This window comes from Hemicordylus capensis, chromosome 14 (genome assembly GCF_027244095.1).
Source record: "Hemicordylus capensis ecotype Gifberg chromosome 14, rHemCap1.1.pri, whole genome shotgun sequence".
NCBI classification, from domain to species: Eukaryota; Metazoa; Chordata; class Lepidosauria; order Squamata; family Cordylidae; genus Hemicordylus; species Hemicordylus capensis.
The window spans coordinates 5,665,329-5,723,829 of NC_069670.1; the positions used below are offsets into that span (position 1 = coordinate 5,665,329).

A 58,501-nucleotide genomic window follows, 5' to 3' on the forward strand; every position below is an offset into this window, starting at 1 on the left:
TGACTGATATAATTTGAGAGGAGGTGTGGCACATGGTAGGCACTGTCCTTGGAGACTTCTGGTTGGTTGGTTTTTTTAGTGTTGTGTAAGTGTTGTATACCTACATATACTGTTTATATATAGGATTTTGAGAGTTAATACATGTTTTTTGACTATCCAAGTAGTTGGTCCCAATAATACTATCAATATAAAGTTATGAAACTTGAAAGCAATCGCCTTATTTTTCTATTTCTTTGGTTCCCCTCATCTATTTCTACAACTGTTTCCCATATTCCGAACTGCACAGAAACCTAGTTCCCACTTTTCATTTTGTTCCCCACTATACAAAATGTCTCCAGCTGCACTTTAGAACAAACCCTGAGCTGCAGTGGTGGACTAGGGTGAGATGACTTTAAAGAGTGGTTAGATTAATTGGAGGAGGAGGAGGAGGTTTTAAAGAGTGATAAGATTAATTTGAGGAGGAAGATGATGAGGAGGAGAGGAGTAGAAGTAGGAGAATTGAGAGGAGGAAGATGAGGGAGGAGGAGAGGAGAATTAAGCGGAGGGAGAGGAGGAGAAGGAAGATGTGGAAGAGGAGAATTAAGAGGAGGAGGAGGCTTTAAAGAGTGAAGATTAATTTGAGAAGGAAGATGAGGAGGAGGAGAGGAATAGAAGTAGGAGAATTGAGAGGAGGAGAGGAGAGGAAGAGAAAGAGGAGAATTCAGAGGAGGAAGAAGAGGAGGAGGAGGAGGAGGAGGAGGCTTTAAAGAGTGATAAGATTAATTTGAGGAGGAAGATGAGGAGGAGGAGAGGAGTAGAAGTAGGAGAATTGAGAGGAGGAAGATGAGGAGGAGGTGAGTAGAAGAGATGAGAGGAGGAGGAGAATTAAGAGGAGGAGGCAGCTTTAAAGTGTGTAGATTAATTTGAGGAGGAGGAAAAAGAGGAGGAGGAGGAGAGAAGGAAGAAGAGGAGGCAGCGGCAGCTTTAAAGAGATTTGAGGGGGAAGAGGAGAGGAGGAGAAGGGAGAAGAAGCATATTTGCCCAAAACTGTCACTAGGGGGGAGCGCCATGGTGCACACCCTTGATTATCTCTATATTAAGGAAAGAGAAGGGGATTGTGCATTTGCCCAAGATCCCAAGCCAAAATAAATAAAGTAGAGGGAGGATGAGCTTGTCCCGGGTGTCTTTGTAAAAGGGGCAAGAGAGAAGTAGATGCTCAATGGTTTCCAGTGCCTCCCCAGAGTCACAAAGACTTTCTGCAAATGGGAACTTCCTGTATTTGCCTTCCAGAACCGCAGAAGGAAGGGCTTGACAGTGAGCGAGTGTGAATGCCCTTCTGTGGCCGGGTATTTCCAACTGTGTCAAATAGACAGAGAGGGAGACAGTGAATCTGAGACTCTCCGAGGCCAGGAAGCCAGTTGCCCTACTTAGATCTGTGGGGCGTTCTGTGTCGAGGATCCTCTGTTTGATGGCCATTGTTGCCTTATCACAGCCCATAGCAAGCCGGAGGAATGAGGAGAAGCCCAATACATAGGAACATAGGAAGCTGCCACATACCGAGTCAGACCATTTGGTCCATCTAGCTCAGTATTGTCTACACTGACTGGCAGCGGCTTCTCCCAGGTTGCAGGCAGGAGTCTCTCTCAGCCCTATCTTGGAGATGTTGCCAGGGAGGGAACTTGGAACCTTCTGCTCTTCCCAGAGTGGCTCCATCTCCTGAGGGGGTCGGGATTATCTCGCAGTGCTCACACTTCTAGTCTCCCATTCATATGCAACCAGGGCGGACCCTGCTTAGCTAAGGGGACAAGTCGTGCTTGCGACCACAAGACCAGCTCTTCTCTCATAAACTGTGGTTATGGCATCGTCCATGTTCAGATGTAACACCACCACTGCCCAACCTCATGTTGGGGTGACGAAATTTACTACCGGAGTTTGCTCAAACTGGAGTTAAGCTACGTAAACCACAGGTTGGTTTTTTTCTGGGCTATGTCAAAGCATTCTGCACCCATTTAAAAATATCTGAATTCCCCTGGTTGAGGCAAAGGGAGAAGGCTGGAAAAAAGGGGACCAAGCGGGGATCTGAGGAAAAGGTTTTACAAGGATTAGTTCTATGGGCTTGGTAAGGAAGCAATGATAAAATCGGGACTCATGACGCCCAGGTCACCATTCTGCAACGCCAATTCTGCACCTAGGCAAGAGAGCTAGACTTGCTCCAGGCAAGCAATGGCAGGGCTGGGCAGGCAGAGTAATTTGTTCGCTTGCACGGAAAGAGCCGCCTAAACCTCAAGAGAGAATCCAGATCCTCGCTCCCTCTCCGCATCACACCTGAAGGATGTCGCTCCAGCTTCCTTTCCACACCCATGCAAATCCAGAGTCACACCCCCTGCACTCACGCTCGGCACTGAAAGAAGGGTAACACAAAAGGACCACACAAGCAGCTTTCCTGGAAGGGTTAGGGGGTGGGCGGAGGGGAGATCTGGGGAAAGACCTCAAGAGGTGGCTTAGTTTCATGATTTCAGGGGCCTCTAGGTTTCAGGGGCCTGGAGCACCTTTCTTATGAGGCAAGGCTACAACACCTGGGGCTATTGAGTTTAGAAAAAAGACGACTGTGGGGAGACATGATAGAGGGCTATAAAATCATGCATGGTGTGCAGAAAGTGGATCGAGAGAAATTCTTCTCCATCTCCCATAACACTAGAACCAGGGGTCCTCCCTTGGAATTGATGGCCAGGAAATCTAGGACAAGCAAACGGAAGTACTTTTTCACACAACACATAATCAACTTGTGGAATTCTCTGCCACGAGATGTGGTAACAGCCAACAACCTGGAGGGCTTGAAGAGGGGTTTGGATAACTTCATGGAGGAGAAGTCTATCAACGGCTACTAGTCGGAGGGCTGTAGGCCACCTCCAGCCTCGGGGGCGGGGTGCCTCTGGGTACCAGTTGCAGGGGGAGTAACAGCAGGAGAGAGGGCATGCCCTCAACTCCTGCCTGTGGCTTCCAGCGGCATCTGGTGGGTGACTGTGCAAAACGGGATGCTGGACTAGATGGGCTTCCTTGGGCCTGATCCAGCAGGGCTGTTCTTATGTTCTTATGATTCCATGGGGGAGCGGGAAAGGGAACTGAGGCATTAAGCAGAAGGGTGAGGGGAAGAGACGAGGAGAGCTGGTCTTGTGGTCGCAAGCATGAGTCATCCGCTTTGCTAAGCAGGGGCTGCCCTGTTCTGCATTTGAATGGGAGACTACATGTGTGAGCACTGGAAGATCTTCCCCTTGGGGGATTTGGCTGCTCTGCGGAGAGCAGAAGAACGCAAGTTCTCTCCCTGTATCTTCTGCCTTCAACTTTGGAGAAGCCACTCCTATTGTCCCATATTGCAGTTGGGGTGGATGATGGGAGCTGTAGTCCCACAATGGCTGGTGGCTCTCAGCTTGGCTCCCATTCTCTTTTGTCTGAAAGGACTCTGGTGCCTCAGCCTTACCTGAATACATCCTAAGCCCTGCAAATGAGGGGTGGGTGTCCCTCCTCGGGACCCCTTGTTCCAAGGAAGCCCTTGAATTCTGGCCCCTTGCAGTGGCATTCTGGGCTGCTCAGTCTCCTTTCATGACATTTGGGTCTTGTGAAGACAAACCATTAAGAAGAGAAAAACGGAGAACAAAAAAGCTGTACTTGTAAGTTCAACCTCCCGGGAAAAAGAACTCACTGTTTTGAGGCTAGAGGAATCCTCAAAATTTGACCGTGAAGACCCAACCCAACCATTGCAAAGACAAAACCAACTCGGAAAGGGAAGCATTTCTGCCCTGGTTGCCAGCAGAGGTCACTGCAGACCAAACCTTCTTCTCCAGGCCTCTCCTTTCCCACCAGGAGCCAAAGCAGCAGCTGGAGGCTTGGATTGGGGTGGGGGGAGCCCATTTGGGGGGCTGCTTTGGCCCTGTGAGGGGAGCCTTTTCCAACTAGGTAGCAGGAGGGAGAAGTGATGGTGTGGAATCCAGGTAGGAGGAAACGCTAAGCAGGACTAGGACAGTACCATCCTTCTTGGCTTTCATACCCAGCTTTGGACCAGAGTAGGAAGAAGAGCTGATCTCCCCAGCGTTTCCTCCTCCCTGGATTCCACACCATCACTTCTCCCTCCTCCTCCCTGGCTGTTTCTTTCCACACCACCCAAAAGGGGGAGCACACCCAGCTCCCAAACCAGGGCAGGACACTTGTCTGACGGAGATTTGGGTGGTGTGAATGGCCTCCAGATGCGAAGGAGGGCTTCCTTTCTGCAGAGGCATTCCTAAGCAAGGGGCTGAAGGGTGTGTGATTAGAGGGGGAAGCCATGTGGGGAGCAGGGAGGGCAGAAAGGGCTGACCCTGCCCTGGTGCTTGGGGACTGGGAGCTGCATCCCAAGACAGACAGGATTTCAAACCTAAACAAGCCAGCGTGGCCATTAGTGGATCTGGTGACCTCACCGCAGTTAACGGAATTCTGCAGGGATTCTGCCAGAGGAGGTTCATTGGCCATCCTGGGCGTCCAGCGGCAGTTGGTTGGTCTTGCTGGTTTTCTTTGCCAAAATGGGTGGCTGCTTCGCCTGCTTCAGGTACAGTCTGGCATGGCGGTGGGGCAGGGGTGGGACCCAACCCAAGGGCTGCCTGGGACTGCTTTTGAAAGCTGTCCTTCCTTGGTTTTACCTTCTCTGGGTTGGATGCCTCTCAATCCCAGTTGCAGGGGAGCAACCGCAGGAGAGAGGACAAGCTCTCAACCCCTGCCTGTGGGCTTCCCAGAGGCATCAGGTGGGCCACTGTGTGAAATAGGATGCTGGGATAGATGGGCCTCCATGGGCCTGATCCAGCAGGGCTGCTCTTCTGTTCTTCATTTCACCTCCAGCATGGAACCCAAGCAGCTTGTCCTTGAAATGCAGGAACCCTCAAGGGTCGCCTCGTGGGGTGGTTTCCACAGTAGTTCCTGGGCTTGCAGGCCCTAGACTCATGAACCACGAGGAGTGCCCAGGAACTATGGGAGACCACTAAGGGGGTGGTTGTGGGGAAACCCTTGGCCCTCCCTTTGAAGCTGACATCTCCAGCTGCCCATGAAGCCCACCCTTCCTCTTGCCAAGAATCGTGCCTAAGCCTGCTTCTTCCTTCTTCTTCTTCCAGGTCCCAGCAGGAAGAAGCTGTCAAGTAAGTGGTTCTTCTTTCCCTTCTGGATGTTTCTGGCCCAGGAGGGGGTCCCCCTCAAGCGTGGATGGGGTTCAGGCAGGACCCCAACCCAGGAGGTGTGGCACCCATGTCCCCAACTGGGTGAGCCCGGCTACCTTCAGGAGGCCAAACACAGGCCGATGGATATGATGCTAGCAAATCTGAATTTGATCCCAGCAAAACTGGCTTCTTGTCTCATTTTGCAAAAACAAACAGACACGCCCCAAATGAAACCTGTTTTGGAAAGCTCTTCTGGAGAGGGATGGGTCAGTCCTCAGGGCCCAACAGTACCCATGATGCTGTCCGTTCCTAACCCCAGCAAATTCCCAACTCTGGAGGCATCCAAAACGGGCAGGGCCACCTAGAAGGACTGCTGGTCGGATGCATCCGAGCCAGGAGGAGAGGGGGAGATGTGCACCCCCTGGCCTGACTGGGAAACCCCCCAGGTCTTGGGATTGGTGACCGAGAATACGCCTTTGCTCTCCCCTGCAGGCTCCCTGAGGATCAAGAGGAGGAACAGACTGGTGAGTGGGGGACCAGCATGGGGAGGGCTCCTTCTCAGGTCTTCGCCAGATCTCCAGAGCAGCTCTCCTTGAGGATCTCTTGCTCTGGGCAAAGGAGCCCGATGGGAAGAAGAAGGTCGTCTGATGGATGAGTGGCCAGAGGTGGACAGGCCACCGGCCTCCTAGGCACCTGATGGAGCCCACAGCCGTATCTGGGGGGCCTCTGCCAGCCACCTAGGGAGGGAGGAGGGCCATGGCCTTCAGGTCCTAGCCACACTTCCTTGTCCTAGGAAGAGACCTTTGCTTTGGAGTGGATGCCAGTCAGAGCTTGGCCTAGGGAGGCAAAGCCTAAGGCTCCGTATGGCAGCTGCGTTATGTGGGCATCGTGGCAGAGAGAGCCTCGATCCAGCCTCCCCCATTTATTTCTGACACTGGCCCACCCAAAGAACATTCTCGCTTGGCAAGTGGAAAGCGGAGGCTGTGGCCATCAGGGCTTCAAGGTTTCCTCCGTCTCCTGATCCCTGCTTCCTTCCCTCTCTTGCAGGTGTTCCTGAGAACCCCAGCCCTGTCCCCCCTCCTGCTTCCCCCACCAACCGACCCCAATCCCTACCTCCCCACCCCACCTCCCCCCTATGCTCCCACCACCCCATCCCAGTCTCCCCCTCCCTCCCTCTTCTTCTAACGGAGGAAAGATCACCCCTATTCCGATCCCATCCCATCCCTGACCTCTCCACCGACCTCTCCACTGTACTAGTCCTGCCCCAGAAGACTCCCTCCACGGCATCCTCTTTTAGTACACAGGCTACCGTGGCAATAGACCTCTTGAGTGACCTCCTGGTCCAGTACACGGAGAAGCGTAAGTACAGCCCCCCTCAGCCCCTCCCCACACTTCCGGACCCCCGCAAGAGGCATCCGGGGGAGATTTCGAGGCCAGCCCTCGGAACGGACCCAACCCTCGTCTTGCCCTCTCCGCGGCCCCCAGTCTGGCGAGGCCACGCCAGAGGGGGTCCCGTTTGCTCTCTCCCTCCCAGAAAAGAGGATCAAGCGTCTCTCCGAGATTTTCATGGCCTCTTTGGGAACCCTGCACTGGCAGGTTGTCTACACCAAGAGGAGGATCGAAGCGGCTGAAGAGCGTCTGTGGAGGGAAAGAGCTGCAGGTAGCTCCACCATGGCTGCCGGGCCCCCGGATGGCTCTCTTGCTCCCTCTTCCCTCCCTCCGAGGAGTCCAATCTTTGTTCCCTGCCCAGTCTTGGGGAAGGGAGGCCTGCGGGGACATTGCTGCTGCTTCCTGAGGCTGTGCCTGCATCTTCTTCCTTCCGGGTGGCCACACTCCGCTGGGGGCAGCTAAGCACCTTCTAAAGCGGGGCAGGGAGGGCAGGGGCTGGGGGTGCCCTGAGATGTCCTCCAACCTCCTCTTTGCTCTCTTCTCTTGCAGGTCATCTCCGCCAAGGCTATGATGGTGATGCAAATTCTCCTCCACCTGCTGGTTCTCCTCCTGCCTCTGGTTCTCCTCCTGCCTCTGGTTCTCCTCCGGCGGCTGGTTCTCCTCCACCTGATGGTTCTCCTCCTGCCTCTGGTTCTCCTCCTGCGGCTGGTTCTCCTCCACCTGATGGTTCTCCTCCTGCTGCTGATGCCTGCTCCTCTTCATCGTCCCAGCCCCTGCCTGGGCCCATCTCCCTGCCCTCCCTCTCCCCCACCAGCTCCCCCACTCCCCTCCACCTGCATCCCCTCCTCACCCCTCCTCCTTCCCCTCCTCTTCTGGATCCAGATCTCCACAACCTTCATGAAGTCCTGCAGGCAATGACGGAGATCCAGATTCACGAGCTGCAGGAGAGTAAGTCTCCGAAGTGCCCCACCCGACGCCCCCTTCCTCTTCCATCCTTGGGGTGGAACTTAAGAGTCCAAAAATGGCGACAGCAAGCGGGGAGAAATGTGTGCAGCAGATAAGTGGGGGAGAGCAGGCATCAGGTCCGTTCCCCAGCCTTAGAACCAGAGAGACTTGGGTTCGAAACCCCATTCAGCCACCAACCTTGCTGTCTGCTGGCTCTTCATCGCACAGCCTAAGGTGCCTCTCAGGGTTCTGGGGACGATAAAAAGCTGAACTCCTTGGAGGGAGAGCAGGCTCTGATCACCATGAAGCAGACCAGGCGGCTGTGCTGAGAACAGCCCTCCTGATGGTTGGAGGTGGAGTTCCAGTGCATCGGCCTTTTGCACCAACCACCCTCCTGGCCACTAGGAGGGACCTTGGAAGGAGAGACAGCAAGTGAGGGTCCCGGCAGAGTCTGGGAGGGGCCCGGAGGTCAGCGCAGGGCCTGGCCTGGGGGCAGAGAGGCCCCTCCCTTCTCAGGGTCTCTTTCCTCTCCTTTCAGGCGAGAAAGACCTTGCCAGCATCAAGGAGGCACAGAGTACAGTCAAGGGGCTGAGGCGGCAGCTGACGAAGCTAAGGAGCCGGCTCTGCAGCGTGGAGGAGAAAGTGGACATTCGGGTCAGGAAAAGCCAGCTGGACCGTGGTGGAGGAGGAGGAGAAGGCGGAGGGGGGGGAGATGGGCTTGATCGGGACAGTTAGGAGGCACAATGTACTTATTTCTTTGTTTAGCCTGTATTTTTAGCATAGATCTTTTTGATTGGCATTTGATTGGGGAAGGGGAGGGGGAGGGGGAGGGGAAATGATGATACGTGGGAGATAATACGATTGAAATTAGACACGGCAGAAATTGATTGTAAAAAATAAAGGGTTTGTGTTCGTTTTTAAAGAAGAGAAAGATATACTGCTCGGAGTATTCTTTGGGCACAGTGGGAAGGAAAGGTCTTTGGGTCCAGCCGAGCTGCAGAAACGTCTCTCCTGGGAGATGCCTTCGGGGCCAAGGGAGGCTCTGAGAGGCGCTACTCACCGGAGCGCTTTCCTGGCTCAAGGTAGACTGCTCCTTGGTAGGAGGCTCCCCGGCCCCTGATCCACCTCCATTGTTTCTCAAGGAGATCTGAGAAGTTTGAGAAAGCCAAGCCTTTCCCCGATAGGCAGATTTCACAGACTGACTGAGAGGAGGCCATGAAAGCCTTTCTCTCTACAAGATGATGTCTCATTCAGTCTGTCATTCATTCCTCAAAGCAACTGACAAGCACGCCTTTTCTTCCAAGATACGGTTAGGCAGCCTCAACCAATTTTGACTTGTTATTGGAGTGGCTCACAACAGCACAACAATAAAAGCTTCCAGTCAAAACGCAGAACACAAAACAAACAAATAACAATACAAAATAGAAAACACAGTATCAAACAAAAATTTTTAGAACATTTTTTTAAAAAAATAATCAATTTCATAAAGCCTGTTTGTGGGCCGAAGGCAAAGATGGTGGCGGACACACAGTGCAAACAAACGTCTGCCTCGTATGATTGCGTCCGTGCCATTTGTATAAACTGCATCACACCAGAGGAAGTCCATTGTTTCCAGTGGGCTTACACTTCTGCCTCCCCATTGGATGCATTTTGCCTTTGTGCGCTTGTACGACTTACATGATACTACTGGGCTGGCGTTCTGTTGTGCTGCATGGCAGCCTCACGATTTTTTTAAAAATTCAAAGTAAATTTATTAAAACAGAATTACAACACTAAGAGGTATAGAACCAGACACCAACAGCAAAACATTATAGGACAAATCTCAACTCATCGGTCCATCCATACTCTGAGATTGCCTGTGGTAGGAAAACAACCATCACCTCCCCTATTAGTGTGAAGAATAAAATCTAGGTTAGATTTTAGAATGGACTTCTACTGAGCCACACCACTGGTCCAGCTCACTCAGCATCTGGCCCTTTCAGAGCTTGGGGCGCCCCAAGTTGTTCTGTTCACTTTGCACCTCGAGGAAAATAAAGGAGAGCAGGAGAAGCCACTCTGGGTCCTGTTCATCTGGTTATTCTCCCTCCTCTCTAGAAAGGCAAGGAGATGAGCTTTCCATCAAGTCCTCTTCCGCAGGGAAATTTAGTCATTTGAAAACGATAGTGTACCCTCCTCCCATGAAGGCTTTATTACACCCCATGAACAGGAAGCGGTGGGTGGGGAATTCTAGAGATCCATCCTCTATATCCGGCTAGTATTTTTTTAAAAAAAAATTATGTCAGTCACAAGAAGCACAGTTAACAGATCTAATCAAACAAGCAGCCGCTAGAGATGTGTGGATCGACTCGCTTCGGGTCAGGCTCAACATCGAGCCGGCCCGGTTTGTGCAATCGGAGTTCGAACCAGCCTGTCCCGCCAAAGGGGTGTGTCGGTCAAAACAGACTTACCCCTGGTCCAAAGAAATGGCTCACAGGCCAGATCGGGGGTATAGTTGTGTCACCAATTTCCCACACTGTGTTATCACTCTACACACACACACACACACACACACACACACACACACACACACACACACACAGAAGCAGCAGGTGACAACTGTCAAGGAAGAATTGCAGTTCAGTCCCCAAACAGCAGAGCAAAACCAGTTTGGTGAGAAAGCAGGAAAGCAAGAGGTCTTGAGACAGTTCAGTACAGAAGAATTCCAAGGATTTATTGGAATATTTTCCTGGCAGGGTCTGGAACATAGGAGCATAGGAAGCTGCCATATACTGAGTCAGACCATTGGTCTTATCTAGCTCAGTATTGTCTCCACAGACTGGCAGCGGCTTCTCCAAGGCTGCAGGCAGAAATCTCTCTCCCAGCCCTATCTTGGAGATGCTGCCAGAGAGGGAACTTGGAACCCTCTGCTCTTCCCAGAGCATCTCCATCCCCTGAGGGGAATCTCTTCCCATGCTCACACTTATAGTCTCCCATTCAAATGCAACCAGGGCGGACCCTGCTTAGCTAAGGGGACGACTCATGCTTGCTACCACAAGACCAGCTCTCCTCTCCGAGCAGTTGGTCTTCCTAATAATGTGTGACAAGAAACACCCCCCCCATTTATAAGTTATAAATAACTTATAAAAGTTATTTATAAATGAATGAATGAATGAATAAATATACTATTGTTTGTTCCAGAAGTTTTTAATATTTTCTGCCATGCAACAAGCCCCTTATAGGATTTTTTAGATAGTTTTTTTTTTAAGCCAGCAAAATTTCCAAGCTGTTTTAAATTAAATGTTCAGAGACTTCTCAGTCTCCCCCTCCCCCCCCAAAGCCCTATGGCAAGCAGATCCCTATATATCCGGGGGAGAGGGGTGACCCCCAAAAGGAGTTCACGTTCTACCTGGCAGATGCTGGGCTGGGCAGAGGGTCTGCTGCAGAGAGCTGTGGGGGCCACTCTGCCTCCCTGCCTCCTGCCTGCCTTCCTTGCTTGGGGCCTCCCTGCAAGCCGACTCCAGTTCAGGCTCCACTGAGGCCTACACGGAGGCCTCCCTGGAAGCCCCGCCCACCCGCCAATCAGCCGAGAGGCCGGGAGAAAAGGAGCTCTTTGCAGCTTTCCCTGCTGCTTCGATTGCCGGCCAGGAGGACAAGCAGGAGAGAGGAGGGCAAAGAGGGCAAGAGGCTGAGGGGACATGGGGCTGGGCAGGGGGCAATGGGGAGTCATGTGAGGTGTCTCTGGGGGGCCCCCAAGGCAGTGGGGCCACCAGGAAACCGCCTCCCCTTGCCTAATGGTAGTTACGCCCCTGGAGTCGGAAGCCAAGAGTTCACCTGCTCAGCTCCGGTGATGGGACAGGCATGGCCTTTCCACCAGCTTCTTCCACCTCACGTTGGGCTGGCCAAACTGACTACGAATCGAAGGTTCAACCTGGCGTTTGGCAAGGTCAACCACAGGGCGCCTTTGCTGCGGATTTCCATCCTCTGCCCCGCTTAATTGCAGTTTCGCGTGATGTGCGAATGCGGCCATTGTCAATTCGGCTGGGTCCAACTCCGTAGGCTTTGCGTGTCAGCTGTAGACGCCAGCGCCTCAGCAGCCATGCAGTGTGAAATGGGCCACTGTAGACGTTCTCCGAAGTGAAACATTTGCTGTGGACAGTGTCCGTGTGCAGTGTCTGAAGAGTCCCAGGAAATCTGAGCAGATCGTACATGCTGAGGAAAGTTCCTGCTGTACGTTCTCTTTGTTGGGAATTCCATTGGTCATACCAATTGGTCCCCCTAGCTCCGTATTGTCTACCCAGACTGGCAGCGGCTTTTCCAAGGTTCTAGGTAGCTCGGTCTGGAGCTGCCAGGGAGGGAAGTGGGAATCTTCTGCATACAAGCATGCAGGTGCAATCGTCCCAGAGTGTCAATCAGCAGCGTGCTCAGCCACTCACATGGGGGAGAGGGAGGAGACCTAAGTGTGACGGTGGGCGCAACGTCTTGTGCCCAGATCTGGAGCCTACATTTGAAGGAAGACATTGATAAACCGGAATGGGGTCAGAGGAGGGCAGCCAAGGCGGTGGTGAAAGACTAAAACATTGAGGGCTTCTTAGTTTAGAGAGTGAGGTGGTTGGGGGGAGTGTCTGGCAGCAAAAGCAAGACACACCACAGGAAGACCTTCTCCGCTCAGCACATAATGTGTGGACTTTGCTGCCACAGCTGCAGCAGCAGACCATGAGGTCATTCACACAATCAAAAGCTGTGTTCTGCCTGGGTTTGGGAGCTTTGTGGGCTCCCAATTTCCGGTTGCGTGGAAGCAAGGTAGGAAGAAAACCTGGGCAGAAGTGATTGTGTGGAAGCAAGTTAAGAGGAAAATCTGGGTAGCTTTTCCTTCCACCCAATCACTTCCACTCAGGTTTCTCTCCCATCTTGCTTCCACCCAATCACTTCTACTCAAGTTTCCCTCCTACCTTGCTTCCACCCAATCACTTCCACCCAGATTTCCCTCCCACCTTGCTTCCACACAACTGAAACCTGGGAGCACACACAGCTCCCAGACCTGGGTAGAACACAGTTTTTGATTGTGTGAATGACCTCTATTTATTCAAAGCCCTTTTTCCAACTACAGAAGTAGCCGGTGTAGCTTCCCACCTCCAATTTATGAACACTTCCCAGACATTTTCTAATTGGAAAGAGAGAAAGAAAATGAAAACATAACCGTGACTGATATAATTTGAGAGGAGGTGTGGCACATGGTAGGTACTGTCATTGGAGACTTCTGTTTGGTTGGTTTTTTTAGTGTTGTGTAAGTGTTGTATACCTACATATACTGTTTATATATAGGATTTTGAGAGTTAATACATGTTTTTTGACTATCCAAGTAGTTGGTCCCAATAATACTATCAATATAAAGTTATGAAACTTGAAAGCAATCGCCTTATTTTTCTATTTATTTGGTTCCCCTCATCTATTTCTACAACTGTTCCCATATTCCGAACTGCACAGAAACCTAGTTCCCACTTTTCATTTTGTTCCCCACTATACAAAATGTCTCCAGCTGCACTTTAGAACAAACCCTGAGCTGCAGTGGTGGACTAGGGTGAGTTGACTTTAAAGAGTGGTTAGATTAATTGGAGGAGGAGGAGGAGGAGGAGGAGGAGGAGGAGGAGGAGGAGGAGGAGGAGGAGGAGGAGGCTTTAAAGAGTGATAAGATTAATTTGAGGAAGAAGAGGAGGAGGAGAGGAGCAGAAGTAGGAGAATTGAGAGGAGGAAGATGAGGGAGGAGGAGAGGAGAATTAAGAGGAGGGAGAGGAGGAGAATGAAGATGAGGAAGAGGAGAATTAAGAGGAGGAGGAGGCTTTAAAGAGTGAAGATTAATTTGAGAAGGAAGATGAGGAGGAGGAGAGGAATAGAAGTAGGAGAATTGAGAGGAGGAGGGGAGAGGAAGAGGAAGAGGAAGAGGAGAATTCAGGGGAGGAAGAAGAGGAGGAGGAGGAGGAGGAGGAGGCTTTAAAGAGTGATAAGATTAATTTGAGGAGGAAGATGATGAGGAGGAGAGGAGTAGAAGTAGGAGAATTGAGAGGAGGAAGATGAGGAGGAGGTGAGGAGGAGAGATGAGAGGAGGAGGAGAATTAAGAGGAGGAGGCAGCTTTAAAGAGTGTAGATTAATTTGAGGAGGAGGAAAAAGAGGAGGAGGAGGAGGAGAGAAGGAAGAAGAGGAGGCAGAGGCAACTTTAAAGAGATTTGAGGGGGAAGAGGAGAGGAGGAGAAGGGAGAAGAAGCATATTTGCCCAAAACTGTCACTAGCGGGGAGCTCCATGGTGCACACCCTTGATTATCTCTATATTAAGGAAAGAGAAGGGGATTGTGCACTTGCCCAAGATCCCAAGCCAAAATAAATAAAGTAGAGGGAGGATGAGCTCGTCCCGGGTGTCTTTGTAAAAGGGGCAAGAGAGAAGTAGATGTTCAATGGTTTCCAGTGCCTCCCCAGAGTCACAAGGGCAAAGCCTTTCTGCAAATGGGAACTTCCTGCATTTGCCTTCCAGAACCGCAGAAGGAAGGGCTTGACAGTGAGCGAGGGTGAACGCCCTTCTGTGGCCGGGTATTTCCAACTGTGTCAAATAGACAGAGAGGGAGACAGTGAATCTGAGACTCTCCGAGGCCAGGAAGCCAGTGGCCCTACTTAGATCTGTGGGGCGTTCCGTGTCGAGGATCCTCTGTTTGATGGCCATTGTTGCCTTATCACAGCCCATAGCAAGCCGGAGGAATGAGGAGAAGCCCAGTACATAGGAACATAGGAAGCTGCCATATAGCAAGTCAGACCATTTGGTCGATCTAGCTCAGTATTGTCTACACTGACTGGCAGCGGCTTCTCCAAGGTTGCAGGCAGGAATAGCTCTCAGCCCCATCTTGGAGATGCTGCCAGGGAGGGAACTTGGAACCTTCTGCTCTTCCCAGAGTGGCTCCATCTCCTGAGGGGAAGATCTTCCAGTGCTCACATTTCTAGTCTCTCATTCATATGCAACCAGGGCGGACCCTGCTTAGCTAAGGGGACAAGTCATGCTTGCGACCACAAGACCAGCTCTTCTCTCATAAACTGTGGTTATGGCATCGTCCATGTTCAGATGTAACACCACCACTGCCCAACCTCATGTTGGGGTGACAAAATTTACTACTGAAGTTTGCTCAAACTGGAGTTTAGCTACGTAAACCACAGGTTGGTTTTTTTCTGGGCTACGTCAAAGCATTCTGCACCCATTAAAAAATATCTGAATTCCCCTGGTTGAGGCAAAGGGAGAAGGCTGGAAAGAAGGGGACCAAGCGGGGATCTGAGGAAAAGGTTTTACAAGGATTAGTTCTATGGGCTTGGTAAGGAAGCAATGATAAAATCGGGACTCATGACGCCCAGGTCACCATTCTGCAACGCCAATTCTGCACCTAGGCAAGGGAGCTAGACTTGCTCCAGGCAAGCAATGGCAGGGCTGGGCAGGCAGAATAATTTGTTCGCTTACACGGAAAGAGCCGCCTAAACCTCAAGAGAGAATCCAGATCCTCACTCCCTCTCTGCATCACACCTGAAGGATGTCGCTCCAGCTTCCTTTCCACACCCATGCAAATCCAGAGTCACACCCCCTGCACTCACGCTCTGCACTGAAAGAAGGGTAACACAAAAGGACCACACAAGCAGATTGCCTCGAAGGGTTAGGGGGTGGGCGGAGGGGAGATCTGGGGAAAGACCTCAAGAGGTGGCTCAGTTTCATGATTTCAGGGGCCTCTAGGTTTCAGGGGCCTGGAGCACCTTTCTTATGAGGCAAGGCTACAACACCTGGGGCTATTGAGTTTAGAAAAAAGACGACTGTGGGGAGACATGATAGAGGGCTATAAAATCATGCATGGTGTGGAGAAAGTGGATCGAGAGAAATTCTTCTCCCTCTCCCATCACACTAGAACCAGGGGTCCGCCCTTGGAATTGATGGCCAGGAAATCTAGGACAAGCAAACGGAAGTACTTTTTCACACAACGCATAATCAACTTGTGGAATTCTCTGCCACGAGATGTGGTAACAGCCAACAACCTGGATGGCTTGAAGAGGGGTTTGGATGGCTTCATGGAGGAGAGGTCTATTGACGGCTACTAGTCGGAGGGCTGTAGGCCACCTCCAGCCTCGGGGGCGTGGTGCCTCTGGGTACCAGTTGCGGGGGAGTAACAGCAGGAGAGAGGGCATGCCCTCAACTCCTGCCTGTGGCTTCCAGCGGCATCTGGTGGGTCACTGTGCAAAACGGAATGCTGGACTAGATGGGATTCCTTGGGCCTGATCCAGCAGGGCTGTTCTTATGATTCCGTGGGGGAGCGGGAAAGGGAACTGAGGCATTAAGCAGAAGGGTGAGGGGAAGAGACGAGGAGAGCTGGTCTTGTGGTCGCAAGCATGAGTCGTCCACTTTGCTAAGCAGGGGCTGCCCTGGTCTGCATTTGAATGGGAGACTACATGTGTGAGCACTGGAAGATCTTCCCCTTGGGGGATTTGGCCGCTCTGGGGAGAGCAGAAGAACGCAAGTTCTCTCCCTGTATCTTCTGCCTTCAACTTTGGAGAAGCCACTCCTATTGTCCCATATTGCAGTTGGGGTGGATGATGGGAGCTGTAGTCCCACAATGGCTGGCGGCTCTCAGCTTGGCCCCCCTTCTCTTTTGTCTCAAAGGACTCTGGTGCCTCAGCCTTATCTGAATACAGCCTAAGCCCTGCAAATGAGGGGTGGGTGTCCCTCCTCGGGACCCCTTGTTCCAAGGAAGCCCTTGAATTCTGGCCCCTTGCAGTGGCATTCTGGGCTGCTCAGTCTCCTTTCATGACATTTGGGTCTTGTGAAGACAAACCATTAAGAAGAGAAAAACAGAGAACAAAAAAAAGCTGAACTTGTAAGTTCAACCTCCCGGGAAAAAGAACTCACTGTTTTGAGGCTAGAGGAATCCTCAAAATTTGACCGTGAAGACCCAACCCAAGCATTGCAAACACAAAACCAACTCGGAAAGGGAAGCATGTCTGCCCTGGTTGCCAGCAGAGGTCACTGCAGACCAAACCTTCTTCTCCAGGCCTCTCCTTTCTCACCAGGAGCCCAAGCAGCAGCTGGAGGCTTGGATTGGGGTGGGGGGAGCCCATTTGGGGGGCTGCTTTGGCCCTGTGAGGGGAGCCTTTTCCAACTAGGTAGCAGGAGGGAGAAGTGATGGTGTGGTATCCAGGTAGGAGGAAACGCTAAGCAGGACTAAGACAGCACCATCCTAACCAGCTTTCATACCCAGCTTTGGACCAGAGTTGGGAGAAGAGCTGATCTCCCCAGCGTTTCCTCCTCCCTGGATTCCACACCATCACTTCTCCCTCCTCCTCCCTGGCTCTTTCCTCCCACACCACCCAAAAGGGGGAGCACACCCAGCTCCCAAACCTGGGCAGGACACTTGTCTGATCGAGATTTGGGTGGTGTGAATGGCCTCCAGATGCGAAGGAGGGCTTCCTTTCTGCAGAGGCATTCCTAAGCAAGAGGATGAAGGGTGTGTGATTAGAGGGGGAAACCATGTGGGGAGCAGGGAGGGCAGAAAGGGCTGACCCTGCCCTGGTGCTTGGGGACTGGGAGCTGCATCCCAAGGTGGGATTTCAAACCTCAACATGCCAGCGTGGCCATTAGTGGATCTGGTGACCTCACCGCAGTTAAGGGAATTCTGCAGGGATTACGCCAGAGGAGGCTCATTGGCCATCCTTGCCTTTGTCAGAAGAGACATTTAGTTGGTCTTGTCCTCCTGCTTTCTTTTGCCGAAATAGGTGGCTGCTTCACCTGCTTCAGGTACAGTCTGGCATGGCGGTGGGGCAGGGGTGGGACCCAACCCAAGGGCTGCCTGGGACTGGTTGTGAAAGCTGTCCTTCCTTGGTTTTACCTTCCCTGGGTTGTGATATAACCGCGAAAGCCGGTTCTTGTCTGGGTGGTGTATGACGCCAAATAATACACACACACAGGGAAAAGCTTATGGGATGTTTACTGCTAGCAAGTAAGGCTTTCGGGGCGCACCCAAATCGAGAGCGAAGACCCCCAGTTACAGGGAAGTATTTATACAGAGTGTGGCTTAGTCATCTTATCATCGTGTAACAACAGTCTTAGAAGGAATGCAAAGCCTATCATCAGCACAGATCCAAAGCCAATCATCAGCACAAATCCACTTTTGCTGACATTGGGATGAAACAATGGACAATCCCTTAACTCATATCAGTTTCCCAACATCCGATATTCATAGCTTATTCTGTTTCCCATCCCTTGCCTCTTATCTAGGTTTCTCTAAAGGAGGAAGAGTAAGATGCCAGCAGCTGCAGCAAATTTACTCCTTAAGAGGCAAAAGTTATTTCTTTATGCAGAAAGATGCTGGGGGAATTACCCCTTAGTTTCCAGTGTTGGGAGAGAATTAAGATGGCTGCACTGTGGTTCCTTAGTTTTGAGGTTAGACTGCCTTCCCAGCGCGGATGATTTGCATGGGTATATCATTTGGATGCCTCTCAATCCCAGTTGCGGGGGAGCAACAGCAGGAGAGGGTCCCCAAGGAGCCCATGAAGATCTCTGAGAGACGCTTGATCCTCTTTTCTGGGAGCGAGAGAGCAAACGGGACCCCCTCTGGCGTGGCCTCACCAGACTGGGGGCCGCGGACCGGGCAAGATGGGGGTTGGGCCCGTTTTGTGGGCATGCCTCGAAATCTCCCCGCTGGATGAACCCCTTGTGGGGGTCCGGGTTTGTGGGGAGGGGCTGAGGGGGGCTGTACTTACGCTTTTCCGTGTACTGGACCTGGAGGTCACTCAGGAGGTCCATCGCAGCCATCGCCTCTGCGCTGACAGATGATGCTGACGTGGTGGAGGGTGTCTCCTGGTGCTCCGTGTACTGGCCCGGGAAGTCATTGAAGAAGACACTTGAAATTATGACCTCCTCCTCCTCGGATGTGGTGGAGGGGGTCTCCTGGGGCTGGACGACTATGGTAGAGAGGTCGGTGGAGACGTCAGGGATGGGATGGGAGCGGGCTGAGCGTGATGTGTCCTCAGTTAGAAGAAGAGGGAGGGAGGGGGAGACTGGGATGGGGAGGTGGGAGCATAGAGGGGAGGTGGTGTGGGTAGGTAGGGATTGGGGTTGGTGGGTGGGGGGAGGAGGAGGGGGGACAGGGCTGGGGTTCTCAGGAACACCTGCAAGAGAGGGAAGGAAGCAGAGATCAGATGACGGAGGAAGCCTCGGGGCCCTGATGGCCACGGCCTCCGCTTTCTGCTTGCCAAGCGGGGATGTTCTTTGGGTGGGCCAGTGTCAGAAATAAATGGGGGAGGCTGGATCGAGGCTCTCTCTGCCACGATGCCCACATAACGCAGCTGCCAAACGGAGCCTGAGGCTTTGCCTTCCTAGGCCAAGCTCTGACTGGCATCCACTCCAAAGCAAAGGTCTCTTCCTAGGACAAGGAAGTGTGGCTAGGACCTGAAGGCCATGGCCCTCCTCCCTCCCTAGGTGGCTGGCAGAGGCCCCCCAGATAAGGCTGTGGGCTCCATCAGGTGCCTAGGAGGCCGGTGGCCTGTCCTCCTCCTGCCACTCATCCATCAGACGACCTTCTTCTTTCAATCGGGCTCCTTTGCCCAGAGCAAGAGATCCTCAAGGAGAGCCATCCGGGGCCCCGGCAGCCATGGTGGAGCTACCTGCTGCTCTTTCCCTCCACAGACGCTCTTCAGCTACTTCGATTCTCTTCCTGGCGTAGACGATCTGCCACTGCAGGGTCCCCAAGGAGCCCATGAAGATCTCCGAGAGACGCTTGATCCTCTTTTCTGGGAGGGAGAGAGCAAACGGGACCCCCTCTGGCGTGGCCTCGCCAGACTGGGGGCCGCGGAGAGGGCAAGACGAGGGTTGGGTCCGTTCCGAGGGCTGGCCTCGAAATCTCCCCCGGATGCCCCTTGCGGGGGGTCTGGGTGTGTGGGGAGGGGCTGAGGGGGGCTGTACTTACGCTTCTCTGTGTACTGGACCTGGAGGTCGCTCAATAGGTCCATTGCCGCCATCACCTAGGTGCTGACAGTTGATGCTGATGTGGTGGAGGGGGTCTCCTGGGGTTCCATGTACTGGCCCAGGAAGTCATTGAAAAAGATACTCGAAATTATCACCTCCTCCTCCTCGGATGTGGTGGAGGGGGTCTCCTGGGGCTGGAATACTAAGGTGGAGAGGTCGGTGGAGAGGTCAGGGATGGGATGGGATCGGACTGGGGGTGATGTGTCCTCCGTTAGAAGAAGAGGGATGGAGGGGGAGACTGGGATGGTGAGGTGGGTGCATAAGGGGGAGGTGGGGTGGGGAGGTAGGGATTGGGGTCTGTGGGTGGGGGAAGCAGGAGTGGGGACAGGGCTGGGGTTCTCAGGACCACCTGCAAGAGAGGGAAGGAAGGAGAGATCAGGAGATGGAGGAAGACCCGGGGCCCTGATGGCCACGGTCTCCGCTCTCTGCTTGCCAAGCGGGGATGTTCTTTGGGTGGGCCAGTGTCAGAAATAAATGGGGGAGGCTGGATCGAGGCTCTCTCTGCCACGATGCCCACATAACGCAGCTGCCATACGGAGCCTGAGGCTTTGCCTCCCTAGGCCAAGCTCTGACCGGCATCCACTCCAGAGCAAAGGTCTCTTCCTAGGACTGGGGGCCGCGGAGAGGGCAAGACGAGGGTTGGGTCCATTCCGTGGGCTGGCCTCGAAATCTCCCCCCGGATGCCCCTTGCAGGGGTCTGGGTGTGTGGGGAGGGGCTGAGGGGAGCAGGACTTACCCTTCTCCGTGGCCTGGTCCTGGAGGTCACTGAAGAATTCCACCACTATCACCTCTTCCTTGGAGGTGGAGGAGGATGTGGAGGAGGATGTGGTGGAGGGGGTCTCCTGAGGCTCGACTACTACGGTGGAGAGGTCAGGGAGGGGAGGGGAGGGGGCTGCGGGTGATGTCTTTTCAGTTAGGGGGAGGGAGGGGGAGACTGGGAGGGGGAGTGTGGAGCATAGGGGGGAGGTGGGGTGGGGAGGTAGGGAGTGGGGTGGGGAAAGCAGGAGGGGGGACAGGGCTGGGGTTCTCAGGAACACCTGCAAGAGAGGGAAGGAAGCAGGGATCAGGAGACAGAGGAAGCCTCGGGGCCCTGATGGCCACGGCCTCCGCTCAGGAGCCTTTTCTTCCAAGATACGGTTAGGCAGCCTCAACCAATTTTGACTTGTTATTGAGGTGGCTCACAACAGCACAACAATAAAAGCTTCCAGTCAAAACACAGAACACAAAACAAACAAATCACAATACAAAATAGAAAACACAGTACCAAACAAAACATTTTAGAACCTTTTTTTTAAAAAAACAATCAATTTCACAAAGCCTGTTTGTGGGCCGAAGGCAAAGATGGTGGCGGACACACAGTGCAAACAAACGTCTGCCTCGTATGATTGCGTCCGTGCCATTTGTATAAACTGCATCACACCAGAGCAAGTCCATTTATTTCCAGTGGGCTTACACTTCTGCCTCCCCTTTGGGATGCATTTCGCCTTTGTGCGCTTGTACGACTTAAATGACGCTACTGGGCTGGCATTCTGTTGTGCTGCATGGCAGCCTTATGATTTTTTAAAAAATTCAAAGTAAATTTATTAAAACAGAATTACAACACTAAGCAGTATAGATCCAGACACCAACAGCAAAACATTATAGGACAAATCTCAACTCATCGGTCCATCCACACTCTGAGATTGCCAGTGGTAGGAAAACAACCATCATCTCCCCTATTAGTGTGAAGAATAAAATCTAGGTTAGATTTTAGAATGGACTTCTACTGAGCCACACCACTGGTCCAGCTCGCTCAGCATCTGGCCCTTTCAGAGCTTGGTATACCCCAAGTTGTTCTATTCACTTTGTACCTCGAAGAATATAAAGGAGAGCAGGAGAAGCCTCTCTGGGCCCTGTTCATCTGGTTCTCCACCCTCCTCTCTAGAAAGGCAAGGAGATGAGCTTTCCATCAAGTCCTCTTCCGCAGGGAAATTTAGTCATTTGAAAACGAGAGTGTACCATCCTCCCATGAAGGCTTTATTACACCCCATGAACAGGAAGTGGTGGGTGGGGAATTCTATATATTCACCCTCTATATCCGGCTAGTATTTTTTTAAAAAAAAAATTATCTCAGTCACAAGAAGCACAGTTAACAGATCTAATCAAACAAGCAGCCATTAGAGATGTGTGAACCGACTCGCTTCGGGTCAGGCTCAACACCGAGCCGGCCTGGTCTGGGCAATCGGAGTTCGAACCAGACTGTCCCCCCAAAGGGGTGTGTCGGTCAAAACAGACTTACCCATGGTTCAAAGAAATGGCTCACAAGTCAGATCGGGGGTATAGTTGTGTCACCAATTTCCCACACTGTGTTATCACTCTACACACACACACACACACACACACACACACACACACACACAAGCAGCAGGTGACAACTGTCAAGGAAGAATTGCAGTTCAGTCCCCAAACAGCAGAGCAAAACCAGTAAGAGCACTTCTGCCTGCAGATTCAGAGGTTTGCCTGTATATGGCATAAATGGAACCTGTGTGCACTTTCAGGTTTAGTCAAGAACTTTGCACACAGATGAGTCGGACAGGGGCGTAGCCAGGTTGGAGTGGGCCCAGAGACCAGATTTTAAAATGGGGCTCCCTCTCAAAGTCCAGGGCCTCCACACACCCCAGGCCCCCAAGGATTTAAGTATGATATTTCAAAATAAGTATGCTGCCTAGAAATACATTTCACTGAATACACACACACACACACACACACTTCACAATATATAGTGATATACATTGAGAACTATATATTTTTGCTACTTTTAATGCCCAGAACACACTAGAAACACTAATTGTTAAAATGGCCCCCTCGCTGCAGATTAGCAAAGGAGACTTTCAACCATGCAGGGTGAGCCTATATATGTTTTCTCAGAATTCTGAACCAATTCAGTCAAGTTGGATTGCAGGAGGTTCTTCACAGGAGGCTTTTAAAGCCCTTTAACACACCTCTCCTCGGGAATGGAGGTGCTGCATTCACATGTTGGCCAGATTGACCCTGAAGTCCCTGCGGGTTCTTGGGGAGCAGTTCACACACAAGAAAAATAAAATAAAATAAAAGCACCACACATGCTTCCCAGTTCTCACTCAGACCTTCTGGGTTGCAAACCAACTTGAACAAAAGTGCATTTATAAAAGAATGAATGAATAAATAAAATTAATATAATATTGTTCCAGAAGTTTTTATAGTTTTCTGCCACGAAACAAGCCCCTTATAGGACTTTTTGGATAGTTTTTTAAGCCAGCCAATTTTCCAAGCTGTTTTAAATTAAATGTTCAGAGACTTCTCAGTCTCCCCCTCCCCCCCCAAAGCCCTATGGCAAGCAGATCCCTATATATCCGGGGGAGAGGGGTGACCCCCAAAAGGAGTTCACGTTCTACCTGGCAGATGCTGGGCTGGGCAGAGGGTCTGCTGCAGAGAGCTGTGGGGGCCACTCTGCCTCCCTGCCTCCTGCCTGCCTTCCTTGCTTGGGGCCTCCCTGCAAGCCGACTCCAGTTCAGGCTCCACTGAGGCCTACACGGAGGCCTCCCTGGAAGCCCCGCCCACCCGCCAATCAGCCGAGAGGCCGGGAGAAAAGGAGCTCTTTGCAGCTTTCCCTGCTGCTTCGATTGCCGGCCAGGAGGACAAGCAGGAGAGAGGAGGGCAAAGAGGGCAAGAGGCTGAGGGGACATGGGGCTGGGCAGGGGGCAATGGGGAGTCATGTGAGGTGTCTCTGGGGGGGTCCCCAAGGCAGTGGGGCCCCCAGGAAACCGCCTCCCCTTGCCTAATGGTAGTTACGCCCCTGGAGTCGGAAGCCAAGAGTTCACCTGCTCAGCTCCGGTGATGGGACAGGCATGGCCTTTCCACCAGCTTCTTCCACCTCACGTTGGGCTGGCCAAACTGACTACGAATCGAAGGTTCAAACTGGCATTTGGCAATGTCAACCACAGGGCGCCTTTGCTGCGGATTTCCATCCTCTGCCCCGCTTAATTGCAGTTTCGCGTGATGTGCGAATGCGGCCATTGTCAATTCGGCTGGGTCCAACTCCGTTGGCTTTGCGTGTCAGCTGTAGACGCCAGCGCCTCAGCAGCCATGCAGTGTGAAATGGGCCACTGTAGACGTTCTCCGAAGTGAAACATTTGCTGTGGACAGTGTCCGTGTGCAGTGTCTGAAGAGTCCCAGGAAATCTGAGCAGATCGTACATGCTCTGGATAGTTCCTGCTATAGGTTCTTTTTGTTGGGAATTCTCTCTGCTAAGAACATCCCTTTTTCATTATAGCAGAGTGCACAGAGGAACAACACAGTCGAATTTGGTAAGGCATGCGTGTATGCTGAGAGTAAAGTAACTTGGAGCCAGTTCATAGTTTCAAATCAATATATATGGCTTTTATTAGAGAACTCCATTCTAGATAGGAAAGTGAGGAGTTAGGATCTCTAATCTAGCTAGCTAGCTGGATGCAGAGAGATGGTTTCTGCATCTCTGCACACATGGTGCAGGGAGAGAGGAGCTTGCATGTTGCAAGATAGAAGGAACAGGAAGAGAAGAGAAGAGAAGAAGGAAGCGGCTGGAAGGAAGGAAGTCCCCTGAGAGTAGCAATCTACATTCCAAAGGGATAGTGTCAGAGCAGTAGAGAAGGGATGACCAATGCCTTGACCCTCTAGCCCTCTGACTCACTAGTCTGTCCTCTTATGTCATTGAGACAAGAGACAGTGCATAGTCCTTCACTTCCAATACCCCCTCTCGATGTCTCATCACTCAGTTCACAAGATTCATTTTCTCTCTCAGCTTTTCAAAGCAGGGTCTTGGTAGTGGCTTAGTGAGTATGTCTGCAAGCATTTCATTTGTTGGGCAGTAGATCAGCTTGATTAATCCATCCTTTTGCAGACTTCTCACTACATGATACTTCACATCAACATGTTTGGTACGCCTCTTTACATCTTCTTGTTTGGAGAGTTGAATGCAGCTTTGGTTGTCTTCATACAATGGTATGGGCTGTGGTACATCTGTACCTAGATCTTTCAGTAGTTGACACAGCCATTGTATCTCGTGACAGCCCTGTGCAGCTGATAAATATTCTGCTTCAGTGGTTGATGATGCTGTTATATCTTGCTTGGTGCTTGACCAGCTTATGGCTCCATCTCCATAGAAAATTATGTGACCGCTGGTGGATTTCCTTTCTGTTAGGTCTCCACCCCAGTCTGCATCTACGTATGCTTCTAGTTTTGGTTGACTGTTAGGTGATAGCTTGAGCTTAAAGTGTGCAGTACCCTTTAGGTACCTAACAAGTCTCTTAATCGCATTCCAGTCCCTGACTGTTGGTGGTGCAGTCTTTCTGCAAAGAAAGCCAACTGCGGTACTAATACCTGTCTTAGTGAGTGTACTAATGTATAGAAGCTTACCCAATGCTTCACGATATCTGTGGTTGTCAGATAGTGGCTCAGTTTGATCTTCTTGCTTTATGTAGTTCACTTCCATTGGAGTTGGTGTAGGATTCGCATCTTCCAGTCTGAGCAGGTTTATCAAGTCTTTAATTTTCTGTTCTTGGTTGATGAGGAAACTTCCATCTTTCTCTCTTTGTACTTGAATGCCCAAGTAGTGTGCAATGTTGCCAAGTTGCTTGACTTCTACATCTCTGTTCAGATGATGCATTATTTCCTTGCTGTCATCTGGATTCTCATAGGCAAGAATCAAATCATCAACATACACCAAAATGTAGGTCCATTTGCCATCTATGAATTTCATGTACAGGCAGGGATCCGCTTCACTTCTTTTGAAGTTTGCTTGAAGCAGCATATTATTCAGTTTTGTGTTCCATGCTCTGGCAGCCTGTTTTAAACCATAAATGCTATTTTGCAGTTTGCATACATAGTCCTCTTTGCCTTCCTGTAAGAAACCTGGTGGTTGTTGCATGTAAATGTCCTCTTCTAGTTCGCCATGCAAGAATGCAGTTTTCACATCTAGGTGTTCAACATGCATTCCTTTGCTAGCAGCAAAACTTAACAGAGTCCTTACTGTGGTATATTTAACCACTGGTGCAAATGTTTCATCATAATCTTCTCCATATTTCTGTGAATATCCTTTTGCTACTAATCTGGCTTTGTAGCGCTGAATCTCACCATCAGCATCATGTTTGAGTTTGAAAACACATTTGCAGCCTATAACTTTCCTTCCTTGAGGTAACTTAGTAAGAGTCCAGGTTTTGTTTTTCTGTAGAGCCTCAAGCTCTTCAATTGCAGCTTGTTTCCACTTCTGGGCTTCTGGTTGTGGTAGCTGGGATATTTCCTCCCATGATGAGTGTTCTGGTTGTTCTGCCGTTCTTGCGAGGTAGGACAGTCTCGGGGCTGGAACACCTCTGCTTGAGCGCGTTGATCACCTCACCTCACCCTCTGTGGTCTCTCCCACTATCTCAGATGCATCTGGTGGATCACTGGAGGTCTCTGTGTCGAGTGTGGTTGGATCTGGATCTGCTGTCTCCTCCTCCTCAATTCCTCTGAGATCGATTCCTCTGAGGAAGCATAATCCAGTCGTCAGGATGTTTGGTCTGGTTGCTTGCTTCGGTGTAGGCCCCCTCTGAAGATGTAGCTCTTTCATTCTCATCAAAATACACCGATCTGCTTATGGTTATCTTGTTGGTGTCAGGATCCAGGATTCTGTAGCCTTTGGATTGCGCTGAGTAGCCTACAAAAATCCCTTTTGTGGCCCTAACACCTAACTTAGTCCTTTTCTCCTTTGGGATGTATGAGTAAGCTGTGCTCCCAAAGACACGCAAATGTGTCGTGGACGGCTTATGACCATGCCTAAGTTCATATGGTGTTGTTCCTGTAGGCTTTGTGTGCATTCTGTTTTGTATGTATGTAGCAGTCATGATGCCTTCTCCCCAGAGTTTCTGTGGGAGGTTTGCGTCAGCAAGCATGCATCTTACTATATCCAGGAGGCTTTTTGTTCTTTCTTTCTGAGGCTCCATTTTGGGGTGGATTGTAAGCTACCGTGGTTTGATGCATGATTCCATGTTCTCTCAGGAACTGCTGTGTGGCACTGGACATATATTCTCCTCCATTGTCTGTGTGCAGGATCTTTGGCTTCCACCCAAATTTGTTGCTTGCCATGGCCACGGAGTCCTGGAGTTTCTCGAGAATCTGTGATTTCTCCTTTAGTAGAAAGACAACTGAATATTGTGTATTATCGTCAGTGATTGTCCAGAAATATTTGTGATTACCTATGGTTGCTGGTAGTGGTCCAGATATATTGCTGTGGATCAGCTCCAGGGGTCTTCTGGTCTTCCTTTCACACTGCTTAGGAAATGGCTTGTTAACTGCTTTGGACTCAAGACAACAAACACAGTTAGTCACAATGTCACATGGTGCAAAATCAATGCCATCAGCTAATCCCTTTTCCTTCATGTTCTGGATTGACTCATAGCTGCTGTGTCCTAGGTGTCTATGCCACAGTTGCAAGCAGTTTTCATGCAGGCATGACTGAGCAAGGTTCACTTCATTAGGCTGATATGCCTCAGGTTTGGACCGGGCTGGTCTTTCTCTTTGATACAGGTTGCTCCTGCATGCTGTATAGGCCTTTGCATGTCGGATGCCTGCCCAGGTCCCTCCACCAGCAGGAGGGCTCTGCAAGAGGGTAAGTATTAGGGCATCTCCTAGCCCCTTGGCCTGCCCCCGAACCCTGCCGGGGACCCCGGAGGCGTTCCTGGGTCCTCCTCTCTGCCTCCCGGCTGACTAAAAGAGCCAGCACTGTGTAGCGGTTAGAGTGCTGGACTAGAACCGGGAGACCCGGGTTCAAATCCCCATTCAGCCATGAAACTAGCTGGGTGACTCTGAGCCAGTCACTTCTCTCTCAGCCTAACCTACTTCACAGGGTTGTTGTGAAAGAGAAACTCAAGTATGTAGTACTCTGGGCTCCTTGGAGGAAGAGCGGGATATAAATGTAATAATAATGATGATGATGATAAGCTCCACTGGTTCAGCTGCAGCTCCTTGCAGGGGTGAGGAGCAAGCCAGGCTCTGGGGCCAACTGTCAAGTCTTCAAATTATATTGGGGGTGAAGAGAGAGAGAAGCTCTTTCCGCGTTCCTAACACTTATGTGGTTTCTCCCCAGTGTGGGTTCTATGATGTATGGGAAGAGATCCAATCTGTCTGAAGTTCTTTCCACACTCGTAGCATTTATGTGGTTTCTCCCCATTGTGGGTTCTGTGATGTTTAGTAAGATGTCCTCTCTGAATGAAGCTCTTTCCACACTTATAGCATTTATGTGGTTTCTCCCCAGTGTGGGTTCTGTGGTGTACAGTAAGTTCTCCTCTCTGACTGAAGCTCTTTCCACATTCCAAGCATTTATGTGGTTTCTCCCCAGTGTGGGTTCTGTGATGTTTAGTAAGATGTCCTCTCTGGCTAAAGCTCTTTCCACACTCCAAGCATTTATGTGGTTTCTCCCCAGTGTGGGTTCTGTGGTGTTCAGTAAGTCCTCCACTCGTGCTAAAGTTCTTTCCACACTCGAAGCATTTATGTGGTTTCTCCCCAGTGTGGGTTCTGTGGTGTACAGTAAGTTCTCCTCTCCGAATGAAGTTCTTTCCACACTCCAAGCATTTATGTGGTTTCTCCCCAGTGTGTGTTCTGTGGTGTATAGTAAGAATTTCACTTGTGCTGAAGCTCTTTCCACACTCCAAGCATTTATGTGGTTTCTCCCCAGTGTGGGTTCTCTGGTGTTTTTTAAGATTCCCACAAATGCTGAAGCTCTTACCACACTCCAAGCATTTATGTGGTTTCTCCCCAGTGTGGGTTCTTTGGTGGTTATTAAGATTTCCACTCGAGCTGAAGCTCTTTGCACAATCAAAGCATTTATATGGTTTCTCCCCAGTGTGGGTTCTGTGGTGTACAGTAATTTGTGCACTCTGCATGAAGCTCTTTCCACACTCCAAGCATTTATATGGTTTCTCCCCAGTGTGGGTTCTGTGGTGTACAGTAAGATCTCCACTCGAGCTGAAGCTCTTTCCACACTCCAAGCATTTATGTGGTTTCTCCCCAGTGTGGGTTCTGTGATGTACAGTAAGATCTCCACTCCTGCTGAAGCTCTTTCCACACTCCAAGCATTGGTGTGGTTTCTCCCCAGTGTGGGTTCTGTGATGTACAGTAAGATCTCCACTCCTGCTGAAGCTCTTTCCACACTCCAAGCATTTATGTGGTTTCTCCCCAGTGTGGGTTCTATGGTGTAGAGTAAGATGCCCACTTGTGCTGAAGCTCTTTCCACACTCGAAGCATTTATGTGGTTTCTCCCCAGTGTGGATTCTGTGGTGTATAATAAGATTTCTTCTCTGTTTGAAGCACTTCCCACACTCCAAACATTTATAAAATTTCTCCCCTGCTTGCATTTCTTACTCGGGTTCAAAGCTTGTTCCAGAAATGAATATTTTCCTACATGGATGCCACAGGCTCTTTTCTCTTGCTTTCTGTGTTACTTTTTAAACTTCGATTCTGACATTTTGCTCCAGTTCTTAGTCTGTGCTCCCTTTTTCCCCATCAGGCACCATCCATATATCCTCTGCAGGGTTCCCCCTCCTTGTTCCTCTCCCAACTGTCACCTGCTGGAAGGAGGAGAGAAAACTGGTCAGTGCCTTGGATAGAAAAGGAGACTTAAGGAGATAGGAAGCTGCCATATCCTGCGTCAGCCCACTGATAAATGTGGCTTAGTATTGCCTTCACAGACTGGCAGCAGCTTCTCCAAGGTTGCCGGCAGGAGTCTCTCTCAGCCCTATCTGGGGATGCTGCCAGAGAGGGACCTTGGAACCTTCTGCATGCAAGCAGGCAGGTGCTTTTCCCAGAGCAGCCCCATCCCCTCTGGCGAATATCTTACAGTGTTGCCAAGGAGATCAGATGGCGGTGAGGTCACATCCCTCTCACAGTATTCTCTGCTGGATTAAAAAAAAATTCTATATTATTAGGACTGCTCAATTTTAGTAATCTGAAGTATTTTGTCTCCAGCTCACTTTCTGCTATCTGGCTGCTCTAATAGTAAATTGGGACAGGGAGCAAAGCTGGTAAGCAGTTTGGAAGCATTCTTAAGGGGGAAAGACCTTGAGAGAATCACGGATGCATTCCCCATTATTAATATCTTTGTGGCATTGGAGCAACAGCCGGCTGCCTCCCACAAAGAATGAAAACTGTCAGCATTTTCATTAGAGAATTTCTAGGCACCTCCGGAGCTGCCCAGGACCCAAGAGAAGACTCTGGATTCAGCTACCTTGGAAATCCTCTCCAAACAAAGCCTGTTAATCGCAGAAACCTGTTTAAATCCTTAGGGGAAAGTACACCAGTCAACTATCTGCAGAATCGGACATATCCAACCCACAGAAGAGCCCTGACGCTAGCCCAGCTAGATGTGTTGCCCTCTGTGGTATTAGAGGGAAGATTTAGAAGGGTTGCTTTTTTGGAGAGATTGTGCCCTTGTGGGAATGGCGACGTTGAAACAGTCGGTCATGAGCTTTTGTCTTGCTCATTTGATCGTGATCTGCATCTTGGACTTACTGCCCCTCTTGTTCTTAGATAGAAGATACAAAATTCTCAGGGACGGTTCTTTTTCTGTGTTCGACCTGATATCATGGCAGTGACCATACGTGGAGTACTTCCGTCCGCCTCCCCCTTCTCGTTAATGGCTGTCTTGAGCACAGTCCCAAACTGAAAGATATATGAGCTAGGTGAGAGTGGAGTGAACTGAGAAAGTGAAAGTCAAGGGGGGGGGGAGAGACTGGAGAAGTATCAGAAATCATCTAAAAGTGCTTTGCCTCTCTCATGGCTGGAAGGTCAGAGTGGAAAAGGACTGACAAATTTGGAGATATGCCAAGATGGAGAGACGAAGACAGTCTGTTTATCTTTGTTGGAACAGAAGTGAACCTTGAAGTGAACTTCTTAAACAGACTTCAGTTGGAATCAAGGGTTAGTGAAGATCTAAGGATTAATTTTTGGATGGGGCTTTTTATTCCTCTCTCTCTCTCTCTCTTTTAAAAGAAAAGAAATTTACACACTCTTTTAGGAAGCTACTGGTCTATTCTGGAAATAAAAATATCAATAAATGTTGCAGAGTTAACCCTTGTTGTCTTGGTTGTCTTATTTTTGCCACAAGAGGGAGCTCAAAAAACACATTTGGAAAATAACAGATCTAGTTAGGATGGAACTTTCTTCTTTCTTGGAGAACAATTTTGGATTGCTCTGAATTATTTGGGCTATCTGGGATTACAAACATACCAAATCACCAAACATATTTGGATGATAAGTGGTCAAGGTTTGAACAACTGAATCAATTGACTGGATTAATTTGGGAAGGCAGAAGAAGATTTCAAGTAGATCTTAGAAGACTGGTGGATTCTGGGGGTTGTCAGAGAACATTTTTTTAGTCCTGTTTTTATATCCCTCCCCTTTTCTCTGTGAATGACAATTGTATTAATGTTATTATTGTTCTACCTGTAGTTAGCTGATGCTTGAGAAAAACTTTCTCTTTTCAAGGTAGTAACTTAGGAAGATTAAGAGGACGGAAGCACACTTCGCAGATACGCCATGACCCTGAGGTATGGTCTAATATGGGAAACGCCCTGGAGAAGGAAATCAGGGAGGCAAAATTGTGAGACATGCCTTACCATTGCTTCCCTGAGCTGGAGTGAAGCCAAATAAGAAAAAGGAGAAAGTGGAGGGGGCGGCAGCAAATTGGAGAGGAGAGCTGGTCTTGTGGTAGCAAGCAGGAATTGTCCCCTTTGCTAAGTAGGGTCTGCCCTGATTTTCATTTGAATGGAAATGAAAGCACTGTAAGAAATCCCCTTCAGGGGATAGGGCCGCTCCGGGAAGAGCATCTAGGTTCCAAGTTCCCTCCCTGGCAGCATCTCCAAGATAGGACAAGATTTTATTTTTTTTTAATAGGACAAGATTTTTTTTAATTGAACCAACAAACTACCAAAGCATACAGTACGTTGCCAAAGCACAATTATATACAAAGTGGTTGTTTGTACATCAGATATCTACAAAGATTTACACACAAGGATTTGGAAACCCACAAGGTTATGAAGTATATGCAGGCCGTACTGTAACTCGGGGATGGGGGATTTCAAGGCACATCAGGTAATCGGGGGGGGGGGGTTACGTCTGACGTCCATTTCCACAATTTGTCCCATGGCTGTTTAGAAGAGATACTCTTGTCTTTTTGCACATAACTGTACAAACTTTTCCAGAAGAGATTTACTGTCTCATCTGCGTGAACCTCTTGGTCGCGTCTTCCCTTCCTATTCCTATGCAGGAGCATTGCATAAATGACATACAAGTTTACTAACCTGATTACGAGAAGGGGAACGTTCCAATTCCCTAGTATGAGGGCACCGGTTCCGTCCCGTTTCCTTGAAGGTTTCTTTCTGGGACCTCGAAAAGAGGTTCTATCGCTCAAACCCGAGGCTAGTTCTTCCCAAGTCTGTTTTTCCAAATCAGGCCACTCTTAACAGCTTGCTTACTCCCTGCCACACTCTTTTGGCTACCACACACTCTTTTAAGACATGTGAATGGGGCCGAGAGAGACTCCTGCCTGCAATCTTGGAGAAGCCGCTGCCAGTCTGGGTAGACAATCCTGAGCTAGATGGACCAAGGGTCTGACTCAGTATATGGCAGCTTCCGGATGTTCCTAAATCGTAGGAGAAATCAAGGCGGCGGGGATTAAGTGAATATTAATTGCTGGGAGGACTTTCAGGTAGCTAAGAGCTGCACTGGCTGCTGCACTCCTCACAACCCTCCTGCGGGGACATTTCCCACTGCAGAAAGGGCTGGGAGGGAGACCCCCGGAGGAAGACACCCCCACACACTTTCCCCCCTCCCCAGAATGCTGTGCGGCTGCCTCTGGTCTGACTGCTCACCTCCCGCTTTCGCCAAAGAGCCCAGCCGCGAGTCTGATGTTCGCCTCTGCTGGAAACCCTCGCAGTCTCCCCTGCAGCAGCGATCGCGGTCCTCTGGCACCGGCTTTCCGGCTCCAAGCAGCCCCGGGGAGGATCCAGGGCGCAACTCTGGCTCTTTGTTCCCAGGAAGGCTCAGCCAGCCGCCGCCCCCCCCCCCCGCCCGCGCCTGCTCCTTCTCGCCCCCCTCCCCGCACCCCCCTCCTCTCAGGCCCACCTCTCTGCTGCCGCTGCTCCGGCAACCTGATGTGGGGATGACGCCCTCCTGGCTCGGCCTCGCTCCTCTCCCTCCAGCATCCACGGGAGCTCCTCCTGGGGGCACGCCGGCGACTCTCTGCGCCTGGATCGGGGCTCTCCTGTGCCGAGGGGGGCCCGGCTGTGCCTTGTTCCTCGGGAGCAAGACGGAGGGAAGGAGCAGGGGCAGAGGCTGGGGCTGGAGAGGTGGCGGTGGGGAGGGAGAGAGCGAGCCAATCACGGGGATGGGGGGGGGCAGGGCCATCGTGCCTCCAAGTGGCAGCTTTGCGGGGCGGGGGGCGCCTTTTCTCCCCCAAGCAGAGGAAAGATCTCCGGCTCCTCCAGGCTGCTTCTGAGGACCTGCTGCCGGGTGGGGAGAAGAAGAAATCCGTCTCCTTCCCTTTGCAGAGCGGCTGCGAATCCCCCCATGAAAGGGGGCGCAAGGGGGCTGCACCTCCTTGCGACCCCCTCCGCCACCCAGCCCCCCCCGGGGAAAGGGAGGTCCCGGAGGGAGGGGCAGTGGGTCTGACCTTTGCAGAGGCTGCTGCTGCTGCTGCTGGGAGTGGGGCATCTGAGCCGAAGGGAAAGGAGGAACATCCAGACCTAGCCAGGCCCTCCACTCGTGCTTGTCCTTGTGACGGGGTGATGGGGCTTGTAGTCCCGCCGCATCTGGGGACTCAGCCACCTCTAAGAAGCCCTGCCACGTGTCAATGACTCCAGAACTGCTTTCTGTCCTAGAACCTGCTTCGAATCAACTTCAGTTGGGTTGTCCTGAGAGTGGGTAGAATTCCCCCCACACACTCACCCCGGCTTCTTCCTGTATTGCTCCTACACATGTAAATCTCTCCCCCTGAGTTGACTTTTAGTTTCAGAAATAGAAAAAGAGAATTGCCACTTTGAAAAGGCGCCTCTTGACTCAGTTAGCAGGGGTCAACTGAGTATTACTTATAAACGGAGTCTAGTGTTATACTGAAGGGGTTAATGACTGTGCAATATTCAAAATATGTTGGCCTGCAGCTGAGGGTTTGGCCAGTCCCAGGGCCTCTTTGCAGGGGAGGCAGGGAGAGGCCTTCCTGTTGCTAAGATGGTCTGATCCCTTTGGACCTCTGAAAGAACCAGCCTAAGGGATGCAGAATTGTAGAAAGGCCTAGATTAAGCCATGGTGCCAACATGCATCTTGGCGTCAACATTCCTCAGAGAGAAATAGGTCCTTAATTGCAACGTAATCGTCGTCATCATCATCATTCTTTATTACAGTCATAGACCAGCATAAAAATTCATGTTTACGAGTAAATAAAAGTGAAAATAGTTTGTTTGTTTATTTATTTATTTATTGCTATACCGCCATTCATTAAGAAAACCCCCAGCACAATAAAATTTAAAAACAATTTGATTAAAAAATTAAAAAAAAAATTAAAACACAAGCATAAAAACAGTACAAAACACAAAGAAGCTGCAGTGGAGACAATCATGTTAAAGCCTGGGTAAAAAGCCACGATTTGACATGCTTTCTAAAAACTGTGATGGAGACTGAGGAGAGAATAGCCACCAGGAGAGCATTCCAGAGTCTGGGGGCAGCCACAGAGAAGGCCCTGTCTCACATACACGACAGCCCAGCCTCCCTCATTGTCGGCACCCAGAGCAGAGCCCCCTCCGATGACCTTGTTAAGCGGGCAGCAACCCTTGGGAGTAGGTGGTCCCTCAGGTATCCCGGGTCCAAACCGTTAAGGGCTTTAAAGGTCAGAACCAGCACCTTGAATTGGACCCGGAAACAAACTGGTAGCCAGTGCAGCTCTTTCAGAATGGGTGTGATGTGCTCCCACCGGGCAGCTCCAGCTAAAACCCTAGTTGCCGCATTTTGCACTAGCTGCAGTTTCAGGATATTCTTCAAGGGCAGCCCCACGTAGAGTGCATTACAGTAGTCCAGCCGTGGCATGACTAAATAGAAGGTGGTTACATATATAATGATGCATATTATCATTAAAAGTACTAAGAATGCATGAGGGTGATTACATGTTACCAAAAAAAGCTAAAAGCGAAGGTAACTGGGGATTTGTATCTGGTTTTGGAAAAGTTGAAATTGTTGCTTCATACATGGACTGAGGAAAGGAACTACATTTGAAAGCAGAGGTCACATGACCGCCAGCAGGGAGACTACTCCTGAAATGAGGCCAACTGGGACTAATGCCTTTAGATGTTTTCTGTGTAACCAATTTGGCCACAAGGTGGCGAACTGTCCCAAGAATCAGACAAAGAAAAGTAACTTTACAGAAAGGAATTCAAACAAAAATTTTAATGTTTGCCTGATGCAAAGTGATGAAAAGTTCATTTTTGATACTGGTTCTTCGGTTCATATATCAAATCATCTGGATTTCTATACCGAACTGTTTGATATTCCTGAAGAGACTGTTTATTTGGGCAATAATACTACAAATAAAGCCAAGAAGAAAGGCAAAGGAATTTTTTATTGCAAGCTACTGGATGGATCTGTTAAACCATTTTCTGGAGCAGAGAAGCGAGCACTCACCATCACCTCCGGCTGGCCACTCGGGTTGCCATATCCGGGCTTCCCAAATCTGGAATCATGGCATGACTCAGGCCTCTCAGAGGCTAATTCCCCAGGCGTGGGGACCTGCAAAATGGCTGAGGCACCTAAGGGGGAAAGCTCAAATGGTCTGAAGAACTGGCTGAACCAGCCAGAGGGGGTGAAAACTGAGGCCGGAATGGGGAGGGGGAACCTCTGTGGACACCCCCCCACCCACTGCCTCCAGGAACTCCCCCAAAGGGGATAAGGTAAATATATATATATTTAAAAAAAATCCGTGAACCAAACTGGGAGGGGGGTGTTGGAGGGGGTGCCGGATTGAACTGGCCCAGTCAGGTTCGAGTCCGGTCCAGACCAGACTAGCTGGTTCCATGCACATCCCTATAACCAGTATTTAACCTCTATCTTTTAGGGCATCATCTTAAAATGCAGAGTTACCTTCCCTTTGGATAAATACGGTATATACTATTATTATTATTTTACATTTATATCCCGCTCTTCCTCCAAGGAGCCCAGAGCGGTGTACTACATACTTGAGTTTCTCTTTCACAACAACCCTGGGAAGCAGGTGAGGCTGAGAGAGAAGTGACTGGCCCAGAGTCACCCAGCAAGTCTCATGGCTGAATGGGGATTGGAACTCGGGTCTCCCCGGACTTAGTCCTGCATTCTAAACACTACACCACGCTTCCTAGACACTTAAAAATTGCAATTAGGAGCACAGAGTTAGAAAGGGCCTTCAAGGTCTTCTAGTCTAGTCCATCACCCCAGCACTGTGAGGGATCGGCTATCGCATCCTTATCTGGGGCCATCCAACCTTTGGACGTCTTCAGTGATGGACAGCCTTCCACTGCATGAGGCAGACTGTTCCGCTGTCCAACAACTTTTACCATCAGGAGGTTCCTCCTCATGTTTCACCTGGATCTGCATCCTCACCATTTCAACCCCTCCGTTCTAGCCCTGCCCTCGAGTATCAGGGAACAAGCCCACTTATGCCTTCTCTGTGACAGCCGTCCTGGTAATCTTTGAAGATGGCTCTTGTATCCCCCCATCCCCTCAAGGCGAAACACCCTCAGCTCTACTTCTTGAACCCTTCCCCCCAAAACCCGTACTCCAATTGGTTCTTCAACTGAACAAAGACTTTCCTCCAGCTCTCCAACAGAACTCTCTGCTGAAAGTAGCCTCCTATATATACACAAATTTCCCTCCTATATATGTCAAAATATCTCAAATGCCCTGTTTTTCAAAGCATGATCAATAAAAAGCAAACCCCTCTCTCCCTACAAAATCAAACAAGTCCAATTCATCACCCTCAAAAAAAAAACTACAGAGCAGAGCTGCAAATTCTGGACCCCAACTCAGTTTTGCTGAGTCTTTTTTTTTTTTTTTACCCCAGCTCACGCATCTGTAGTCACCTAATGGCTCAGCGGGGAAATGCTTGACTATCAAGCAAGAGGCTGCCGGTTCGAATCCCCGCTGGTACCTATACCGGTACCTATACCAGCAGCAATATAGGAAGATGCTGAAAGGCATCATCTCTTACTGCACGGGAGATGACAATGGTCAACCCCTCCTGTATTCTACCAAAGACATCCACAGGGCTTTGTGGGTGCCACGAGTCGACACCGACTTGACAGCCTCCTTTGCCTTTACATCTGCGCATGCGCATCTGTGCATGCGCAAAGAAAGAACTGAGCTGCAGCCAGCCTGGTCTGTAAACTGGGAGGCCAGCGGAAGGGGGATTGGAGGAGTTACAGCTCTACTCTGATGTATATACCGCCTCCGCGGCCTCAGCACCTGAATTTTAATAAAATAATTACATTTTTTCTCTCCCCTCCCTACATTTACTCCAGGAAATTCACTTTACTTGTAAAGGGGAATCCTCACTGGATCTCCCTATGCAAATAAACCTTTCCCCGAGCCGGCCCACAAACCGGTTCAGCTGAGCCCGGACCGGGCTGGGTCAAATTTGGTCCGGATTTGAACCGAACCGGTCTTATGGCTGGCTTGCACTGCCCTAGCAGCCTGACAGAATCTAGTCACTTTAAAATTAGTCTCAGGATTGGATCCAGGAAGTAAATAGGTGGCATGAAATAACTCTGAATACACAGGGATGGGCAGTAAATAAAAGAATGTCTTATTGACTGATAAAATATATCCTCCAGTATAGAGGATCCATATTGCTAATCATCTGCTTAAGTGCTTTCTTGGCACTATCAAAACCCAAGGATAATAAAAAATTAGGGGGGAAATGTGATGTCAATAGTTTAGATTCCAATTTTGTTCAACAGGTTTGTCTAATAGTACCTGCTACTACCAAAGGTGTCAAACAACTTGGGAGGAGGTTCAGATTTCTAGTTTCCACCTTTAACATTCCAGCTTCAGATCTTCAAATAAAATAAAGAGTGAAGAGAGAGAACCTCTTTCAACATTCCAAGCATTAATTTGGTTTCTCCCGTGTGAGTTTTATGGTGTTGAATAAGATGTCCACTCCACCCAACCCACCCCATCTGGGGACCCACATCTGAGCATCTCTGCCCTAAGTTAATGCCTGAAGAACTGCTTTCTGCCCTAGAAACTGCTTCTAACCTGCTTAAGTTCCATGGTTGGGAGAGTGGATAAAATCCCCCCCTCCCATGAAGAACCTAAGAACAGCCCTGCTGGATCAGGCCCGAGGTGGTCCATCTAGTCCAGCATCCCGTTTCACAAGGTGGCCCACCTGATGCCGCCGGAAGCCTACAGGCAGGAGTTGAGGGCAGGCCCTGGGTGTGGGAAATCCCCTGGAACCCTGCCTTCCCCTTTTGAGTCAACCCCTTGCGTTCATCCACACTGTCCCAGGACAGGGAATGGGGCGTCTTGCTGAACCAAAGAGTACATAACCAGGTTCCCACAAAAGAGCTCCTCGTCTGACGGAGAAACTCTCTTCTACTACTACAACAAACAAACAAACAAACAAACAAACAAACAAGATGGCTCCCTGTCCCCGAATTTCTCACAATCTAAAAAGAAACATAAGGCGGATACCAACAACAGCTACTGGAGGGATGCTGTGCTGGGGACGGATATGGCCAGTTGCTTTCCTTCTGCTCAATAAAGAGAATCACCACATTAAAAGGGGGCCTCTTTTGCCCATTTAGCAGGGGTTTATATTTCACACAGAGAAGATGTGTGTGTGTGTATGTTGCAGGGGGAGGGATCTCTTTCACACACACACACACACATGTGCACGCACACACACACACACACATACACACAGAGCAATATTCATTGATTACTTTGAAGGAATTATGCACATTTATTCAAAACAGAGACACAACATTATGAATTTCCCTGAGGGAAGCAAAACAAAGAAGAAGCAGAAATCTCACAAGGGTTTATATTTCACAAAATGAGGGAGATTTTCAGGTTTCTCTGCAGTTTCATTTGTATGATTCCTATACCCTGTTTGAATTTACGCATGTGCAGGGAAGTGAGCCTTCCTTCTTCCAGTGTGGGTTCTATCGTGTATAGTAAGGGCTACTCTGTTCCTAAAGCGGTTTCCACACTCTAAACGTTTGTGTGGTTTCTCCCCGGTGTGGGTTCTAAGGTGTCCAGTAAGTTGTCAATTCCTGCTAAACCTCTTAGCATAATCTCAGCATTAGTGAGATTTCTCCCCAATGTGCATTTTCTGGTGTCTAATAAGATGTTCCCTCTGGCTGTAGCTCTTTCCACACTCCAAGCATTTGTGTGGTTTCTCCCCAGTGTGGGTTCTACGGTGTGCAGCGAGATTTGTACTCCAGATAAAGCTCTTTCCACACTCCCAGCATTTGTGTGGTTTCTCCCCAGTGTGGGTTCCACGGTGTCCATTGAGAGTTGTACTCCGCCTAAAGCTCTTTCCACACTCAAAGCATTTGTGTGGTTTCTCCCCAGTGTGGGTTTTGTGGTGTGAAGTAAGATTTTCTTTCATGCTGAAGCTCTTTCCACACTCCAAGCATTTGTATGGTTTCGCCCCAGTGTGGATTTTGTGGTGCATAGTAAGATACCCACCTGTGCTGAAGCTCTTTCCACACACCAAGCATTTATGTGGTTTCTCCCCAGTGTGGGTTCTATGATGTATAGTAAGATACCCACTTGTGCTGAAGCTCTTTGGACACTCCAAGCATTTGTATGGTTTCTCCCCAGTGTGTGTTTTGTGGTGTTGAGTAAGAGCTCCACTCTGGCTGAAGCTCCTTCCACACTCCAAACATTTGTGTGGTTTCTCCCCAGTGTGGGTTCTGTGGTGTCTAATAAGATGTCCTCTCCGGATGAAGCTCTTTCCACATTCCAAGCATTTATGTGGTTTCTCCCCAGTGTGGGTTTTGTGGTGTGAAGTAAGAGCTCCACTCGTGCTGAAGCTCTTTCCACACTCCAAGCATTTATGTGGTTTCTCCCCAGTGTGGGTTCTATGGTGTGCATCGAGAGTTGTACTCCGACTATAGCTCTTTCCACACTCCAAGCATTTGTGTAGTTTCTCCCCAGTGTGGGTTTTGTGGTGTGAAGTAAGATTTCCTCTCGTGCTGAAGCTCTTTCCACACTCCAAGCATTTGTATGGTTTCTCCCCAGTGTGGATTTTGTGGTGTATAGTAAGATACCCACCTGTGCTGAAGCTCTTTCCACACACCAAGCATGTATGTGGTTTCTCCCCAGTGTGGGTTCTATGATGTATAGTAAGACACCCACTTGTGCTGAAGCTCTTTGGACACTCCAAGCATTTATATGGTTTCTCCCCAGTGTGTGTTTTGTGGTGTCGAGTAAGAGTTCCACTCTGGCTGAAGCTCCTTCCACACACCAAACATTTGTGTGGTTTCACCCCAGTGTGGGTTTTGTGGTGTTGAGTAAGAGCTCCACTCTGGCTGAAGCTCTTTCCACACTTCAAACATTTGTATGGTTTCTTCCCAGTGTGGGATTTGTGGTGTGAAGTAAGTTCTCCACTCGTGCTGAAGCTCTTTCCACACTCCAAGCATTTATGTGGTTTCTCCCCAGTGTGGGTTTTGTGGTGTCGAGTAAGAGCTCCACTCATGCTGAAGCTGTTTCCACACTCCAAGCATTTGTGTGGTTTCTCCCCAGTGTGGGTTTTGTGGTGTGAAGTAAGAGCTCCACTCGTGCTGAAGCTCTTTCCACACTCCAAGCATTTGTATGGTTTCTCCCCAGTGTGGATTCTGTGGTGTTTAATAACATACCCACTTGTGCTGAAGCTCTTTCCACACACCAAACATTTATGTGGTTTCTCCCCAGTGTGTGTTTTGTGGTGTTGAGTAAGAGCTCCACTCTGGCTGAAGCTCCTTCCACACTTCAAACATTTGTATGGTTTCTCCCCAGTGTGAATTCTGTGGTGTTTAGCAAGATCTCCACTCGTGCTGAAGCTCTTTCCACACTCCAAGCATTTATGTGGTTTCACCCCAGTGTGGGTTTTGTGGTGTTGAGTAAGAGCTCCACTCGTGCTGAAGCTCTTTCCACACCCCAAACATTTGTATGGTTTCTCCCCAGTGTGAATTCTGTGGTGTTTAGCAAGATATCCACTCGTGTTGAAGCTCTTTCCACACTCCAAGCATTTGTGTGGTTTCTCCCCAGTGTGGGTTCTGTGGTGTCTAGTAAGATCTCCACTTGCGCTGAAGCTCTTTCCACACTCCAAGCATTTGTGTGGTTTCTCCCCAGTGTGGGTTCTGTGGTGTCTAGTAAGATCTCCACTTGCGCTGAAGCTCTTTCCACACTCCAAGCATTTATGTGGCTTCTCCCCAGTGTGTGTTCTGTGGTGTATAATAAGATGCCCTCTCTTGATGAAGAACTTCCCACAGTCCAAACATTCATACAATTTCTCACCTGCTTTCATTTCCCTCTCCAGTTCAAACTTGGTCCAGAAGTGAAGCTTTTGCTATGCAGAGGGCACAGGCTCCTTTCTCTTTCTTTCTGCGTTATTTTTTGGACTTCTCTTCTTCCGTGTTGCTCCAGTTTTTAGGCTGTGCTCCCTTTTATGTCATCTGGCACGACCCATAAACCCTCTGCTGGGTTTCCCCTCCTTGTTCCTCTCCCAACTCTCACCGGCTGGAAGGAAGAGAGAAAACTGGTCAGAGCCTGGGATGGAAAAGGAGCGTCAACTAGATCGGAAGGTGCCTTATACCGAGTCACAGGGATCTGCACAGACCAGTTCCGAGGTCCTTTTCCGTACCTACGGATCGGTTCGGCGTCCCAATGTTTTGGTGTTGCAGGGGGTACATTTAAGGGACCCGCAGGTTACTTCCCTCCCACCTGCTGCTTTCCCACTGATGGCACGGTCTCCAGAATCGCTGGCACGGGGTGGGAGTGGACCTCCTTGCCGCCCCAGTCAGAGTCAAACTGGAAGTGCCTGACGTGTGCGAGTGACCAGAGTGTGATCCAGCCCATCCTCCATGCGAGCCGAGACTCACCTAGGAAGTCCAATATGGACACTTGAGCCTTCAGAAGAGGAAACTGCTCAAGAACAAGCAGGTTGGTGAAAACGAAGCGGAAAGGGACAGGCAGGAGGGGGATGAAATCGCTCCAGAGCACATTTCAAAACCACATGAAGGAAGAACGTGCTTCTCACCTGCTTTCCCACAGCGGCCTGGTCTGCAGCTGTGAACAGGGGGAGCTTTTTCAAATGATCCCTTTGGCCTGCCTCTGTCCAGCTGCTGCTGTTCTTTTTCTGGGGGAACGGCTTGGGGGGATTTTCCACTGAAAAGCAGGATTGAAAGAGTCCTTCGAGGTACAAGAGCCCGTCAACCGCAGCTGGGTCTGCAGCCATTCAAAGCGGTTCCTGCTGCTGGGCTGATTTCCAAGCTCCTGTCAGTGATGGTGAATTACTACAGATTCCCTTTGCCCGCAGGGACCCTTGGTAAAATGAGGACAATAAGATCCATTCGGAGATATATAAGAGGGGAGTAAAGATGGGGCTGACTAGGATATGAGGGATCCGAGTTCAAATTCCTCCCCACTCAGCCGTGAAGCTCAGGGGATGGCCTTGGGCCTGTCACTTTCTCTCCTCCTAACCCCCCTCCCAGTATTTTTGTAAGGGGGAAGCAGCAGCATATATGCCCCCCCCCATGGTCCTCAGAGGAAGGGAAGGATAGAAATGTCAAACATATATGTCAGATGCATATTCTTGTGGACTCCTAGCCACTACTAGCACTCCGATAGTAAGCACAGAAATAGGGAAGCAAAGAAGCCACCTCATGGTGCAGCGGGGAAATGACTTGCCTAGCAAGCCATAGGTTGCCGGTTCGAATCCCTGCTGGTATGTTTCCCAGACTATGGGGAAAGCATTTTTCCTGTGGGCAGCAGCAATATAAGCAGGTGCTGAAAGGCATCAATCTCAGACTGCGTGGGAGGAGGCCATGGTCAATCCCTCCTGTATTGTACCAAAAGAAAACCACAGGGCTCTGTGGGCGCCAGCAGTTGATACACCGACTCGACAGCACAACTTTACTTTGACTTTACACAGAAATACCAGAAGCATATTTAACTGATCTTACCCCAACAGGCATTTAAAGCAAAATGAAAGTACAGATCACATAAATGCCTTCAGCTGCAGCCATCCAAGCACTGCCTACAATCCTGTTGCATCCAAGTCAAGAAGAGAGGAAGGAATCTCCCTTCCTTGGCAAGGGTGGCCATTTGCTGTGAAGCCAGGGGATGCCCAAGTAGCACAAATCTACCGTTCACACAGAGGAGCAGAATCCTAGAATGAGAAGAGCTGGAAGGGATCTCAAGAGATCTTCCAGTCCACCCCCTGCCCAGGGCTACAGCGTCACTGGAAGATGTCTGTCCAGCCTCTGCTTGGACCCTGCGGGGATGAGACCCCCACTATGAGACCCCCCACTTCAGAGCTTGGAAGGGGGCCACTCCATCGCATCTCCCTTTCCAGGGACTTTCCCAGACAGCAGGCTTGACTGAGAGGCTCTCCTGCCAGCCTGAAATGGCCCAAAAATACCGATGCAAGAAGTGGATTTTTTTTAGCCCCCAACACACTGTTGGAAGTGAAGGACTATGCGCTGTCTCTTGTCTCAGTGACATAGAGGACAGACTAGTGAGTCAGAGGGCTAGAGGGTCAAGACATTGGTCATCTCTTCTCTTCTACTCTGACACTATCCCTTTGATATGTAGACTGCTAATCTCAGGGGCTTCCTTCCTTCCTTCCACTTCCTCTTCCCTTCCTTCTCCCTTGCAACATGCAAGCTCCACTCCCCTGCACCATGTGTGTAAGAGATGCAGAATCCATCTGCACCCAGCTAGCTAGCTAGCTCGATTAGAGATCCTATCTCCTCACTTTCCTATCTAGAATGGAGTTCTCTAATAAATACTCCTTATATTGATTTGAACCTATGAACTGGCTCCTAGTTACTTTACCCTCAGCATACACGCATGCCTAACCAAATTCCACTGTGTTGTGCCTCTGTGTACTCTGCTATAATGAGAAAGGGGTTTCTCTTACCAGAGAGAATTCCCAGCACACACATCATTGGGCTGAGCTGCAAAGCACCATGAAAAACCCAGACCGTGTAAGTCCCCAAGAGCGGGTGGGGACCCCGAGGTCAGTCTGGAGGATCTGCGAAGAAGGGCACCGCTGCCTTTCTGCGGGGGAGCCAAGTGCAGGCGAAACAGACCCAGCACCCTTCCTTGCAGTTGGACGGAACGAGACACAATTGCTGCTGGGGAAAGAGGCAGGATTCCCTCCCACCCAGCCCGTTGGCTTCAATCTTTGCTTCCCGGAGCTGGAGCGAAGCCAAAGAGGCAACAGGAGAAAGTGGAGGAGGGGGAACAAATCGGAGGAGAAATCAAAGGCGGGGAGCGCGGGGGGGCCCTAAATAAATATGAATGGCCAGGAGGACTTTCTGCTCAGGACTCGCAGGGAGCCCAGAGCACCGGAGACCATCTGGGGTGGGAAGGAAGAAGAGCTCTCCCCAGCCCACCCTCGCCCCCTTTCTCCCCACCTCTGCTGGCTGCATCCCTCCCAACCCTGCTGCGGGGACAGTTCCCACTGCAGAGGAGACGGCCGCGGCGGGACGGGGAGGGAGGGAGGGAGAGAGACCCCCCCTCCCCTCCCGCCCTTCCCTGGGATGCTGCTCACCTCCCGCTTTCGCCAAAGAGTCCAGTCACGAGTCTGATCGGCCCGGGGCGTATAGAAGCACCGGCAGAAAGCTGCATGCCGCGCTGCTGTCCTCGGGCACCGTCACTCCGGCTCAAAGCAGCCGCGGAAGAGGATCGGGCATCTCGGGCTCTTTGTTCGCAGAGGGGCTCCTGCTGGCGCGAATGCAGCCGCCCCCTCCCTCCCTGCTCCTCCTCGACACCCTCCCTCCTCGAGCCCCCCCCCCCACCGCACCCCTCCACTTCCTCTTCCTCTTCTCAACTCCACCTCACAGGGCACAGGATTTAGCTCTGGGATATTCCTAGTATAATACTTTTATTAAATCCCTCACAACCAGATCTGTGGAATGCCTAGAGACAGCCTGGGACAGGTCCCCAAGAGGCAAGCCACATCCCCAAAACCAGTAGCCTGTGCTGCAGGAACTGGAGAATAAGATTTCCAATATTTTTTTAACCCCCTCAGTGCCAAAAAAAGGACCCTGAGAGTGTCAAACTGGATCCCCAGAATAATGAGATGTCCTGCAGGCACTGGGAAAAGGCCTTTCTGGGATCTTTCAGACCTTTGAGGCATTCTAGTCAATTCAATTCCTTTTATTATGATCACAGACCAGCACAGTTTACAAACAAGTCCAACGACAACAACAACAAAAACCTACATATTTACGATACAGTGGTTAAGCACATACTTAAGCATACAGATCAGTTAACAGGGATTCTTAATGAACTCCTGGTGGGTTTTAATGGCCATTGAACAGAACTTAGCCACATTATAAGATCTCGGGTCTTTCTGGTCATTGAAAAGATCATCAAGAATAAGATTCTGTACAACCTGCATGGCAACTAATAAAAGGGGTTATTTATTTATTTATCTATTTATTAGACGTAGATCCTGCCCTTCCAATATGGCTCAGGGCGGTTTACAGCACGGGCTATATGTTTACGCCGTATATCTTGGTAAAATTGACAATAAAGGAACCCATGAGCCGTTGTTTCAATATCGCCGTTCCAGTCCATTTTGGCACTGAAGGGGTTAATAACTGTGGAAATATGTTGGCTTGCAGCTGGGGGCGTGGCCAGTCAAAGAACCTCCTTGCAGGGAGAGAGAGGACACCTACTTGCTTGCAGGGCTGGTGGGGTGGGGTGGGGTGGGGCGGGGTGAATGGGAGCCCCCAGTGGGGTGGGGCTGTGAATAGGAGCCCCCAGCCATTGTGATGATTGCCATCTAAAGAGGGTGGGGGAATGCAACATAACCCTCCACTATCTCCAGCTAGGTTGTTTTTTGTTTTTTTTTTAAAGTATATCAATCACAAGAACCACAATTAACAGATCTAATCTGTTAATCTGGAGAGGAGAGCTGGTCTTGTGGTAGCATGCATGACTTGTCCCTTTAGCTAAGCAGGGTCCACCCTGGTTGCACACAAATGGGAGACTAGAAGTGTGAGCACTGGAAGAGATCCCCCTCAAGGGATGGGGCCACTCTGGGAAGAGCAGGAGGTTTCAAATTCCCTCCCTGGCGGCATCTCCAGGATAGGGCTGAGAGAGAGACTCCTGTCTGCAACCTTGGAGAAGCCGCTGCCAGTCTGTGAAGATAATACTGAGCTAGATGGATTAAGGGTCTGACTCAGTATATGACAGCTTCCTATGTACCGAATCTTACAAGCAGCTGCTAGAAATGTGCAGACTGGCTTGCTTTGGGCCGGGCTCGACATCAGGACAGCCTGGCCCAGGAGATCTGAGTCCGGACCGCCCTGCCCCCAAAGGGGTGTGCGCGCCAGTCCAAAACAGACTGACCCCCAAAGAACTGGCTCTCATGCCAGCTCAGGAGGCATACTTGGGTCACAGATACGCTGGTGCTGCTTCCACTTCTCACATTTTGGTTTCAACCATCCTGTGACCTTCAGATTTAACCACCCCCACCAAGTAGGTTTTGGGCTGACTCTTGACTCTACTACAACAGCCTTCCAAACCTCTGTTGTTAAAACAAACCAACAAACCACCCTTGCTAGAGTGGTAAGGGCATTAGGCGTGGGGTGGAGAAAACAGAAGCTACCATTTTTCTCCATAGAGAAACAAGTAATTTCCCTTTGCAATTAGTTCACTTTCAATCCATAATTACTTTTAAAGTTTAGTACAAATAAAACCAGCAACCAACAGAGCATCAGCAGTAAAGAAAATGTGGCCAAAACACATCCAGCTGGCCCGACTCTGACTGTGCCCTAACTTTGCAATCACTTCTTGGCAATCACTTCCGCTTTTTGGCAACCCAGATTTTCCCTTGATCAGCCTCAAGTCCCAATCTTCTTCATAGTTCTGAGGTTCAGCTCAGATGGGGTCTTCTTGCTGTTGAGTGTTTTCAGCTCTCCGGAGAGTCACTGCTCTCTGCCAGTGATTTCTTGGCTCTTTTTTGCCCCAGTTCCGATCCTCAATCAGACTGTGCAAGCAAGACTTCAGTTCTTCTGCTTGAACTCCTTTCCCAACAATTCATACTCCAACTGGTTCTTCTACTGAACAAAGACTCTCCTCCAGCTCTCCAACAGGTCTCTTCAACTGAACTCTCCTCTGCTGAAAGCAGCCTCCTAAATATACACAAATTTCCCTCCTATATTTTTCAAAATACCCCATCAGCATGACTCACATTCCCTCTATTTTTCAAACCATGATAAATAAAAGGAAACCTCCCTTTCCCTACAAAATCAAACCAGTACATTTCATCGCCCTAGAAAATGAAACTACAGAGCAGGAGCTGTGAACCTTTGACCCCGCTTAGTTCTTCAGAGTCTTCTTTTTTTAATCCCAGCCCAGGCATCTGTGCATGAACAAAGGCCCAAACAGAGCCGCAGCCAGCCTGGGCTGTCATTTGGAAGACCGCTTCCGCTGCCTCGGCACCTGAATCTTAAAGGTAAAAAGTACATTTTTCTCACCCCTCCATGTATTTACTGTAAAGAATGCACTTTACTTGTAAAGGGAATCCTCACTGGATCCCCCTATACAAGTAAACCCTCCCAAGCCGGCCCGCAAGCTGGTTCAGCTGAGCCTAGACCGGACTGGGTCAGTTCTAATCAGGTCCAGATTCAAATCGAACTGATCTCATAGCTGGTTCGTACATCACTAGCAGCCTCACAGAATTTAGCCACTAAGTCTCAGGATTCATTCCAAAAAGTAAATAGCTGGCATGAAATAACTGGAGGAAAAGCAGTAAAAGCACAGTTATAAAAGAATTTCTTATTGACTGATAAAATATACAATTAAGAAGGACGTGTTCAATAGACCCAACTGCACCAGAATTACAAAACAGAATTACAATGAATTACTTGCATTATACAGAACATTCCGGAACTTCCCAGACACCACGGTAGAAGGCAGAGTATTACAGCGAGCGAAGGGGAAAGCCCTGCAATGGGTTGGGACTGTCAATTCCTAGCGATAATTTGCTGGTTTAAGCTGATTTAATTCTTTCCAGGATAAGGATTTTTGGGACTAAACTAATATCCTTTTGAGGATCCATATTGCTAATCATCTGCTTAAGTGCCTTACTGGCGCTATGAAAAACCAAGGATAATAAAAACTTAGGAGAAAAACACCGACTCAATAGTTTAGATTCTAATTTTGTACACCAGGTGAAACTAAAAGTATCCAATACTATCAAAGGGGATTAAGTTTGAACCAAAAGTTATATATTGGAAGCCAAATTTTGGTTTCCACCTTTAAAATTCAAGATTCAAGTTTTAAAATTACATTGGGAGAGAACTGAGCAACATGAAAGATTCCTCTTAAAATTTGGATTCCACAATCGTCTGAGGGGGGATATTTGAATATGGTCCAAGTTGAGCTCGATAAAGTTTTTGAGGTTGTACTTTGGCCTCAAAAAGCCTAATGTCCGCAGTTAACTAATTTCCACCTCTGGTTTAAATTGTTTTAAAATGGCCATTACACTCCTTTGTGCAGTTTGTGTTTCACCCAGAATCCAGTATTCAGAGGAAACAAAAAGAAAGTACATGCTGTGGAAAAATAATATTCATTATTTAGTTTGAAAAATTTTTGCACATTTGTTCAAAACACGGCGGGGAGGGGACTTTGAGTCCTCTCAGAGAGAAGTAAGACAAATCAGAAGCAGAAATTTCACAGGGGTTTATATTTGAGAAAATGAGAGAGATTCTCGGACTTGTCTGCAGTTTCATGCGTGTGATTCCTACCCTGTCTGAATGTATGCATGTGCAGTAAGGTGAGCCTTTCTTCTTCCAGTGTGTGTTCTATGGTGTGGAGTAAGAGCTCCCCTGTTCCTGAAGCTCTTTCCACACTACAAGCATTTCTATGGTCGCTCCTCAGTGTGGGTTCTGTGGTGTTTAGTAAGAGCTCCATTCGTGCTGAAGCTCTTTCCACACTTGAAGCATTTATGTGGTTTCTCTCCAGTGTGGGTTCTATGGTGTACAATAAGATGTCCGCTGTTGCTGTAGCTCTTTCCACACTCAAAGCATTTATGTGGTTTCTCCCCAGTGTGGGTTCTGTAGTGAGCAGAAAGTTTTGAACTCTGGCTGAAGCTCTTTCCACACTCCAAGCATTTATGTGGCTTCTCCCCAGTGTGGGTTCTGTGATGTATAGTAAGTTGCCTGCCCGTGCTAAAGCTCTTTCCGCACTCCAAGCATTTATGTGGTTTCTCCCCAGTGTGAATTCTGTGATGTACAATAAGAGCACTACTCATGCTGAAGCTCTTTCCACATTCCAAACATTGATGTGGTTTCTCCCCTGTGTGTCTTCTATGGTGTACAGTAAGATTTCCACTCGTGCTGAACGCCTTTCCACACAACAAACACTGATGTGGTTTCTCTCCAGTGTGAGTTCTGTGATGTACAATAACATCTCTACTTGTTCTGAACCTCTTTCCGCACTCCAAACATTGATGTGGTTTCTCCCCAGTGTGGGTTCTGTGGTGTGAGGTAAGATCTCCACTCCTGCTGAAACTCTTTCCACACAACATACACTGATGTGGTTTCTCCCCAGTGTGAGTTCTATGATGTACAATAAGAGCTGAACTTGTGCTGAACCTCTTTCCACACTCGAAACATTGATGTGGTTTTTCCCCTGTGTGTCTTCTCTGGTGTACAGTAAGATATCCACTCGTGCTGAAGCTCTTTCCGCACTCCAAGCATTTATGAGGTTTCTCACCAGTGTGAGTTCTGAGATGTACAATAAGAGCTCCACTTGTGCTTAACCGCTTTCCACACTCCAAACATTGATGTGGTTTCTCCCCAGTGTGGGTTCTGTGGTGTGAATTAAGTTCTCCACTCGTGCTGAAGCTCTTTCCACACAACATACATTTATATGGTTTCTCCCCAGTGTGGGTTCTGTGATGTATAATAAGAGCTCCTTTCGTGCTTAACCGCTTTCCGCACACCAAACACTGATGTGGTTTCTCTCCAGTGTGGATTCTATGGTGTAAAGTAAGATGTCCACTCGTGCTGAAGCTTTTTCCACACTCCAAGCATTTATGTGGTTTCTCCCCAGTGTGGGTTCTGAGATGTCTGGTAAGAGAGTCACTCCCGTTGAAGCTCTTTCCACACTCCAAGCATTTATGTGGTTTCTCCCCTGTGTGGCTTCTGTGGTGTTTAGCAAGATTTCCACTCGTGCTAAAGCTCTTTCCACACTCCAAACATTTATGTGGTTTCTCCCCAGTGTGGGTTCTCTGGTGCAAAGTCAACTTTCCACTCCTGCTGAAGGCCTTTCCACACAACAAACATTTAAATGGTTTCTCCCCAGTATGAGTCCTCTGATGTACAATAAGATCTCCACTCGTGCTTAACCGCTTTCCGCACTCCAAACATTTATGTGGTTTCTCCCCAGTGTGGGTTCTATGGTGTTTAGCAAGATCTCCACTCCTGCTGAAGCTCTTTCCACACAACAAACATTCATGTGGTTTCTCCCCAGTGTGGGTTCTGTGGTGTACAATAAGCGCTCCACTTGTGCTGAACCTTTTCCCACACTCCAAACATTGATGTGGTTTCTCTGTAGTGTGGGTCCTGTGATGTACAAGAACAGCTCCACTCGTACTGAACCTTTTGCCACACTCCAAACATTGATGTGGTTTCTCGCCAGTGTGAGTTCTGTGATGTACAATAAGAGCTCCACTCGTGCTGAACCTTTTTCCACACAACAAACATTCATGTGGTTTCTCTCCAGTGTGGGTTCTGTGGTGTTCAGTAAGATGTTCACTCCTGCTGAAGCTCTTTCCACACTCCAAACATTTATGTGGTTTCTCCCCAGTGTGAGTTCTGTGATGTACAGTAAGAGCTCCACTCATGCTGAAGCTCTTTCCACATTCCAAACACTGATATGGTTTCTCCCCTGTGTGGCTTCTATGGTGTACAATAAGATTTCCACTCGTGCTGAAGGCCTTTCCACACAACAAGCACTGATGTGGTTTCTCCCCAGTGTGGGTTCTGTGATGTATAAGAACAGCTCTATTCGAGCTGAACCTTTTCCCACACAACAAACATTCATGTGGTTTCTCCCCAGTGTGGGTTGCATGGTGTAAAGTAAGAGTACAATTATTTTTTGGACTCCATGCCGATAAGCAAGTTATCCATTTCTCTTCTTCCATTTTGCTCCAGTTTTTAGTCTGTGCTCCCTCTTATTCCATCTGGCTTCACCCATACATCCTCTGCTGGGTTTCCCCTCATTGTTCCTCTCCCAACTCTCACCTGCTAGATGGAAGAGAGAAAATTGGTCAGAGCCTGAGATTGAAAAGGAGCCTTAAGGAAATAGATTAATTTAGGGGAAAGTTTGTTTAGTCAGACTTTGTATTAGAAGTTATATTTCTTTGGTGTGTGTGCCTTTGCATATCCCTGATATTGTTTTATTATTGTTTATCTGTAACATATTTAAAATAAGAAACACTAGCCTATGCCCATCCTACCTAGGACATTGCAAAAGACTCTATAAACATTTAAATGTACATTAAGATAACCTATTTTTGTAATCCTACTAAGTATTCTTAACTGTATTTAGAAGCTAGGAAAGCCTCAGACGGAAGTAGTCTGTAGTAATGGAATAAAACTGTTTTTTTTTAAGTTTTTTTCTTTTTACACGCCTCTCCGAGTTGGTTTTTAACTCAGGAAAACGGGGGGTGAAGGGGGATTTTCGCTGGTGCAAACACATCCTCAGGCATTCAGCAGCTATCAGTTTTCTCACCACATTTAGGCTTGCAAGTGGAAGATTTTTGTACTTTTCCAGGAGTCAAACTGAGCGTTTCTTTCTTTCTGGGTTATTCCACCCCAAGCCCTGAAAGTTTCTGTAGACAAAAAATGGGTGGTGGTGGTAGTAGCCTTTGAGTCTACTGATAATACAGAAGAGTTTTAGGAGAAGCCAAGTCAAGCAGCTCAGCAGGGATGATTCAGCATTTCTTTCCCTTGCGTGAGCTTGATTTGAGAAAAAGGCTTTAATCCACTACAGTGTGGGATAGAAACAGAGCCTTAAGGAGAAAGGAGCATAGGAAGGTGCCTTATATTGAGTCACACCCTTGGTCCATGTAGCTCAGTATTGTCTACCCAGACTGGCATGGGTTTCTCCAAGGTTGTGGCAGGAGTCTCTCTCAGACCTCTCTTGGAGATGCTGCCAGGGAGGGAGCTTGGGACCTTCTGCATGCAAGCAAGCATGCATGCATGCATGCAGATGCTCTTCTCAGAGCAGCCTCATCCTCTAAGGTGAATATCTTACAGTGCCCATGTGTCATCTCCTATTCAAATGCAAACCAGGGTGGACTCTGCTTAGCAAAGGGGGCAATACATGCTCGCTACCACCAGACCAGCTCTCCTCCCTTAGACCAGCTCTCCTTCCTTGTGAGATCATATGAGAAGAAATCGTGGAAATGTAAGCAAGAGATTGGCGGGTTCTGCAGCGCAGCGTACAAGAATCAGCCAGGTCCTGATCGCCAGTCAATACCCCTTGCAGCAGATTTTTAACTACTGATCATTTTACCTGACTGTATAATTTTAATTTGCTCCTTGACTTCATAGGTTAGCTTTTATACTTTATCGTTAACTATTTTATATTTGTAGATGTCCTACTTTTAAAGATAGTTGTATACTTACCCTTGTTTTATCTCTACTCTATTAATTTCTTCCTACAGTTTCTAGGATTGCATCTTAATAAGCATATTTTTACCCCTGCTTTATCTTATTTTATTAATCACCCCATAGTTTTTAGAGTTGTATTTCACTAATCATAATATAATCATAATCATCATAATTTTGTAGGCTAATTATATTTATTTATTTATTTATTTGATTTTTATACCGCCCTTCCAAAATGGCTCAGGGCGGTTTACAATTAAAACAAACTATTAAAACAGTAAAGAACTAAAACTAAAATTTAAAAACAATCTAACAACAATTAACAATGAAAAAAAACCATTTAAAAACAACAATTAAACAAATCATAGCTATGGATTCGCAGCATTTTAGGTGTATCTATCTGGTTTATAATAATTTTAATGATATTTTATTTCATTGGATCTGTACTATATCCTGCGATGGTCTTTGACCATAATAAAGATGATTGATTACACTAAAAGCTCAAATTAATGAAAGTATGAAAAATCTATTGCAAAGAAAACTGGCTTTAGACCCTCTTAGATAGTGATCTGGAGCTGGAGAAGGAAATCAAGAGGCATGAAAGAGAGACAGAGTTGTAACAATTGGTATCTTATCTTTAAGACCTGGGAAATTCACATCCATGACATGACAGAGGCCAGATTTCTAGATACACTAAATGACTGAACCTCAGAACAGTCCATCATGGAACCAGCTAGACAGAAGGTGACCATGTTCTTCACTCCGAGTGGTGCTCAAGACCCGTTGTGAGATGTCAATGTCATGGAACCAAAATAAGAAACTGGAGGATACACGGACCATAGAAACAAACCATATACGTAGAGAAATGTATATCCAGCGTCTATAATTGTCACTCACACAAACACATCATATGAAATAGTTCTCATCAAAACGTATTTTTTGATACTGTATTTGACTTTCAAGCAACACCATTTGGGACTTATGGAATAGAAACCACCTCTACTAATATTTTCTCTTATTCTGTGTGTTTCATCTTTGTATGTAAACTTAGTACAGGAGGTTCAATTGATTACCTGTGTCAAAACATTTATATCTCTGGTCAATTGCATATGTTAATTGATTTGAAAAGATTCATTGTACTGTAGTTTGGTTATAAATTTTGACATAACGTTTTGATGAGAACTATTTCATATGTGTTTGTGTGAGTAACAATTATATTATTATTTCTTGTTTACACAGTCAGACAGGTGTTATTGACTGGTTTGCTTTATCCAGACATTGAGTCCTTCCCAAGGACCTGGGATGACTGAATTTTATTGTCAGTTGTTATAGATATCGTTGCAGAATATAGGCTGTTCCCAGTAAAGCTGCTTTTTGTAATTGGCTGACGTTGTTGTTGTTATTATTATTATTATTTACATTTATAAACCGCCCCATCCAGAGGCTCTGGGTGGTGTACAATAGCTTTTTAAAAAGACATAAAACCCACAATTAAAACAATGCATAAACAATATAAAAACAATTCAAAAATGATTAAAACTATTTAAAACCAATTAACATGACATGACAAGACATGCTCGCTACCACAAGACCAGCTTTCATTATCATTAGACCAGAAGGTTGCCAGTTCGAATCCCCTCTGCTAATATATCGGGCAGCAATGATATAGGAAGATGCTGAAAGGCATCATCTCACACTGCGCGGGAGGAGGCAACGGTCAACCCCTCCTGTATTCTACCCAAGACAACCACAGGGCTCTGTGGTCGCCAGGAGTCGAAATTGACTTGATGGCACACTTTACCCTTGCCTGTGCCAAGTGGTAATGGAAAGGCCAGCTTACTGAGAGTTGCTGTTGTGACCATACACCAGGCCTGCTCAACGTGCCCCCCCCAGCTTTTTTTGGACTACAACTCCCATAATCTCCAGCCATAGTGGCCAATAGCCAGGGATTATGGGAGTTGTAGGCCAACATCTGCTGAAGAACCGAAGCTGAGCGGCCCTGCCCTACTCAGCCATGGTTTAGCTCAGCTGACCTCTCTTTCTCTCCATGCAGGACTCAGCCTCCCCCTCCTCACAGCACTTGCAATTGCAAATAGCCAATGGCCACCAACCTGCACATCAAAGAAATCCCGCCGGCATTCCGGAAAGCTCGGTTTAAAGAAGAAGAAGAAGAAAAGAGGCAGTTGCAAATAGAGGGTGTTTCTTCTTCTTCTTAACCCCCGATATAATTCGGGCCCAGCTAGAATGCCCAGTAATTTTTAACCGTAATTTGGGGGGTTGAAGCAGAGTCGGTTGTGTACTGGTCTCTGAGAGCCCGCAGGGAGGCAGAGGAAAACAAAACGAATATGGACCGGCGCACTCCAATCCGGAGTGGATGCTGATTAAAAGCCCGGTCTGTCGAGCCTCTCCGAGGACTTTCTGCTCCAGACTCGCAGAGAGCCCTGGAGACCATCTGGGGTGGGAGGGCAGAGCTCTGGCCAGCACCCGCCACCCTCAGGCCCCTTTCTCCCCCCCACCGCTGGCTGCACTCCTCGCGACCCTCCCGAGGGGACAGTTCCCACTGCGGAAGAGAGAGGCGGCCGCGGGGCTGGGAGGGAGACCCTCCCCCTCCCCCTCCGCCCCTTCCCCAAGGATGCTGCATCTGCGTCTGGCTGCTCACCTGCCTCTTCAGCCGAGGAGCCCAGCCACCAGCCTCATCCGCCTCTGCGGAGAAGCACCCGCCTCGCTTCCTGCAGCAGCAGCGCTGGCCTCTGGCAGCGTCACTCCGGATCAAGGCAGCCACGGGAGATGATTAAGGCAACTCCGGCTCTTTGTTCCCAGACACGCTCCTGCCGCCGCCCCCTGCCCGCTCCCTTCTTCTCGGCCCCCTCCGCCCTCAGCACTCCGCCCCTTCCTCTCCTCCTCTCAGGTCCACCTCCCAATGCTCAGGATTGGACCCGCAGCATTTCCTCCTCCGGCCATCCTGATTCCTGCCTCCCCCGAGCAGCCTCCAACAGCTGCCCCCGCTTCCCGGTCCCAACAGCATCCCAGCCCCCCTCTCTCTCATTGGCTGAGCCCTCGAGGCCGCGCCCCCTCCGGGAACCCCGGGGGTGGGGCAAGCCGGGCCTCCTCTCTGGGGGGAGCTCTTCCACTCAGGGGGTTTGGGGGACTGTTCGGATCAGGGGGGCACAAGTGTGTGTGTGGCGGGGGGGGGGAGAGCTGCAGGCTGGCGACCTCCCAGCCCTGCAGGCAGACAAGGAAGGGGCGGGGACAGAGGCGGGGGTGGGGCGGGGTGGGGGGCGAGAAGGGGGGAGCAATCTATGGGGAGGAGGGGTGATGCATACAGCAAAATGCCGATTTCCTAGGCAGGCAGCGCCTTTTGTGCCCTGACCAGAAGAGATCTCTGGCTCCTCCAGGCTGCTTCTGAGGACCGGGAGAGAAGCTGGAGGAAGGGGAGAAATCTGTCTCCTTCCCTTCGCAGCGGCTGCGAATTCCCCGATGGAAGGGGTCGCAAGGGGTCTGCCCCCCACCGCCTCCTCCTCCTCCTCCGCAATCAGGCCTCCAGGGATGGGGCGGTCCAGGAGGGAGGTCAGTCAGTGGGTCCCACCTTTGCAGAAGCTGCTGCTGCTGGGAGTTGGGCATTGGGGTCGAGGAGGGGAAAGGAGGAACCTCCTGAGCTGGCCGCACAATGACACACACCTGCTCACACAGACACTCCACTCCTGCTGGTCCTCCTTGGACACCGTGGCAGGGGATGATGGGACTTGTAGTCCAGTAACATCTGGGGACCCACGTCTCAGAAGCCCTCTCATACGTTCAGAACTCAAAGACTGCTTTCTGCCCTAGGAAAGGAAAGGAAAAGGAAAGGTTGTGCCTTCGATGACTCCTGGCAACCAGAGAGCCATGTTTGTTTATTTTATTGACATTTTTATATCCCGCTCTTCCTCCAAGGAGCCCAGACTAGCGGTGTACTACATACTTCAGTTTCTCCTCCCAACAACCCTGTGAGGTAGGTGAGGCTGAGAGAGAAGTGACTGGCCCAGAGTCACCCAGCAAGCCTCTCTTTGTTTAAAAAATAAGAATTTTTATTAAGAAGTAATAAAGAAGAGGACAAAGACAAATCACCATAAAAACAATTTAAAACCAATCATTCTTCATGATGAAAAACCATTTTTCTAATTAATTACATCAGTAAAGAAAAAGTATCTAGAACAAGATAAAGCAAAAGAAATTCAGACTCTTAAAATGGTAAAATCTAATCTAATCAGCTTCTTGTAAGTTACATATCAAAAACACTATAAGTCAAATCCAGAGAATGGGAACAGTGTTTGACCACAATGGATACTGTCTCATGGCTGAATGGAGATTTGAAATTGGGTCTCCCTGAACTGAGTCCTGCATTCTAAACAGGACACCACGCTGGTTTTCTTAGTAGAATAATACAGGAGGGGTTTACCATTGCCTTCCTCCTGCGCAGTATGAGATGATGCCTTTCAGCACCTTCCTGTATCGCGGTCCCTATAGGCTGGGATTGCCCAGAAGGAACCCTTAAAAATCAAACTGGATCCCCAAACGAGAGGGATGTGTTAGAGAGTAGGGGTGCGCACGGAACCGCCAACTGCGGTCCGGCACTGGGTGGGGGTACCTTTAAGAGCGGCAGGAGGGTTTACTTTTCGAGACGTCTCGTGCGTCTCGTGTGCGCGCAAAGGACTGCTTGGAGTTTTTTCCAGCAACGTCGGGGAAGGGAGGTGTCCTGCCACCCCAATTACTCTTAGGATTACGGCGGCAAGCGGGAAAGCGCCTGGAGGGGTAAGTAAACCCGCCGCTCTTAAATGTACACCCCCCCCACCCGAACCGGACTGCCCAGGTCCGGACCGGTCCGGAGGCTTTTTTAATGGCCTCCGGACCGGTCTGGGCCCATCCCTATTAGAGAGCCTGGGGAGCAATATTTTAGCTCTGAAATATTCCTAGTATTATGCTTTTATTAAACCCTTCACAAGCACAATATCATCACGGCTTGAGACAACCGATTTTGCCGGAATGAACCAGGCTAGGAAGACGGAGAGGCAGTCAGGCAGCTGAGCAGATCAGCATTCAGACCAGCAGCCTGAAGACAGACGGGCTCGCCCGGCTGTGGAAATGGGTGCTACGCCTCCTGGCTTTGGGTCATGTCTGAACAGCCACCCACTCTTGAGGTGGACCCCCTCCTGAGCCAAACACACCCAGAGTTGGAAGAAGAAGCACTTACTTGGCAGCTTCTCCCGTTTGGCACCTGGAGGAAGAAGCAAGAAGCAGGCTTAGGCACTATTCTTGGCAATTGGGTGGGTGGGCTGAGTGGGCAGCGCTTGAGGTCAGCTTCAGTGGGAGGGCAAAGGGTTTCCCCATCCCCCAAGTGGGCCTTTAGGGGTCTGCTGTGGACAACTCCTCGTGGTTCACAAGTTTAGGGACTGCAAGCTGAGGAAATAGCGTGCAAATCAAGCCACAAGGTGACCCTTGAGGGTGCCTGCATTTCAAGGAGAAGCTGCTTGGGGTCAATCCTGGGGGTGAAATTGTCACCCTTGAAGATAATATGGGGAGGGCAGAGGCATGTGTGAACCCAGCAGGCCAGGTTCCTTCACATCTGGAGGTCATTCACACAACCCAAACCTGGGTCAGACAAGTGTCCTACCTAGGTTTGGGAGCTGGGTGTGCTCCCCCTTTTCAGTGGTGTGGGAGGGAACAGCCAGGGAGGAGGAGGGAGAAGTGATGGTGTGGAATCCAGGGAGGAGGAAACGCTGGGGAGATCAGCTCTTCTTCCAACCCTGGTCCAAAGCTGGGTATGAAAGCTGGTTAGGATGGTGCTGTCCTAGTCCTGCTTAGCGTTTCCTCCTACCTGGATTCCACACCATCACTTCTCCCTCCCGCTACCTAATTGGAAAAGGCTCCCCTCACAGGGCCAAAGCGGCCCCCCAAATGGGCTCCCCCCACCCCAATCCCAGCCTCCAGCTGCTGCTTTGGCTCCTGGTGAGAAAGGAGAGGCCTGGAGAAGAAGGTTTGGTCTGCAGCGCCCTCTGCTGGCAGCCAGGGCAGATGTGCTTCCCTTTCATGTGTTTGCGGTGGTTTGGTTGGTTTTGGTTTTCACGGT

General features: G+C 49.4%; 5 protein-coding genes across 8 annotated transcripts; 1 reads left to right on the forward strand and 4 right to left on the reverse strand.

Moving 5' to 3' along the window:
* The first annotated feature begins 6,295 nt into the window (after positions 1-6,295).
* LOC128337553 (cleavage and polyadenylation specificity factor subunit 6-like) lies at positions 6,296-8,293 on the forward strand. The gene is made up of 4 exons (XM_053278678.1): positions 6,296-6,515; positions 6,691-6,816; positions 7,095-7,493; positions 8,029-8,293. Exons 2-4 carry the CDS (start codon positions 6,723-6,725, stop codon positions 8,223-8,225), a joined length of 690 nt encoding a protein of 229 aa, XP_053134653.1. The 5' UTR covers positions 6,296-6,515; positions 6,691-6,722; the 3' UTR covers positions 8,226-8,293.
* Positions 8,294-17,464: 9,171 nt separating this feature from the next.
* LOC128337550 (proline-rich protein 36-like) lies at positions 17,465-23,226 on the reverse strand. 2 transcript variants are annotated; one of them, XM_053278671.1, is made up of 6 exons: positions 22,918-23,226; positions 20,241-20,541; positions 19,446-19,853; positions 19,144-19,269; positions 18,241-18,648; positions 17,465-18,061 (listed from the first exon to the last, which is right to left on the reverse strand). In XM_053278671.1, the coding sequence occupies exons 3-6, from the start codon at positions 19,495-19,497 to the stop codon at positions 17,922-17,924; spliced, it is 726 nt and encodes a 241-aa protein (XP_053134646.1). In that variant the 5' UTR covers positions 19,498-19,853; positions 20,241-20,541; positions 22,918-23,226; the 3' UTR covers positions 17,465-17,921. The 2 variants fall into 2 exon arrangements, with proteins under 2 accessions (XP_053134646.1, XP_053134645.1); XM_053278670.1 differs by lacking the exons at positions 17,465-18,061; positions 18,241-18,648; positions 19,144-19,269 and having other exon boundaries at positions 19,499-19,853.
* A 4,361-nt stretch (positions 23,227-27,587) lies between these two features.
* On the reverse strand, positions 27,588-32,860 carry LOC128337549 (zinc finger protein 420-like). Its single transcript, XM_053278669.1, has 2 exons — positions 32,657-32,860; positions 27,588-29,103 (listed from the first exon to the last, which is right to left on the reverse strand). Exon 2 carries the CDS (start codon positions 28,888-28,890, stop codon positions 27,598-27,600), a length of 1,293 nt encoding a protein of 430 aa, XP_053134644.1. The 5' UTR covers positions 28,891-29,103; positions 32,657-32,860; the 3' UTR covers positions 27,588-27,597.
* A 7,087-nt stretch (positions 32,861-39,947) lies between these two features.
* Positions 39,948-40,617, reverse strand: LOC128337260 (zinc finger protein 79-like; the record flags this gene model as incomplete). Its single annotated transcript, XM_053278046.1, has 2 exons — positions 40,607-40,617; positions 39,948-40,392 (listed from the first exon to the last, which is right to left on the reverse strand). Coding segments are annotated over exons 1-2 (456 nt in total), but the record flags the coding sequence as incomplete, so codon positions are not given.
* Positions 40,618-44,908: 4,291 nt separating this feature from the next.
* Positions 44,909-55,368, reverse strand: LOC128337678 (zinc finger protein 850-like). 3 transcript variants are annotated; one of them, XM_053278934.1, is made up of 2 exons: positions 55,058-55,368; positions 44,909-51,027 (listed from the first exon to the last, which is right to left on the reverse strand). In XM_053278934.1, the coding sequence occupies exon 2, from the start codon at positions 50,925-50,927 to the stop codon at positions 48,642-48,644; it is 2,286 nt and encodes a 761-aa protein (XP_053134909.1). In that variant the 5' UTR covers positions 50,928-51,027; positions 55,058-55,368; the 3' UTR covers positions 44,909-48,641. The 3 variants fall into 3 exon arrangements, with proteins under 3 accessions (XP_053134909.1, XP_053134910.1, XP_053134911.1); XM_053278935.1 differs by having other exon boundaries at positions 44,909-51,030; XM_053278936.1 differs by lacking the exon at positions 55,058-55,368 and adding an exon at positions 54,510-54,605.
* Between the last annotated feature and the right edge of the window lie 3,133 nt (positions 55,369-58,501).

Excerpts from the sequence above, each read along its gene's own strand:
- LOC128337553 (XM_053278678.1), top strand. The coding sequence starts at position 6,723 with ATGGCCTCTTTGGGAACCCTGCACTGGCAGGTTGTCTACACCAAGAGG. Across the intron at positions 6,817-7,094 it reads GTGGAGGGAAAGAGCTGCAG|GTCATCTCCGCCAAGGCTAT; the intron begins GTAGCTCCACCA and ends CTTCTCTTGCAG. Across the intron at positions 7,494-8,028 it reads GATTCACGAGCTGCAGGAGA|GCGAGAAAGACCTTGCCAGC; the intron begins GTAAGTCTCCGA and ends CTCTCCTTTCAG.
- LOC128337550 (XM_053278670.1), bottom strand. The coding sequence starts at position 23,208 with ATGTCCCCTCAGCCTCTTGCCCTCTTTGCCCTCCTCTCTCCTGCTTGT. Across the intron at positions 20,542-22,917 it reads CCCAGCCCAGCATCTGCCAG|GTGTTCCTGAGAACCCCAGC; the intron begins GTAGAACGTGAA and ends CCTCTCTTGCAG. Across the intron at positions 19,854-20,240 it reads GGACCAGGCCACGGAGAAGG|GTGGTCCTGAGAACCCCAGC; the intron begins GTAAGTCCTGCT and ends CCTCTCTTGCAG.
- LOC128337549 (XM_053278669.1), bottom strand. The coding sequence starts at position 28,890 with ATGCAAGCAGGGGAGAAATTTTATAAATGTTTGGAGTGTGGGAAGTGC.
- LOC128337678 (XM_053278934.1), bottom strand. The coding sequence starts at position 50,927 with ATGGAAGAAGAGAAATGGATAACTTGCTTATCGGCATGGAGTCCAAAA.